General features: G+C 31.5%; 3 protein-coding genes across 9 annotated transcripts; all 3 read left to right on the top strand.

Annotated features, from left to right (window-relative positions):
- The first annotated feature begins 17,497 nt into the window (after positions 1–17,497).
- Positions 17,498–20,374, top strand: LOC113873410 (GRF1-interacting factor 1-like). The gene is made up of 4 exons (XM_027511516.1): positions 17,498–17,754; positions 18,297–18,373; positions 19,424–19,508; positions 19,693–20,374. The coding sequence occupies exons 1-4, from the start codon at positions 17,674–17,676 to the stop codon at positions 20,116–20,118; spliced, it is 669 nt and encodes a 222-aa protein (XP_027367317.1). The 5' UTR covers positions 17,498–17,673; the 3' UTR covers positions 20,119–20,374.
- A 1,430-nt stretch (positions 20,375–21,804) lies between these two features.
- On the top strand, positions 21,805–36,783 carry LOC113872495 (myosin-11-like). Of its 2 annotated transcripts, XM_027510090.1 has the most exons (38): positions 21,805–22,142; positions 23,214–23,342; positions 24,238–24,381; positions 24,461–24,606; positions 24,690–24,846; positions 24,987–25,045; positions 25,415–25,574; positions 25,649–25,798; positions 25,896–26,032; positions 26,110–26,256; positions 26,368–26,469; positions 26,616–26,673; positions 26,754–26,855; positions 27,444–27,481; positions 27,677–27,803; positions 27,885–28,055; positions 28,199–28,330; positions 28,454–28,563; positions 28,674–28,734; positions 28,967–29,144; positions 29,293–29,498; positions 29,584–29,703; positions 30,359–30,457; positions 30,647–30,868; positions 31,899–32,038; positions 32,490–32,601; positions 32,704–32,748; positions 32,832–33,098; positions 33,202–33,357; positions 33,444–33,650; positions 33,788–33,931; positions 34,369–34,439; positions 34,548–34,647; positions 34,741–34,797; positions 34,894–34,950; positions 35,027–35,107; positions 35,248–35,330; positions 36,277–36,783. In XM_027510090.1, exons 1-38 carry the CDS (start codon positions 22,140–22,142, stop codon positions 36,398–36,400), a joined length of 4,602 nt encoding a protein of 1,533 aa, XP_027365891.1. In that variant the 5' UTR covers positions 21,805–22,139; the 3' UTR covers positions 36,401–36,783. The 2 variants fall into 2 exon arrangements, with proteins under 2 accessions (XP_027365891.1, XP_027365893.1); XM_027510092.1 differs by lacking the exon at positions 21,805–22,142 and having other exon boundaries at positions 23,274–23,342; positions 32,490–32,627; positions 32,706–32,748; positions 32,841–33,098.
- Positions 36,784–53,392: 16,609 nt separating this feature from the next.
- LOC113871211 (bifunctional TH2 protein, mitochondrial) lies at positions 53,393–58,322 on the top strand. 6 transcript variants are annotated; one of them, XR_003505778.1, is made up of 9 exons: positions 53,655–53,791; positions 54,225–54,289; positions 54,442–54,550; positions 55,129–55,410; positions 55,551–55,965; positions 56,076–56,342; positions 57,293–57,916; positions 58,012–58,090; positions 58,184–58,320. XR_003505778.1 is itself a non-coding variant. In XM_027508142.1 (6 exons), the coding sequence occupies exons 1-6, from the start codon at positions 53,487–53,489 to the stop codon at positions 57,703–57,705; spliced, it is 1,791 nt and encodes a 596-aa protein (XP_027363943.1). In that variant the 5' UTR covers positions 53,393–53,486; the 3' UTR covers positions 57,706–58,322. The 6 variants fall into 6 exon arrangements, 1 of the variants encoding a protein (XP_027363943.1); XR_003505774.1 differs by lacking the exon at positions 54,225–54,289 and having other exon boundaries at positions 53,409–53,791; XR_003505775.1 differs by lacking the exon at positions 54,225–54,289 and having other exon boundaries at positions 53,409–53,791; positions 58,190–58,320.
- Positions 58,323–72,089: the final 13,767 nt, after the last annotated feature.

Below are 72,089 nucleotides of genomic sequence, written 5' to 3' on the forward strand. Positions count from 1 at the left end.
AGATTCATAAATTGAGAGTAAAATTCATAGATAGAAAGACTGTCATATTGCAAAATGGCTATGTTATATTCAAACTCAAATCTTTGAGCAGTATGGTTTTGGTTGTAGAATTTCTTCAAGTAGGCCCACATTGTAGCTGTAGTCTTGAAGGGTCACAGATTGAGGACGGTGCTTGGATCAACAGAACTTATGATCCAAGCCATGACTTGAGAATCTTTTACTTCCCATGCAACATGTTCATCTTTCATTGTGTTTTTTTCAGGAGCAGGCTTGTTGCCATCAACATGACCCCAAAGATCTTTTTCTTTGATAAATATCACAATTTGGAATCTCCAAGTAAAGTAGTTTTTACCATTAAGGTGAACCAATAAGACTTCATGCTTTTTAGAAGAAATGATGTAATGGAAGAAAAACTGGGACATAATTAAATCTAGATTAGGAATGAAGCTGAAAAAAGGACTAGGTTAAGAAAAAAAAAACTAAAGGCATCAAAACTTGGGTGAAGTCAATCTAGGATCATTCCAAACTGATACAATGTTAAACTTCAGAAATGTATAGGTAAAATTATGTGTTCTACTAGAGAATTTTCATATTTATACTATATAATACAAACAAATATTATGTTCTATAAATTAGCTAAACTGTCATCAATACATTGATTCTACAATTGGATATCCTAATTAAAAGAAAATAACAATTAAAAAATTACACCTATACAATTGCATAGACTTTGCTAACTTTTAATGTCCAATTGTCCTATGTTATCAATTTGCTGATTTTATTGACTAACCAATTTGTCAATCAATGCTAGTTTTAATGACAAGCAGATTTGGTCATTAATTCCTTTGGTACACACATCCTTAATAGCATGTAGGAATAGAAATGCTAAATAAAGTGGCAGTCAAAGAAGTAAGTGATTAACCATACCTATTTGGTGGACGAGAAATACAACTCAATATATAAGGTGGTATGGCCATAGAGTCAGGTGACGATTTAGGCGCAAGAAGGGATAGGCCAAGTTGGCATCTAGTATATACATAACTTGGTTTAAAGTGTTTTGTACCATGAGAAAGCTTAAGAAAGGTGGGAAGAGTGGAAAAACCTTTAGCAAAAGGAGGAATAAAGGAAATAAATCTTGATGATAAAAAAAAAAAACCACATTCTGAACAGTATGTTGACATCGAGCAATAACATAATAACACAAGAAACCTTTCTGAATGGTATCGTAACCTATAAAGGCACATTGAACAAACTGGGCCCTAAGTTTGTGACATTTAAAAAGAAAAAGGTGGAAAAAACGAATGTAATCAAAAGAGTGAAGATTATCATAACTCAGCAGTATGGTATGAAGATGTAAGAGAGAAGAGTCAAAGTCAAGAACCTGGGAGGGAAAACGATTGATCAAGTAGACATCAGTAGATAATGTCACAACCCATAAACGAGAAGGAACTAAGGCCTTAAGAAGTAAGGCTCATGTTACATCAAGCAAGTGCCGATTAAGGCGTATATGGACATGATTGGTAAGAAATAATGCTTTTTTGCTGCAAGTACTTCTAAAACTTAATAGAAATATATTATGTGTGCAAAATTTTAATGCTTGTGTGTAATTGATTCTCAATGTATGTCAAAAACTTCTTAAACATTGAGAAAACTTCATATTTAAAATGGAGAAAATATATCCAAGTAAAATGACTATAATCATCAATAAATGCCAAAAAATATTTGTACTTAACATGTAATAAGATAAGAGATATACCCCAAAGATCACTGTGAATAATGTCAAAGGATTTGTCAGCTCAATGAGCATTAGAAGGAAATGAGAAGGTTTTGCTTTTAACAAGATTACATACAGAACATTTAAAAGGTGAACCAAGAATCGTCATTTTGTTGCTCAATAAGCCATTTTTAAATAGATGAGACAAAACAACTGAATTTTGGTGACCCAATATGTAGTGCCAAGTCATATATATATTTGGGACACTAGTATAATTAAAGGATAAAGGTCCGGGTATAGTAAACAAAAATGGAAAAAACAGGCCCATTTTAAGTCCCTTTGCGATTACCTTATTCAACACCTAATCTTGCATAACATAACTAGCCTAAAAGAAATTAACATCGCAATTGTTATCCACTAATTGTCTAACTGAAATTAAATTGGAGACAAATCTAGGGGATACAAATACATCCTAAAAGAAAGGAGTGATATCATCAACAATCCAAAGGTTGTGAATGCTATTATAAGGACAAACATTGTTTAAATGGTGAGAGGATCTAGCCATACGATTAGAGGCTCTAGAATCAATAAACCATGGTGAAGATATATTATTGGATTTAGCTAGATGCCTAAGACAAATAATGCTAAGAGTACCATTTGCTACACCTTTTCTGAAGTCAAAGTATCAGCAGGGGGTAAGACAAAAGTGGGTTGGTTAACTATGGAACTAGTCGTATGAAAAACTTGTAGCTTGAGTTATGCTAGACTAGTGGGACAGTTTGTGATGATATGGCCACATTGCTTACAATAGTTGTAAAACTTTTTGGTGTCATGATAAGCAATATGACCAAACTACTTGCATGAATAACATTGAACCTATCGTGTATCATGATCTTTGCCTTTTGCCTAGGCATAATAGGCAACAACAATAGCTTCTAAAATAGAAGAGTCATAAGACATAAATCTTTTTTGAGAAGTTGTTCCTTTTGAAGTAGTTCTCCAACATATATCAAAAGAAATGAGTAGGTTCCGATTTAGGAGAACAATGCATACAACTTCAAATTTGGTTGAAGCTTAATGAGAAATTGATTCCTCTTAGTGACCTCATAAAACTCTTGAAGAATAGCCAATGAAGTTTTTGAAATATCAGCATGTAGTATAGTAGAGTGCTCAACGCAAAAGTTCGGGAAACCAGAATAAAATTCAGGAATAAAGAGATTAACCTAAGTATAATTGGTTATGTCTATCGCTTGGTGAGCGAAAAGATAATGGCTTTGAAAAATAGATTTTTTATTTGAAAAAATGTGAAGCCGCCACCAAAATTTTATTTATTTTTACAAAGGCAAAATATTAGAAAAGACCCTTAAGAGTCCCGAGTTCGGGAGTTGGTTACGAATAGGGAAGGTATTAGCATCCCTATTCGCCCGTCCAAATGAACAGTACCTCAAGATTAAATAGTGCTACTAATTTTAAATATTGACCCTATATATTTATTTTTTATTTTTCTATTTTTATATTTTTTATTTTTTATTTTTGAAAATAGGCCTCATGTATAAGTTATTATCGTCATAGGCAAAAACAAGATTTAAGATCTTAAAAGAATCATTAATCTCAAATCATATTTTATTTTTAAAGGAAAATAATTTTGAAAAAAAGAAAATTTTTGTATTTTTATTTTTATTTGAAGGTTGGCAAAAAACTTAATAACTTGAAATTAGATTTTTATATTTTAAATAATTATTAGCAATGATCTCAAGGGAGAGGAAGAAGGGAAATTGCTGAGAATTTTAAAAGCCCATAAGTCAGCAATTGGTTTGCACATTTCATATTTAAAAGGACTAAATTCAGCTTTTTGTAAGTACCAAATTTTGTTTTAGGAGCATTTTAAACCAGTAGTATAGCTACAAAGAAGATTAAATTCAGCCATGAAAGAAGTGGTAAGAAAAGAAGTGATGAAGCTGCTGGATGGAGAGATTATTTACCTAATTTCGAACAGTTAATGGGTTAGTCCAAGTTGTCCCTAAGAAAGAAGGGACAACCGTTGTCCTAATGAAAAGAATGAATTAACACCTACGAAGACTGTCACGAGCTGACGCATGTGTATTGATTATAGAAAAATCAATGATGCAACTAGAAAGGATCACTTTCCATTGCCATTTGCTGATCAAATGTTGGAAAGGCTAGCTGGACATGCATTTTATTGTTTTCTTGATAGATATTCCAGTTACAATCAAATAGCAGTGGACCCTATGGATTACGAGAAGACTACATTTACATGTCCATTTGGAGTTTTTGCATATAGAAAATGTCATTCAGATTGTGCAACGCTCCCACTACCTTCCAAAGGTGTATGCTGTTCATTTTTTCTGATTTAGTAGAGAAAATTATTAAGGTTTTTATGGATGATTTCTCTATTTTTGGTAATTAATTTAATGATTGTTTAGCTAATTTGTCTATTGTTTTGTAGAGGTGTCAAGACACCAACTTGGTTTTGAATTGGGAAACGTGTCATTTCATGGTCCAAGAAGAAATTGTCCTTGGTCATAGCATTTCAGAAAAAGGAATGGAGGTGGATTAAGCAAAAATAGAAGTTATTAGTAAACTGCCTCCACCAATTACTGTTAAGGGAGTTAGGAGTTTCTTAGGCCATGCAGGCTTTTATAGAAGGTTTATCAAAGATTTTTCAAAAATTGCAAAACCTCTTAGTGATTTACTTGTTAAAGATGCTGACTCTGTATTTGATAATTCTTATTTGCATGCATTTTCTATTTTGAAAGAGAAACTTATTTCTGCACTTATTCTTTCAAAACCTGATTGGAATTTACCTTTTGAGTTAATGTGTGATGTAAGTGATAGTGCAGTGGGTGTTATTGGTGCTATTCTAGGATAGAAAAAGGATAGGAAATTGTAATTTTTAATGGAAGATTAACGCTACATGAAGGATTTTAATATGAACATGTAGCTGAACTTGTACTTGAATATGAGACTTGATTTTTGAGCAAATTATTGTGAAATTTTTGCATTTTGATATCTGAAATTGCTGGAAATATGTCTTGAATAATTTTGAAATGAATTTTGATTAATCAATTGTGCAGAAAATATTTTTTAGTGTTGAAACTATTAGAGCGGAGTATTCTACGATTATTACTTTACTGTACTACACTGATTGATTCTGAATTTCACATTTTTACCATTGAATTTTGATTATGTACATGTTAATCATACTACCCTGCATGCTAGCACACTGCACATGAAAAATAGGTGTTAAGCTAAGCATGAACATTCATTTGGCACCTATACATTGTTGAAATTGATGATCTGCATTTGTTGATGAATTATTAAAATTGCACACATTCTTTGGACAACATTGTCTCTGTGTTTTGAGATAGAAAATATGCTATAATTGTTGAAATATTTCCTTCATATTTGGTAATAACAATAAATTCACTCTTCCTTTGTTTAAATTGTGATTTCAGCAAAGTATATGGCAAGCACACTAAGAGGAACTCCAAGATTCAAGAGGGGAAGATCCCCAGTTAGTCTTTCCTCAAGAACTATACCTGATCATGACCCTAGATTCAGAAGCATTGCATATGAGAATTACTTTAAGGCCAATATCTTGAGAAGGAAGATAGTTCAAGATAGAAATTTTGATCTAACTAAAGGAGAGCACCCTGAATTTTCTAAACAGATTCAGAAAAAGGGCTGGGAGATTTTCACTACCATAACTAAAAAAGGGTCTAAGGATATTACACAAGAATTCTATGTTAATGCCTTAAGGACCAAGGGAGACCATTTACCTCTAAATCGCACTGCTGTTAGAGGCACTGTGGTAGACTTTTTTGCTGAGAATAATAACAAAGTCTTAAAGGTTGTTGTTGAAAAAGAAGGACAGAAAGATTTCTCAGATTTTGGGAGAGTTATGGATAAGGATTACACTGAAATCCTCCATAAAATTGGCAGACCTGGAACCACATGGGAATTAAGTGCAAGAGATAAAGCTAAAATCATCTCTATCCTAAAGAATATTTTGACAAAAAAATTTACTCCTTTTTGCAAAAGTTTGGAGTATTTTCATACTTAGTTCATTCATGCCAGTGATCCATAGCTCCACCATTGTTATCAAAAGAGCTGAACTCGTTTTTGTCATAGTTAGTGACTTCTACATCAATGTGGGAGAAGTGATCAACAACTGCATTGAAGCAATTTTGAAAACAAAAAAGGATTCATTAGGATTCCTAGGACTGATTACTCTACTTTGTGAATATGCAGGAGTAAATCTTGGGGAATACTATGAGAAGATTAAGGCCACTCCTCCCATTATAGCAGCTATGATAAAGGAGATATATGCCACCAGACCAGTCACTGTTGCCTCACATATCCCTACAAATTTTAAGAAGGATTCTTCTCTCAAACTCAAGGCCAAATTGTAGACAATTCTGGACAGACAAGATTCCTTGGTCGAGAGGCAGAATGCCTTACATGAGAGCAACAAGGCTGGAGTTCTCTTGTTGGAAAATATAATGATAAACATTGATAAAAAGATGGGCATGACAAAAGAGCAACTTTATGAGTCAGATGTAGAAAATGTCCAATGCCTTAGAGCCACCACATTCAACAATCTACCTCTCTTGAACACTTGCTTCAACACTCCCCCAAGAGCTGAAATGGAAGAAAGTAATGAGAGTGAAGAAGAAGATGAAGAAGAAGAGGAGTTCAGATGAAGATGATGCATAAGAATAGTTTAGGAATTTAGTTTTTACTATTTTTCTTTTAATTTTCAAATTGTGTAATTTCTAGTATTAGGAACTTTAATTTCTGGAAGTTTAGTTAGATAATTTTCAGTTGTTCAGAATATATTTTAATACTTTTTCAGTAGTAATGAAGTATAATTTCCATTTAGTTTTATATTTTTGTATTTTAATTACTCTATTTTTCTGCATTATTGATGGAAATTTTGGTGTTTTATGCAAAATATGTCACTATCACACAGCACCCAAGCACTTGAATTTGACACTTGCACAAACTACCATGAAAGAGGGGTGAATTTTGTACCTCTTATTTAAGAGTTTAGCTTTAGATACATTGAAAAAAAATTCTAGAAAAATACAAAAATATTATTTTCGATTTTGAGTTGCATATAAGTGAAAATTCTGTGAATTCTGATTTATTTTTTTAAGTTATTTTCCCATTCTCACATGATTGTCACACTTGTAATTTTTAAAATAAGGTAGTCTTGCCACTTTGTGCATATAATTCTGAAAAAGTGAATTGTGAGCCTGATTGTTTGACATGTTTACTTTAAAATTCCTTGGTGAGATTTGAGCCTCATGCATAACAATTCTTGTTGTGTAAAATTAATCTCATTTGTTGTTGCACCTCTAGAACTTGCTTTGTTTGTTGGTTGAATATGTAATTTACAAATCTCACATGTGTGATGGAGGTCTTCTTTTGTCATGCTTAGTTAGTCTAAATGAACCTCCTTTATATTGAGAATTCTAGTTCGCCCTTTTGAGCCTTTAACCTTTTCTTTGGTAAAATTTCAATATAAGCCTTACTGAAAAACCATTAGACCTATCCAAATTAGAAAGAGACAATTTGAGTTTAATCAAAGATGATTTTTAAAACTAAGTTTGGGGTGACATTTTATTTGAATTGCTTGAGGACAAGCAAAACTCTAAGTTTGGGGTGGAGAACAACAACATAATCTGAGTATTTGAAAAAGAAAAATGAAAAGCAAAGTGTTGAAAAGAAGAAAAAGAAAGTGAAAAACAGAAAAAGAATTGAAAAAGAATTTTTCTACATAATTGATGCAATGATAATTCTTTAAATGCTACATAGATTTTGAAAATTTCGTGCAGATTTAGATGAATAAGAAAGAAAATGCAATTTCAATCTAAGTTTTGATTTCATCTACTTGAATTGCATCTTTTCCTTTTAAAAATACCACATTGTTTCCTTAATTGATTGAACACCTACCTATCCATTAATCTCAATTTCACCTGAAAAAGTCCTCTTGATATGTGATTTGCTGTATATTTGCAAAGAAGATTGAGAATATTTGCAAGCTTATGGTAGGTGCAGTAAAAATGATGATTTTTAAGAATAGATATTGAACATAAACATTGTTGAGTGATGAGGAAAATACTACTTGTGAGTTGTGGATCATGTTTCTTAATTTTACTCACATGAACCTTTGCTGAATTTTACTCACATGAACCTTTGCTCAATTATATGAACTCAAATGACAAGTTCTAGTTATAATGAGATTAATTCAGTGTGATGTTCATAGTGAATGAGTAGAGAAATAGCTTGATTGAGAATGAGAAATAAAAAAAAACACAATTAGAAATTTGAAAAATCTTAAAGAAAGGCAACTTGTTGACTGAATTTTACTTAGTGAATGAATTTTTCCCCTTTGAGTTGATTTGAATTGCTTGAGAACAAGCAAAATTCTAAGTTTAGGGTGGTGATAAATCCATATTTTACTATATTGTTTAGTAGAGTTTTTTTAATAAATAAGTAGTAAAGTGTTAAGTAAACTTGGAAATACCATAAAAATTGCATCAATATTTATAATTGTGTAAATAGTTTAGAATTTTATATTTTAGTCCAATTCTAAACAATTTGACTTAAAAAGACTTAATTCTTGTGCAGAAGTTTGAGCTGAGAATTTGAAGTTGATATTGAAGTGGAAAAAGTAAAAGGATTGAACCTAAGAGAGCAAGAATCAGATGATAAGTGTTGGGTGTAACCACTTTAAGTACATGGAGTTAATACTTTGAAGAAGAAAATTCATGAAGACCAAGAGAGTAGCAACTCTAAGTGGTGAAAGTAAACACTCTAGCAGCAGAAATCCTGAAAGAACTTGCACGTGTCCACTCTATGTGTTCAGAGTAGCTACGCTTAAGGCTAATTTACTCACTCACAATGCGCACGTCCACTCAAAACACCGAGAGTAGCTACGCATTAAGCGTGTGTCCACTTTAAGCACTAAGAGTAGCTACGCGTGAGGCTTTTCCATATAGAACACTTGCGCGTGGACACTCTTACCACTTTAAGTGTTCATGCAAAATAACAAAATTTTAAAAATCACTTTTGAGTGTCAACTTTGGACGATTTGAGTTCCTAATTCAGTTGTAGAAGATTATAGAAGACCTTTCATACTATAATCCTCAGAGACTAAAGTGTGAAAGTGAAAAAGGTGAGAAAAACATTATAAATAGAAGTTAGAAGTTCAGATTTAGGGACTTTTGTTCATTTTTATTATTTTTCACTTTGTAATTGTTTTAACTTCCAAGGAAAGTCAGATAAAGAAATTGGGTGTGACTTTTAAGCTTTATTGCTAGAGGAATCAAAGTAAAAATTGGGTTTTAGAATATGTTCTTCTCCTCCTTATTTTCTTCTTCTATTACTGCTCATGTGTCATGAGTTCATACAAAGTCAATATTATTTTTTTGCTATTAATAAAGAATGGGTTAAAAGGAAAATTTAATTAAAGAACTTAGTTAAATAACAAAATTTAACTAAACACTATATATCAATATTAAAAATAAAATATAAACATTTAATCCTTATTACCCAAATTAATTTTCAACCTAAATGTAATTATATTATTTATACTTCAAACACAAAATAGTATTGTAAAATTATTTTTTAAGTACACATTCCAATGCACTTAGATACAAAAGCAAAAACTTGTTAATTTTTTAAGGCTTCTTATAAAATAAATAATCAATATTGATAAAAATTATTTTCATAATATTTCATATATTTTAAAAACATATAAGTTTCTTGTGAAGACAAATCTTATAACAAATCTTATGATAAAATAAATATAAAAAAGTAAAAATTAAAATATTTTAAAACGTACCCATATTTTTTTATAATTATTTTGTTAGCTTCAGTTTTTATATTGAACATGAATAATTAATAATAATAAGATTTTATAACATAATATTTATTATATTAATATGTAATAAAATATTTTAAAATAAAATTTAGAATTATTTTAACTTAGTCCTAAAAATTAATAAAATTATTTTTATAATATTATTTTTAATACATACTTAATAACATAAAATAAAATTTAATAAATAAAATTTTAAAAAAATCATATTATTTAATAATATTAATATATTAAATTATATGATAATTTATAATTTTAATAAAAATAATTTGATATTTCTAGACATTCATTAAATTTTTATATATTATGTAATATAAGAAAACGTGTTTTATAAAAATAATAGAAGATAATATTGCACATCAATCATTTGTTTAAAGTGTACGACATAAAAAACAAATACACTTTTTGTAGTACAATTTGGCTCAAGTGTTTGAATTCCTAGGATGTCATTTGAGTTTGTCATTCTACTCCCTGTCCATATTCCTTTGAGCCTTTGACAGTGGGAGCGCACCAATAATAACAGTACTGCATTGCTTTCTCGGTTGTTATCATTCAACAAAAACAAAGATGAAACAAGTTATTACTATTTTATTACAAAACACGTCATTTTATAATAATAATAATAATTAAAAAAATGTTAAATTTATTTTTTTATTTTTAACATCTTAATTTTAATTTCTATAAAAAGTAATTTTAAAAATATTATAGTCTCTAATAATTGTTAAATAATTATGTGAGTAATTCAAATACTATTATTAGTCAATTTTTGTGTTATTTGTCACTTTTTCATAAATTTATATTAGTGAGAGAAATCAAAATGAATAATTTTTACAATAAAATATTTAAAAAGTAATAATTTAATAAAAATTAAAATCAAAATATAATTTATTTTGATGAATTAAAAATATATTTAAATTTAAAAAATTAAACATTAAAAATTTTTCCATTAAAATATTTGAAATAAACATTATAGATTTTTCATTAACAATATAATATACTCCTTTCAACCTTTTAAAAAAGAAATTATTACTATAAAAAAAATTAAGGACTCACTTTTAAATATATTAATCGATAAATTTCTATATCCTTATATTTTGTGATATTTATATTAATTAAACGTTAACTTATAGATTTTGTTAACCAGTTTCCTAAAAACACTAGTTAAAGAATTAAAAGTAACACTAAAAAATGTGTTAGAGTGCCTTAAAAATAATTTTAAAAAGTGTATTCATTAAATTTTTAGAAAAAATATTTTTAGTTTCTCAAATACTGTGATAAAGGAACTAGTTAACATTTTTTTCACTTAATATATATTAATATTTTATAAAAAAATATTGCATGTTCATATAATAATCTTAATATTAATACGGATTTGACAATTTTTGCATTAATAGTTTACTGTGTGTAAGATAAAAATGATATGATGAAAGATAACGAACACTATGTGCACTTATTTACTGTATATATTGATTCTCTCCCGTTGTGTAATGGGTGGAGGATCTGGGAATCTCTGTATTTTCTTTGTTTTGTTGTAAGTTCGTTCTCAATATAGCTGTCGAGGTAGCTCATTTCATAGTTTCAGAGAGGCATGGTAATATGTATCGATAGAAGAAAAATGACAAAAGGTGTGTGGGGCATTTGCATCATCAAGTCACGTGGTGAAGGACAGAGGTTGTGAAGAAAAACCATAGTACCACACATTATTGCGAAGTCATTTAAGGCAAGGCAAAGAGCTATACTCTACGTCCTCAGGACTGGACAATGATGGCAGGTGCTAGTTACTAATGCCAAAGCCAATGCCTTCTTGTTTACATTGTAAGCAACACGAAACGCGTTAAAGCGTGTCATCAACACGTACACTGCTATCAATTTCTTACAACACATTCTACCACTTGTCACCAACAAACGCTTCCTCCATCAATATTCATTCTCAAATGCGAAAAAGACAAGGATATTCAACCTCATCAATCAATTTAAATATACTATAAAATGTCTCCTTAATAACATCTTAAAGAAAAGTCATTCGAAAAAGAAACCAAAGCAAGGCTGGCATAAATCCCATATGCACCATGAAAGCTGAAACATAGGTAATTCCTAGGAAGCAGAAGGAGAGGGGAGAGGGCGCGTCAGTGACATTGTTTGCTAAATGCTAAGGAAAGAAACAAAGGGTGAGGACCTACTTACAAACTACAAAGGTGGCAAGGAGTTGAAAAGACAGGATTGGAATTTATGCACACAAATCAATTGAGACACCCTAACCACCCATCATGTTTGAGGACTTGGGAGCACCACATATCTTGCTTTTTTTATTTGACTCCATTCATAATCAACAAAGTACTTAATTTCTATTCAGAATAATGATGCAAATACATGTGTTATTATTATTGTTATTATTGTTTTGCATTGGCAAATATCTACTATGGGATCACAATTGGTGTATTTAATTTCGGGTATTTTTTTTCACAATTACACTTAATTGAAACGGGTAAATGGTAATAAATAATATTGTTTAGCTTGCATATGATGGGGGGATCCATTATGATTTGGGAATCTTACGAAGTGGACCCTCCACTTGAAAAGGAAAGAGAGCCCAAATACCACAATGGGAAAAGGTAGAGACCGGGTTGATTTTTGTAGTTATAACAGCAATGAGACATTTTTGTGACCCACGTAGCTTAGGAGTATGCGTTTGAGGTCAGTTTGACCTTTGTATTGGTAAGTAATGAGGGGCCTATTCTAGTGACAGTTGGATATGGACTGGACGACACTCAAATTAGGGCATGTGAACCTTTGGGTCCCAATCCCAAGTTCCAACCCCAATTATCTAAGATCAACTCACCATCAAATTAAAAGATCAATTATGAAAACTACCATACTCTCTGGTTTAAGGTGAGTAGGGAAAAAGTTTAAAGGATTTGAAAAGGAAAATTGAAAGAATGTTAAGCCAAAAAGGAAAAAGGAAATAATTTAAAGGAGGGTGGGAAGGGAGTTTTTGGAGGAGAGGATAAAATTTATATTTTAAATAAATATATTTTAATTTAATGTATTTTAATTAAAAATATAAAGTAATATATTAATATAAATTTAATGTATTTATCATCATAAATAATATATAATTATTTTAATTTAAAATTATAAAATATGTTTTTTCTTTTTAAAAACTCTTCAAATATAATCTTGATGAAAAAGAAAACATTTTATTTAATTGGTAGGATTTATAAATAAAAAAGTCATCCGGATAAATAAATATTTTTTTAATATTATTATTGTGATTAGTAGTTTAAATTCATCTTTAAAGATAAAAGTTAATATTTTTATTCTATTAAATAAATTTTATCAATACAGTCATTAAATTTGGCTTATTTATTTTTTAATATTTTTTTAGAAAATAAATTTTTAAAATAATAATTTTTAATATATATATATATATATATATATATATATATATATATATATCTGAGGTCTTTTTTCGTATTAGCACTTATTTCGTTTACTGTAAAGACAAAATTTATAGAATTGTATCATATGTCATACTAACTCAACTTTCAAAATTCTATTTAATTATTTGTAACTTCGGAACTCATAACTATAGTTAATATCACTTTATATAGATAAGAGAGAATATAATTTTTTTAATTTTTTACTTTTTCATTAAGAAGTAAGGTCCACATTAGAAGTGAGAATTATAAAGTGGTTAATACTACATGTCATGACCTTGCAACTCGTTTATTTATTTTCTCTTTTTCTATCATCAATATTATTTATTATTTCATTATTGTCCCTCTCATAAATTGTATAATTAGATTTAATTTTTGACTCTTTGAATTTGAAAGCACATTAGACAAAACACAATAAATGCATATGGAAGATGGGTAAAAAGCATTAATTATTTTTGAATAAATAAATTACTTTAATAAATGTGAAAGTAATTATTAGTAATTATTATTGTACAATCCTATAAGTTTTATTTATGTAACAGACAAAACTTATCAAATAATGATATGTGGCATAATGATGTGATGTTGTTTCTACTAAAAACTAAACTTGATTAAAAAAAAAGTTTCATATGTACATTAGACTAAATAGGTGCTAAAAATATCAAACAGTAAATATATTTTTAAAAAATTATTTTAAGAATTTATTTTTTTAAAAAAATAGTCATTAAACTTACCAAACTACATTCAATTGAATAAATAAATAATAATTCATCACTTCACTTTGTTTGAGCATACATTGCATCAATTAAAATATAAATAAGTAACTATTCTCAAATTATAGATTTATGAATGTTTAAATTTGTGCAAAATTTTACGTAGAGAATTATCAAATAATATCACAAGTTAATAAAATAATTTTTTCTTAACAATTACACTATATAAAAAAAAATATATAGCCAAAAAAGTTAAATTTAATTTATTTATCTTGTCAAATAAATTTTTATAATATTTTTTTACTTACTAAATAAATAAAACTTAATTCTTGTTTTAAGATTATGTTTATGGAGTATTCTTTTCCTAAAATAAGCTTACCCTTATGCATATTAAAATATGCTACATTATATATATATATAGATAGAAGATAATACATAATTATTTTTTATTTATTTCTATTCTTATAAAAAATTAGAAAGATATGACATCACTCCTTGAGTCTACATGAGATGTGATATTTTTGTAAAAAAATTTAATAAAAATTTATACAAAATTACAAAAAAACTATATAATAATTTATTTTATTAATTAAAAATTATATACATTAAAAGATATTGTTCATTTTATCCTTTTATACCTTGTATAAACTATTATAAATTAAATTTTATAAAAGTGATAAGTCACAAATCTCTATTAATATTATTCTATGTCAACATTTCAAATACTTTGCTATATCAAGACACTGCGATTATTTAGAAGAAGAAAAAAACTTGTATTTTGTGCCTATTTCACCTAGCGGCTATTATTTTGCGCCTTCTGTCAATCCGTGAATACATATATTTTACTAATTTTGTTTTATTTATTCATTAAAAAAGATAAAAAAATATTTTGATTGATTTGTTTATATAAGACTGAAGTATTATTAATAGCTATATTTTTATTAATATTCACAAATGTTTTTTAAACATCTCCCTTAGACAGGTTGAAGGGACACTCGTCTCTGCCTATTTTAGTAAAAATGTGATATGTGGAGAAAAATAAATAAATAAATAAAACATAACATGATATAAAAACACAATAAATGTTACAATGTTTCCTGCAAGTTAGATAAATTAATGAGAACGACCAGATTGCTCCAAGTGATTCATCAACATGATAAAAAATATTATTTTAAGAAGAACATACCGTGATGATCCAATTAAAATAATTAAGATTGCTAAATTTAATGAACAACCCTCCCTCTGTATCTGTATCTAATTATTTTTTTGTTTACATGCTAGAATAATTTTCCCAAGAAAATCTGAGTAAGCACTCATGACATAATGATGCAACTCAAGCCTTTTAATCACCGCTCAAATATATTTGTTTAGCCATTGACAAATACATCTTGCTACTTAGTATTTAAAGACTAACTTTTTTAATGTGCATTTAGCGATATAATAAAATATTGTTAAAATATGTATTTAACAAGAAATTAAATGTTAATATGTTAAGATTATAGAATTTTGGTATTTTTTTAATATTTTTTATTTTTTAGTTCTCAACAAATGTATAAGACACTCGTTTTAATTAGAAAATAATTTGTAATATTATGAAATGACAAATTAAAAGAATGTTTAATTCTATTACATGTTATTAAATGAAAATTTAATTTTAATTAAAATGATTGCAAAATTGTCCTTTGTAAAAAGCTAACGAAAAACAAGGATTTACACGAAGGTGAAGGTTTATTTATGAGGGATAACTCAAGGATAGCGCGTGATGGGACGGTGGGGTGCAAGGAAGAGTGGGAATCTCTTACACAAGTCCAACGTCATCATAAAACATTGGTAAGAGAGACCTACAACCTCCGCACATTGTCATTTTTAATGTGCGATATCTTTGGTTTCAAATTCCTATGCTCTCCTGGGAGTCTATTACTTTATTTGGTACACTTTTTGGAGGAATAAAAGGAAAAGAAAATACAAGAAAAAAGAGATTGATTTTTTTAAAAAAAATATTCCTATTTTTTATTATTATGATATTTATTTAAATATTGAATATATATTAATGTTATATATTTTAAAATAATAAGTATATATTTTATAAAATAATAAAACTATTATTAAAAACATAAAAATTTAACATAAAAAAAGATAAATCTTAGTGTTTTGTTTGATAGTTAAAAAAGAGAGAGTTTAAAATGAAATATTTTTAAGGATTAAAAATTTCATAACTGTTTAAAAAAAAATATCATAAACAAAAATATTTTATAATTATTTGATCAATTAATAAAATAGTTTAGTTAGTTTTGCACCCAACCCTTAGTAACGAAGTCAACACTCAACAGGAACAACTTTGATATTTAATTAGATAATTTTGCACATAATTGTCGGATTCATTTCGGTGAAAATCATAAGGTTATCAACAATGTAAGAGCTTAAATAGTATATAAACCACAGATAAAAAGTCATGTCTATCAACCACAGATTAAAAATAATACAAAGTTGGGTTGGATTTAAATATAATTTAAAAATGAAATTACAAAATGTTGGTTCAGTTTGAATTAATTTTTAATTTTTATTTATTATTATATAAATTTTATTTTATAAAATTTAAGTAATAGTAACTCAAAATTAAAATATATTTGTTAAAAATAAAGAAAATAAATTATTATATAATAAATTTTTGAGAAAGAAAAAAAATATTCAATTCAAAAATAAAATTTAAAGTAATTAGAAGGGATATACTTATAAAATATCATGATAAAATTGAGTGAAAAAATAATTTTATATAAAAACATAATAAGAAATAATATAAATATAAAATGTGGTTTAATTAGGTTTGATCCAGTTTTAAAAATAAAAATTTAATTATAATATAAAATGTATTTTTAAAATATTTTATTTTTTAATCAGTTTAGCAGTTTAAGAACTATTTACTTTAGTTTTGAACACACTTAAAGGATACATGTAGACTAGTTAATCTCTTATTTTTAAAAATAGACCATATATTTTTGCTTAAATGTGAGTAAACAAATTAAAATATAAAATAAAGTAAGAGGTTAATTCACTTAAAATTTATATATATAATAAATTTTTATTAAAATTATAATATTTAATAGTCCCAAGACAATAAATTACATTAAATCTAACAATTTTTAATACAAATTTATTATATATAATTTTTTAATTATATAATGTTACACATTAGAAAAAATGTTATTTATGAGTAATATAAGTTTTACATTCATCGCTCTCCTGAGTTGATAATTTTTTTTTTATAAAAGTAATAAGTTGGACTATCAAAGATTAAAAAAACTTAATAACAAGCAAAGTATATTATATCAACTCACCTAAATAATTATATATTTTCTTAAATTTAATTACATTTCTATATTAATAATATTTAATTAGTCTTCCTTTTTATTGAATTTTATTCATGATAAAATTAGATCTGATCCTAAAATAATAAACATTTAAAAAGTATTAGTTAAAAAATGTCATTATATTTGAAAGTGTGGTTATAGTTTGGTTAATTTGATTTTTGAAGTTTATTCCTTCTCTCGTCGATCACGTGAGATAGTTTTTGGAGAGAGAAAAAGACACGCAGTTCTAGAGAGGGACCCCATTGCAGTGAAGAAAGAGCCAAATCGACCAGGTTCCCTCAAGCTCAAATTGAAAGCGCTATTCTTTATCTTTCTCTTTCCGGTCCAATAAATAATAATATCTTTCTCTGTGTAGTAGCATCTTTGTAAGAGAAGGGAAAAGCGGGAACAGAGAAAGCAGAGGGTTTGGTTTCTCTTTGCACCTTCACTGCTCTGCTCCTCACCTTTGTCTAGAGAGAGAAAGAGAAGGGACCGACCCAGTGGAGTGTGAGTGAGTCTCACATATATAAATAGTGGAGATAGCGTGTGAGAAATGCAGCAGCACCTGATGCAGATGCAGCCCATGATGGCAGCTTATTACCCCAACAACGTCACCACTGATCACATTCAACAGGTCCGTTTTTCTCCCTTCTCCACCTCTTTTCTTCTTCTTAACAATCTTTTTTTTCTAAACTCAATCTCTTGCTAACTGCTATGTAGTTTTCTTTTCCTTCCTGTTAGTCCCTCTCTGTCTCTGCTCAGGGAACCTTTTGTTTTCTGCCTCACAACTTCCTGCGCCATGTGGGTCTTCCTGTGCCACTTTTAGTCTCTTCCTCATCATCCCCTCTTCTCTTTATTCCTTGTCAGTTTCTGCTGAGTGCCTGGTGTGGTTTGTTGTTCGCGCAAATACTCTCTATTTTTATCACATGTGCTTTTCTCAGTGCTCAGATTACATTGTTATCTCAACAGTGATGATAACAATCCCTGTCTTTATCACATCACCTTCTCAACAACTCTACCCTCATTCTTGGGCCCTTAAGTACTTGTTTGGTTTTGATTGGTTTAGAGGCAAAAAAAAAAAAAAAAAACACCTTTTCTGAAGAATTTTGGTTGTAAGTGTTTTGAATAATTTTAAGTTAAATTCATTTAACCTTTTTTCACCGTCTTTTTAAGCAGTACCTGGATGAGAACAAGTCCTTGATTCTGAAGATTGTTGAAAGCCAGAATTCCGGCAAGCTGAGCGAGTGTGCGGAGTAAGAATTGGTCTTTATCGCAACATCATTTTAATATTTTGTTTCTCGTTTCTTAACTAGCATGTCCTCTTCCGGTGTCTAGTTGATAGGGTTATTTACAGTTAGATGCCAGTTCTACATCATATTAGATTCCATCTAGCGGTGAATGTCCTTGCCAACTAAACATGTTGCAACGCCTTAAAATAGATTATAATTTGAATTTGTACTATCCATCATGTCAGGATTTCTACTTTATTGTATGATATAATGTGTGAGAAGGATACTATGGCTGATTTTGTGTCATATAATATCTGCAAGGTGTAGGGACTTGCATAATTATTTACATCAAACTCTGCAGTGAATTTCTATTGTATTTTTGCGGTTATCTGATTCATTTGCTGGCCAATAAGGTAGATCCTTATGGGTAGGTTTCGGTTATTGACGTGGCTGCAAGATTGAAGAGTTAATGAAATTAAAAATGATTTATTATAACACAAACTTTTAAGAAGTTTTGAACTTCCTTGTTTCTTAATGTGATAGTTTAACACAATAACAGTGTTTGTTGTTATAAACTACTCAATCAAATGATAATTCAAAGGTGTTTGATGTCTTGAATCTAAAAGGAGTCTGCATTGACTTTCTATTCTGTTGCAGGCTTTTTCTAACATGTGGGATACCCCACAATGCTTAAAATTTTTTCATACCAATGGTTTTTATACAATCATGAACAAAAGTTGCAAAGCATGACGACTTGATGCAAAAAAGCCTTACCTTTTAGTAAAAGTATTTTACATCCTGTTTGATTGGTATGTCGATCTCATACTTTAGGACAACCCTTTTTTGGCAATTGCATCATTCAGGTTTTATTAATTCAGTTGGAAGGTAACAGATAACTTTTTTTAAGTTTTGGAAAGCTTTCTTCCGGAAATCAAAACTTCACTTGCTTACCTTGAGATACAAAAACACAAACAATTTTGGATTTTGCCCATAACCTCGTGACATCGGATTCTAGTTGCTCGTGTTCCTCTGCTGTGCTGCTAAATAATCATAATCCTCTTGCCATTATTTCAGAAACCAGTCAAGGCTGCAGAGAAATCTCATGTACTTAGCTGCAATTGCTGATTCTCAACCCCAACCTACTCCCATACCTGGCCAGGTACATGCATGTTGATTAGTATACGTGATCACTTACATGTTAGAAAGCGATTAACTCAAGAAAATATTGATTACATTTTGATCTTGTGAAATATTTAAAAGATTCATATCAATCTCAAGCTCGAGTAAGCTTCATAACTATTGCCCAGTTCTTTAGCCTCATACTCTTCTGGATAACACTGCAGTATCCTCCTAGTGGAATTATGCAGCAGGGAGCACACTACATGCAGGCCCAACAGGCTCAGCAGATGACACAACAACAACTAATGGCTTCACGCTCCTCTCTTTTGTATGCCCAACAGCCTTTCTCAGTGCTTCAACAGCAGCAAGGCTTGCACAGCCAACTTGGCATGAGTTCCAGTGGAAGTCCAGGGCTTCACATGTTGCAAAGTGAACCCACTAATGTGGGAGGCAATGCAACCATTGGTACTGGAGGCTTTCCTGAGTTTATACGCGCCTCTACCGGGGATGGTTTGCAGGGTAGGGGACTCATTAGTAGTGGCAAGCAAGATATTGGAAGTTCGGGGGAAGGCCGAGGAGGTAGCTCTAGTGGCCACTCTGGTGAAGCTGGTGAAACCCTCTACCTGAAATCTGCTGCTGATGGGAACTAGCCAGGGAGAATGGTAAAAGTCCCTGCCCTTTAGCAATTTAGTTAGGTGAATTAGGCAATGAATATTAAGTTTGGGGGGGGGGGTGTTTAAAAATTGGAAAAACTTTGTTCTTAGAAATCTTGCTTGTTTATCTTATGCTAAAGGCAAACAATCTAATCATTGTCTTAACGTTTCTGCTGTAGTACTAGTAACGTGATGCATGTTTTATTTTCTTGTGTAAAATTTTGGTCATAAATGTCAAGGTCAGAAGTTCATCTTCCCTCCCTTTCTGCTCTGTATGTCCACTGTTCAGCTACCTCCAACACACTCCTCAGCTACAAGCTTCTCGATATTGATATATGGCCATTGGTTACGACTATTTCGATTATCCTATCTCTCGAACGCACGGTAAGAAGTATTAAATACTATCATAAGAAGTATTTAATTATTTTATAATTTTGAGATAATAAAAAGTTTCTATTTTTAACTTCGTGTTTTCTCATGCACGTAAAAAATTGTTTAATAAATAGTAAATAGCTACTTTCCTGAATCAGGCTTGGGTTCCATTCACAGCTTCCAAACTTTCTCAGCTCAACACCTTGGTTTCCCTCGTTGTAAACAAATTGACACTTCCAAATTAACCACGTTTATAAATGAAACGGTTTTTTTTACATAACCGTATAAAACTTCCATGTTATGAAATCAGCAAAGCATGCAGCATATTGGCAAAGACCGAACAAAACATGTTAGGACACGAAAAAGTAAATTGCAATAGCGCTACGAACAAAGCAAGGGGCAAAGCATGAGTGAACTTTTAGCAAATGAAATTGATTACTGGGAATTCATGATTGTGCTAATAATGTATATAAAATATCTCTATTTATTAGATCACCGAGGAACTTCAGAAAAAAGAAAGAAAGAGAAAAAGGACAGTTAAGGCTCCCTGAATTTTCTATTTATATTTCGAAAAGAATTTTTCTTTTCTGTTTGAGTTCTGAATGCGAGGATAACATTTGTTCAGGCTTCAGGGTCTTCATTGAAAACACAACTGAACAATTGTAAAAGAGATTCGAAAGCCACGTAATTTATCTCATGCTTGACCAGTCTCATTGAAGAATCATGCTCGAGTCTCATTGAATTGTGCGAATACTAACAGTTAAATATCAGTTCACAACTTAATGATAACATCAACACAGATAGTTCCACGTAATATTGTATAATTTGTCATCGAAGTTATTGTATAAGTTTTTTGACATGAACATGAATCATAGATCATTTAAGAACTAACTATTCTAAAATTGGCATTATCGTTAGGAAATTATTTGATCAACCTTACTCGACAAAATTTATTGCCTCAAATATTTAAATAAAAATCAATTCATTAAATTTACTCATAATCGAAGTTATAAATTATACTGCAAATACATATTTAACAAATAAATGTTACTTTGCTTAAGTTTCTTTGATCTTTATTTTTCCTTTTCCTATCACGCGCACATAATGTTAATATAACTATTTATTTTTTTAAAATAAACATATTAACTTGTTATATATATATATATATATATTAGTTAACATATTTTCAATAAAATTTGAATATCAGGCAAGTAAAAAAAATGATTTATTGTGAAGGTTATGCTTGGTATTCTCAAGTGACAAGTGCCAGTTATAGTGTTTCATGGAACACAAAGGAAGTGAGAAATTCCGTTAAAAAGCGAAGAGTGAGAAACGATAGTTGATTAGGAACCACGAGTTGGCGCGAAAGCAAAGGGAAGAAGAAGAAGGTGCCGAAGTTGAAGGGCGTAGCGAAGAATGTCGCTTGATGGAGCCACACCCACACACCCATTCCATTCACTTACACTTCTCTCCTCCTCCCCTTCTTCCATTCTCTCTCCTTTCAATTTCACTTTCAGCTTCCCAGTTTGCCACATTCTTATCGCGCTTCTTCATTCGAACCTCAACATCACATCCCTAACTTATTTGCTTGTCTTTATGAACCTCCTCGTTCATCCTTCCCAAACCTTCCGATTTACACCTCAATAATGGTACATTCGCTAATCCATTCTCGATTTACGTTTTTTTTCATTTCATGCATTTTTCTGTTTTATGTTTTCTTCTATAGTCGCTTCCACAATTAATAGAAGCCTCATGCCTCCTTTTGCTTTGTTCCTTTTCTATCGAACACGTTTTCGTCCCTCGGAATTGAAAATACTTATGTGGATGATTAAGTGGAACTATGAACTAGTTGCTTGAGAAGGTGGTAGGCGATCAATCAGAGTCGAGTGATTCTCTGCAATGTAGCAGATGTTTTACACAGTGATGCCACCGGTGGAGAAACTGTGAAAAAAAAAAGTGATTAATAGCTCATTGCAAATCTGACAAATCACACTTGGTTCTGTATAAAGTGGATTGGATGGACATGTTATCCTGTGCTGTGGCTCATGATTGTCTATAGTTAAAAATGAACTGCTGCTTTTAGACTTGAGGATTCTGATTTGCTGTGGTACTGCTTGGAATTTTTTCTAGATTCAAAAACTCAAGATATCTCCCAATAAAATTATTAGAGGAAGTTAATAAAAGAGATGTATTGGTTAATAATATTTACGAGAATTAAGTTTTTGATCGAGTTCAATGATGTCATGTAATCTTTGAAGCTGACCTCATGTAGTGGGATAAGGTTTAATTATTGTTGTTGTTGTTGTATCTCCCAATCAATACACGGTAAAGGATGTAATAGGAAAGACATATGATATATTGTCATGTAACAGCTAACTTTGTAATTAAACTGATTTTTCTACAATGTGGTATCCAGTTAGTTGTTATGCTACTATTCGTTAGAATTATGGTAAAGCATTCTGATTTATTTTGTTTGGCTGTTAGAATTATGGGTCCTGTCTAACTATAAGAAAGAAACTTGCATCAACACTGGACATATTCTAGTTTAGTTTGAAATTTATAGATCTTTCTAAGCACATGTCGTGGGAGAAACATATGTGAACTTCTTGCTAGCTTTTCTTGCAGACAAGATAATATAAAAGTACATATTTAGAACCTTAATGAGGATCTTACATAAATGATTGTAAAAAAAAATGATAATTCCATATCTCAATCTACAGGGGACTCCCGTGAATATTATTGTGGGTTCTCATGTCTGGATTGAAGATCCAGAGGTATCTTGGATTGATGGACAGGTATCAAAAATCACTGGAAAGGATGCTGAAATTGAAACAACCAATGGAAAAAAGGTTTGTAGACTGCCAGTAACTTGGTTCCTTATTTTATATTATTAAACTTTTTCCTTTTTATATCGAATGTATTTTGAGAAGAAGAGTCGCATGTTTAATGCCAATTTTGATCATTGATAGGTGACAGTGTGGCACCGTGTCTTGATAGATAAGACTTGCATTCTGGAAACAATCCATGCTGTATTGCGTAGCTAAACATTTGACATGGGCTTATTGGGTGACAACAGTTAATACAGAAGAAAGATAAAATAATAATGACAGGAATGATTTACCTCTCCTTTAGGGGTGATGAAATGTTTGGGGGGGGGGGGGGAGGGAGGCTTCCTCTTTTATTCTTTTTTACCTTGACCTTTTCTCTATAACAAAATTAATTCAGTTCCCTTCAATGAAAGTAATTTTCACATTAGGTCCTTCATTTATTCTTGCCTTGCCCCTGGTGGTCTCCTTTGTGATCATCCTTGGTTTATATACACAGTGACTACTTACATGGTGACCAGCTAGGAAAAAAAAAAAAAGCACTGCTAGTCAGCTGTATCTGAGCTTCAAGTAGATCATGGAAAGATTAAAAATGGAAAAGAAATACTAAAGTAACAAGTGAAGAGATCCATAAACAAGCATTCTTTCTTTCATCATTGGCCTTCCCAGCTTGAGATTCAAGTCATCGTTATGATCTATAGGAAATTGTTTAACTAATGTTTATCCTGCTTTGTATTTACTGATTAAACAAATTTAACTAATGTCTTTCAAGAGGCATTCTACTTCATTCCTTAATGCAGGACTTGTTCTTTCTCATGCTTGTATTGCTAACTGGAAAATGTGAAAAATATTTCAGTAACTTATTAACCCAAAGATTACATCTGAATTATTACTTGTACTTTTATTTTGCTATTTTAAGGTTGTTGCAAAATTATCAAAAATATATCCCAAGGATATGGAAGCTCCTGCTGGTGGAGTGGATGATATGACTAAACTGTCTTATTTGCACGAGCCTGGAGTCCTGCAGAACTTAAAAATTAGATATGAATTGAATGAAATATATGTAAGTCTTTCTTTCCTTTAATGTGATGAGATTCAGCAAAGTTTATCAGTGAAAATGTTGTTACCGATTGCTTTGGCAGACTTACACTGGAAATATTCTGATTGCAATAAATCCATTCCAAAGACTACCTCATATTTATGGTGCACACATGATGCAACAATACAAGGGAGCACCATTTGGAGAATTAAGCCCTCATGTATTTGCAGTTGCTGATGTTGCATATAGGTAATCCTAATTTTCTTCATAACATCCAAATTTCATTTCTATTGTTGAAGTAAATATTAAATTGATGATTATATTAATATCAGGGCGATGATTAATGAAGGAAAAAGCAATTCAATTCTAGTCAGTGGGGAAAGCGGAGCTGGTAAAACTGAAACTACAAAAATGCTTATGCAATACCTTGCTTTCTTAGGTGGTAGGGCTGGTACTGAAGGACGAACAGTTGAACAACAAGTTCTTGAAGTATGATTCAATTAATGACACTCATTTTTTAACACTAACAAAATTTCTATTCTCATTTTTTTCCTACGAATAACATTCCATTTTCTTTTTTTAAAATATGAACTCATTCAAATCTTCTCTTTTAACTGACTTGAGTGCAGTCAAATCCAGTTCTGGAAGCATTTGGCAATGCCAAAACTGTCAGGAATAACAATTCTAGGTGAGTATCTCTTATATGTGGGAAATGAAGAATTCTTTGGGTTTTATTCTCCATGATTCTAATATATAGATTAAGTTTCTCATCAGTCTTCCTAAAATATGGGCAATAAAGGATCCTTGTGCTTCATTTTGCTGCTAGTATGAAAGTATAGATTAACTTGTCTCCAGTTTTGTCTCATTTCATTACCTTAACATCATGTTGTATTGCCAAAAGTCATTCTGATATTAAGGACAGTTAGAATGATAGCCTTTTATAATCAAATTTTCATTCCAAAAAGGATTTTTTTTTTCATAAACTGCTACATGATACTTAATGTCTATGCTATAACCAAATAGTTGGTTTCAAATTCTGCTTGTGTTAATGGTGCAGTCGTTTTGGTAAATTTGTTGAGATCCAATTTGATAAAAGTGGAAGAATCTCAGGAGCAGCCATCCGAACATACCTTCTAGAGAGATCTCGGGTTTGCCAAGTTAATGATCCTGAAAGGAACTACCATTGCTTTTATCTTCTTTGTGCTGCACCGCAGGAGGTGGTTTTCTGTCTACAATCTACTTATTATTGATTCTTTTGATTATATAAACTAATTGCAAATTCTGCTAACAGGAAGTTGAGAAATACAAATTAGGAAATCCTAGATCATTTCACTACCTTAACCAGTCAAAATGCTATGAACTGGCTGATATAAGTGATGCTCGTGAATATCTTGCCACCCGGAGAGCTATGGATATTGTTGGAATAAGTCAGAAAGATCAGGTATTTCTTTCACAAGTTTGAATGTAGCTTCTTTCTGGCTAGCATATAGAATGATAGTTTTCTACCTTTCTGCTTTCCCCTGCTGTCGTGTTCTCAGGAAGCCATTTTCAGAGTTGTTGCTGCAATTCTTCATATTGGTAACATTGCTTTTACCAAAGGGAAGGAAGTCGACTCATCTGTTCCAAAAGATGATCAAGCCAAATTCCACCTTAAAACAACTGCTGAGCTTCTCATGTATGCTCACTGTTGTATTATTACTTCTGTCTGGTTGATTTACAGTAGCCTTAAAATGATTGTCAATATTGGATCAGGTGCAATGCTGATGCCTTGGAAGATGCATTATGTAAGCGTGTCATGATCACCCCTGAAGAAGTTATAAAACGGAGTCTTGACCCCCAAAGTGCTGCAGTCAGTAGAGATGGATTGGCAAAAACAATTTACTCTCGGTTATTTGACTGGTAAGATACTAAAAATGGAAACAAATCCATGTTTCCAAACCTTTATAAGGTCTAATTAGTGCCAGAAATACATTTATGTGATTCCTGGGTCATTCCTGTTTTTGTTAACAGGTTGGTGGACAAGATTAATAATTCAATCGGACAAGACCCCAATTCTAAATCCTTGATTGGGGTCCTTGATATTTATGGTTTTGAAAGCTTTAAATCTAACAGGTAATTTATAGTTTTGAAAAATAATCCTGTCTACCCATAAGTATGTCTGCAAGGGTGCATTACTGAAGTTACTAAAAGCAACTACCTCTAATTGTTTTGAAATTTCAATCATTTGTAACTTATTTTCAGTTTGTCATGCTCTGCAGTTTTGAGCAGTTTTGCATTAATTTCACGAATGAGAAGTTGCAGCAACATTTTAATCAGGCAAAGTCTCTGATCAAATTACGCACTTCAAGTTTGTTTGCTTTTTCCATATTTAACATGATTGTGATGATGAATTTCAGCACGTGTTTAAAATGGAACAAGAAGAATATACAAAGGAGCAGATCGATTGGAGCTACATTGAGTTTGTTGACAACCAAGATGTTTTGGACCTAATTGAAAAGGTTCTCTCTCTCTGTCTCTCTAAGGCATTCAGGATTGTTAATTCATTTTGAGTTGGAAGCTTTCAGCTTACATGTTCCAAAATTTTATGAAACCAAAAGGTAGTATGCTTTTGATATGCATAATGATGATGTTTACAATGCTGTCTTGTTTAATTATCCAGTCAAAGTTTACCCGCAGCCTATTTAGTGTGACTAACTGACTATAACCTCCCTATTAATGATGAATATTCAATTGATCTCAATCCATAAAGGTCAACTAAACATTGCAGAACAACTGCATACCTGTAGAAAGAAGCAGAGGAACAAGATACTGTGAAGAAAATAAACTTGGATAATGGATTTCTTTCTTGCTTCTTTGGAACTGAAACAAAAAACCTTTATTGTGTACATTACACGATCTGTTATTTTGCGTTTTAGATGATTATAAATTTACAATTAAAGAGGTTCCATTTCTGAGTAGTCTTCCACTAGGTCATTATTTTGGGCCTATTTTACAGCCTGATTCAATCCCTAGTTAGGCTTTTCCTTCCCTTTTGTTCTCCATTTCTTCTTTTACTATTTTTTATGTTGATTTTATTTTTTGTGCAGAAACCTGGAGGAATTGTTGCTCTCCTTGATGAAGCTTGGTAAAATATTTTTACTTTTCCCACGAACTACATTTTCACAGCTTGCTAGATTAGTTTAACCTTTCTCCCTTTAGGTTGATAAAATCAGATATGATCCAGTTTTTGTCTTTTTCTTTGAATCCAAGGTCCTTGTTACATAACTTACTAATTCTACCTCCAACATTCTCACATTTACCCTCTCCTTTTATCTTTCAGCATGTTTCCAAAGTCAACACATGAAACATTTGCAAACAAGCTTTATCAAACATTTAAGAGTCACAAGCGCTTTATTAAGCCAAAATTGTCTCGAACCGATTTCACCATTGCTCATTATGCTGGAGAGGTATGACTAATTCTCATAGCATTAGCTGCTGCCAAAATAAGATACCTTTGCTTATTCATTTTTACCCCTGTAAATCTGCAGGTGACATACCAGTCTGACCAATTCTTAGATAAAAATAAGGATTATGTGGTTCCTGAACATCAAGATTTATTGAGTGCTTCCAAATGTCCTTTTGTAGCTGGCCTTTTTCCACCACTTCCAGAAGAGACATCAAAATCGTCCAAATTTTCTTCAATTGGTTCTCGTTTTAAGGTATCATTGTTTTTCAATTCTGCATTGGTAAACTTGGGGACTTTGTCTTTCATAACAAATATATGAACAAGCTCATCTCACTACCTACAAAATTGAACTGCATTTTTATTATCAGGAAGCTAACAAAATTCTGAATGGTGCAGCTACAACTACAACAACTGATGGACACATTAAATTCTACAGAACCCCATTACATTAGATGTGTGAAACCAAACAACCTCCTCAAGCCTGCAATTTTTGAGAATAACAATATTATGCAACAACTTCGCTGTGGTGTGAGTATGCTTTTATGTTCTTTCTTTATTTCATTCTTTGTATAATGGTTCATACTGAAGTATATCCATAGTTCCTTCAAGTCTTCAACCCTTCTTCAACTGTTCCTAACTCTTGCCCTACAGGGTGTTTTGGAGGCAATCAGAATCAGCTGTGCTGGCTACCCTACTCGGCGTGCTTTCTTTGAATTTATAAACAGATTTGGCCTCCTTGCCCCAGAGGCCATGGAAGCAAAGTAAGAACTCTCAATCTTTATGCCTGGGAGGAAGATATTTTTGATTTGATATGTTTTGTACCAAACTTGGGCATTGTTCTAATTTCTTATTTTTTGTCACCTGTGAGTAGCTGTGATGAAAAGACTGGTTGCCAAAAGATTCTGGAAAAGATGGGGCTTAAAGGATATCAGGTAATTTGAAATATTTTGCTCGTTTGTGTTCTTGTCCTTAACTCTGCTGTAAAGCTCGAGGCCTTCACAACAACTATAACTAACTTATGCACATTGCAATATTAATTATAACACCTCTTTTGGATTTAACTATTTAATATCAACTGGGATCTTGTAACATGCATATATGTATAATATTTATTCCCAGCTCACATATTCACAAAATTCATTTGGTTTGCTTCAAATGTTGTAGATTGGAAAAACAAAGGTATTCTTGAGGGCAGGTCAGATGGCTGAACTAGATGCACAGAGAGCTCAAGTACTTAGCAATGCAGCAAAAGTTATCCAACGGCGGATACGAACCCATCAAGCTCGTAAACATTATCTTGCATTGCGAAAGAAGACCATATATGTGCAGTCTCGGTGGAGAGGTGAGGTGTTTCAAAAGTGATATAACCTAAATCATTTGTCAGGATAAATGCAGTCATATTTTCATAGAGTATACTTCCCTAATTGAAATAATGTATCTCACTCTCCTTTCTCGACATATTTTAAAGATGTATGATATATTATCTACAGGAAGACTTGCATGCAAACTCTATGAGCGCATGAGAAGGGAGGCTGCTGCTGTGAAAATTCAAAAGAACATACGCAGATATGAAGCTAGGAAAGCCTATAAAGAACTTCATGTGTCAGTACTTACACTGCAAACAGCTTTAAGGGCCATGGCTGCTCGCAAGAAGTTCAGATTTAGGAAGCAGACTAAAGCTTCCATCATTATTCAGGTTTCGGTCATGTAGCATATGATTTGGACATCCTCTAGGGAAATCATTATTCAATATTTTAAATTCTTTCTCCAAAAAATTGCAGGCTCAGTGGCGGTGTCACAAAGCTGCCTTATATTATAAGAGGCTCAAGAAAGGTGCAATAGTTACACAATGCAGATGGAGGGGGCGTGTTGCCAGGAGAGAACTTAGGAAACTGAAAATGGTCAGCTTCCATGTTTATCATAATTCTTATGCATTAAGTAGAACCTTCAATAATAGATGAGTAAAGATGTAATGGGTTCATCCTACATAACTTCTGGAACAAAAAGAAAAAGATACAATCTGATCATTTTTTTAATTGTAGAATTGAATTCCATAACGTAAAATTATATATGAACAATATCCATCTTTTTGTGTCATCATCATCATCATCACTATCTTCATGATTGTCTTCTGATCTGCAAAGTGTGAAATTGGCTTTAACTTTTCACTTGTGATTACAGAAGCCTATTTTTTTTTCCCTTTCTGTTTTTCATTTTTATTTCTTAAACCATTATCATATATTTATTTTGAAAGAAATGTAGTAGATACAAAATAAAGCTAGAAGAAAACTGCAAAAAGGAATATCCCATCCACAACTAGACTTGAACTGAGAGTCACACAATATTTCTTTCTTTGATATTTCTCTTTTTAGTAGCATGAAGGATCAAATCTACAACTAACTCCACCTTTATCCAACTGATTGTGATGCTTGTACATAGCTCATTCACTCTATTTAAGTAGCGTGGACCTCACTTTTTTATTTTATTTTTCCCAATTTCATTATATTTCTCTTTTCTAATCTCTTCTAAGCAGACGTATGTTTCTGTTTGCTTTAGGCTGCAAGAGAAACTGGTGCCCTTCAAGAAGCAAAGGATAAACTTGAAAAACGAGTGGAGGAACTCACTTGGCGCCTCCAACTAGAAAAAGGTTTAAGGGTAAGATATATGTTCTGCAGATAGATATAATTCTGAAGGATGTTGTTTGATCTCTTACACAACCATGCACTTTGAAAACATTTTAAACAAATCAGAAATAAAAGATGGGTAAATGGCCATCCATTGCAAGTTACCAAGTATCCTTTCAACAAGTAAGCCCTAAAGTAAACCATCTTGAATCATGTGCAGACCAATCTAGAAGAATCTAAAGCACAGGAGATAGCAAAACTGCAGAATTCATTGCAAGAGATGCAGAGCAAATTTGATGAAACTAATGCTCTGATCATCAAGGAGCGAGAGAATGTAAAAAAAGTTGTTGAAGAAGCACCTCCTGTTATTAAAGAAACACAGGTTGTTGTTGAAGATACACAAAAGATTGAGGCATTGACTGCAGAAGTTGATAGCTTAAAGGTAAGAAGTTCAGTTGTAAAAGACCAAATCTCCTGTTGGGTGAACCTTATTTCAAGGATGCAACTCTTTCTATATAAAATGCTTCTTTTAAAGTTGAAAGCTTGTATGACAATTTTTATTTTATTAAGGTACACATTAGATCATTCTTAAAGTGGTACATCGATTCTTTGGTCACTTTTTCTTCAAAAAAAAGATAGCAGAAATGAAACTTGGCATATCAGATTGAGGGCAAGAAGAATGTCAATGTTAAGGTGTTATTTAAATAGTAATTTATTTGTTTTTGTTCTGGACAATATGTATTCTATTCATAACCTAGCTTGTAAACAGAACTACATATGCATCTCATCAAAGATGTTCAAAACTCAGTGAAACCTTTTCAGGACGATTCAGAGTATTCAAATGAGATGCTGCATGTCTTTAGATCCTCAATATAAAGGGATTTAACACAGCTAGTGTCCCTCCCATTAATTTAAGAAACAATAAATAAATGTATGTCATTGTTCTTTGTCTTAACATTCATACTACTATCAAATCAAGGTATTCATTATTGATGAAAAATATAGTTAATGCTAGTTGAAGTCCAGTGATGTTCTTCTCTCACAAAAAGCCCTTTGGGCTTTAAGTGTGGACAACGACAAACATACTTATGCTGAAACATACCTTATTTATGAATAATTGTTTTTGAATGAGGGTAGTAAGGATCAAGATTGAACTCATGACTGTCCTGGAGGCTCCCATACTAAGTCTATATGTTAAGAACAAATCACTGCAAAACTAAGAGGTTAGGTGGAGGGCTGGAGGCACTTGAATAAATTACATCTCGAATAATTTACATTAGGACAGTTTATTGTAATTGGACAGATTATAAAGAAGGAAAAAAATGATGTAATTGAAATGTTTATGTTTCTGAATAAGTTTATCACAAAATGACTATGGGCACGATTTACTCCTAAGCTTATGAATGTTTTTGTTAGCAACATATCATGATAACCACATCTTAAGTGATTTTGCCTTGGTTTTATCTTCACAGAGTTCACTTGAGTCAGAGAAACAGAAAGCTGATGACTTAGAAAAAAAATATAATGAAGCCCAAGCTTGCAGTGAAGAAAGAGGTAAGAAATTAGAAGACACAGAGAAGAAGGTTCGTCAGCTTCAAGAATCATTGACAAGGTAATACAAATAATGAACAATAAGCTCTGATGTAATTGTTTTCCCATTATATTCAATTATGAGTTGTTAGGGTGAGGCTTGCACAATGTTAAAGTTGTTTTCGTGTGAATTGGAGGTCATTAGTACAAATCTTGGAAACCATATCTGCTTGTGGGGGTAAAAATACATACATCTACCCTCCACAGACCCCACTAGGCGGGAGCCTTGTGCATTGGGTCACCCTTTAATCAATAATGACCTGCCTTTAGGATATAGGATGACATGTTTAAACTTATCCTTCTGGAGATTTTCTTTCTCATGAAATGTGCAATAATATCATTGACCAGCTGTTCAGAAATTTATCCTTGTTTGTCTTCTCTTGACATATAGCTAATTTCAAAATTTGATCATATCATGCTCACTCTTAATTTTCTGAGATGGTTGACTAGAATCTCATAATTCTAATGATTAGGCTAGAGGAGAAGATTGCTAATTTAGAATCAGAGAATCAGGTTCTACGTCAACAAGCAGTTTCCATGACACCTAATAAATTCCTTTCAGGACGCTCAAGATCAATTGTCCAGGTAATCCTCAATAATGAATATTATATGCATGAAAACAAACATAAAGTTTGTCATTGGTTTAAAAGAGTTTCTTGTCTCTGTTTTTCTTTTCTCTGTTGATAGAGAACTGAAAGTGGTCATATTGCTGTGGAAGCAAAGACACCTCTGGTAACTAAATCTATTTTAAATTCCATTTTATTGGTTTTGGGTATGTCTGTATGGATTTGACTTGCTTCTTGGTCACCTAATAGGCTAATCAGGAACTGCATAGTAGTCAATCAATGCACCGGAGGGAACCCTCTGATGTGGATGATAAACCACAAAAGTCTCTAAATGAGAAACAACAGGAGAATCAAGAGTTACTCATTAGATGTATTGCGCAACACCTAGGGTTTGCTGGAAACAGACCAATTGCTGCCTGTATCATATACAAATGCCTCTTGCATTGGAGATCATTTGAGGTTGAGCGTACTAGTGTTTTTGACCGTATCATCCAAACTATTGGACATGCAATTGAGGTGTGAAAAGTGAAACTTCCACAAGTTATTGCCCTCTTTTTCTTGCACCTCTTTGTGAATGCATTCCTTTCAAGTTGCTTATATATTTACATTTGGACTTCAGACCCAGGATAACAATGATGTCTTGGCTTATTGGTTATCCAATGCCTCTACACTTCTCTTGTTACTCCAGCGCACACTCAAGGCAAGCGGTGCTGCTGGAATGGCTCCACAACGCCGTCGTTCTTCGTCAGCAACCCTGTTTGGGAGGATGACTCAAGTAAACAGCTTCTGATGTGAACAGATTAGTTCACAATGAAAATCTTTCATTCTTCAGATAATCATAGTTGCTTTTTCATTTTCCAGAGTTTCCGTGGAACTCCAGCTGGAGTCAATCTTTCCCTAGTAAATGGAAGCACAAGCAGAGGAGTTGATACATTAAGACAAGTTGAAGCCAAGTACCCAGCTCTGCTTTTCAAACAGCAGCTTACAGCATATGTGGAAAAGATATATGGGATGATTCGTGATAATTTGAAGAAAGAAATTTCTCCCTTGCTTGGATTATGCATCCAGGTATGGCAATTTATTCAATCTCTAGTAAGCTTCTACAACTGATCTATAATGCATGCTTAATAAATGATCAATCTATTTTACACATTTGGAATTAACTTATTTAAACATCACTGTTTGCATGTGATGATATGGTATAGGCACCAAGAACATCCAGAGCAAGCTTGGTTAAGGGATCATCACGTTCTGTTGCAAACACTGAAGCCCAGCGTGCTTTGATTGCTCACTGGCAGGGGATAGTGAAGAGCCTAGGGAACTTTCTAAATACTTTGAAAGCAAATCATGTTAGTATAATCTCTTTTGACATCATTCTTTCTATGTTTTTGCCTAATTATGACAATTTGTTTCAATAACACTTCTGGCTCTTTAGAAATATATTTGGACCCCTCCTGTTATATACATAATTATTTGTAATAAAATCATTTATTCTCTTGAAATTTAATAAATTTACATGGCCCCCCTTATCATTTCTTGATTTACATACATATTCTTTATTTCAATGTTATATAAGAAGGGATTTATATTAATGATTGAATGACAGAGGTTTATATGAATTTGAGAACAAAAAGGTTGGTTTACAAATTTGGTCAAACCTGAGAGATCTTCATATTATATTCTTCTGACATTACTTTATTAAGTCTTTCTTTGGCAAGTTGTAATGTTTTCATATATGTAGTGTCGTAATGTTGTGATATCTCCCACATTTGTTTAATTTTGGCAGGTTCCTCCATTTTTAGTTCGTAAGGTGTTCACACAAATTTTTTCTTTCATCAATGTACAATTATTCAATAGGTTGGTTTATTCTGCACTACTAATTTCCCCTATTTTAAGGGATGTCTTCCGTTCTTTAAATTGGAATTCTCATTTTTATCACCTCATATGTTCATTTTGTTTTGTTAGTCTTCTTTTACGACGGGAGTGCTGCTCGTTTAGTAATGGTGAATACGTCAAAGCTGGTTTGGCTGAATTGGAGCATTGGTGTTACAAGGCAACGGACGAGGTCCATTGACTTAACACTGCTGTTATTCTCTTGAGTTTTTTGAATAGGTACATATACTAACCCCCCTTTTTCTCCAAAATAAAAAAATTGCAGTATGCTGGTTCAGCCTGGGATGAGCTCAAACATATTAGACAAGCTATTGGATTTCTGGTATCTGTCTATTCTTAGCTCACCATCTAGCATTTATTTCCCTAATTGTTGGAGATAAGAAAAAACGGTGAACTGTTTATGCTCATCTTTGTTTAGGTCATACATCAGAAGCCAAAGAAAACGCTGGATGAAATAAGCCATGACCTGTGCCCCGTAAGTAGAAGAAATCTTTTTCTCAGTGAAGATTCACTTTACGGAATAGTTACCATTCTCAGTTCCCTGTGTACAGGTCCTTAGTATACAGCAGCTATATCGGATTAGTACCATGTACTGGGATGACAAATACGGAACTCACAGTGTGTCCTCTGATGTAAGTTTTTGCCAAAATAAAAAATAAAAAAAATTACTGCAGCTATGTTTAAAATCATCCATGTTATAAAGCAGTACGATAAAATGTAAGACTTGCAGAAAAACTATGTTGATCTTTGTCGTATTACTGTTTTCGTCTAGGTCATATCCAATATGAGAGTGTTGATGACTGAAGATTCAAATAATGCAGTTAGCAATTCTTTCCTCTTGGATGATGATTCAAGGTAAGTCAGATATCGATACCGCGTGATATTTGTTGAGATTTTCCTCCTGTTTTTTTTATACTTTTGCTGTTAGTTTACTCGCATTTTATTGGTGCTTCTACCAAATAATTCTTACTAAGTTTAAGCTATGATACCCGACAACCAAATACGAAATAAACATAAAACTGAAATAACCTTGTGGCAGCCCTGGGGTAACGATGCTCTTAATTTGTGATCCCTGACTTCAATTCTTCTCAAAACTCAACTGCTAGGCATAAGTTCACAGTAATTATTGTTTTAATGACTAGAGAAATTGTCCCTGTACAGGGCTAGAACTGGGTGAATTGGGTTTTACCTACATGTCCCCTTTCCCAGAATAACACACTGTATTGACAAATTTGCCATTTTGCTATGTGACCTCCCAAGCTTATAACCACACTCATTGGACTAAACCCATTGCAAGTTTACATTGGTGTGTCCTGAGTCACCGTCACATAATGCATGTTTGGGAAGCTATTATAAAGATCCAAAATAAGCTAATCTAGACACAGAAGCAAAGACTCCAAGGCCCAGTTTCAATTAGCTTCAAGCTCACAGGAGTTTTTTAATTGTAAAACCCCACTTTAAAGATTTTCTGAAAAGTTTTTAGGGTTTATAAACAATTTAGACGAGAGCTTCTGAAAAATTATAATGCATCAACTAAATTTAATTTATTAGAAAATTTTGATTTATTTTACCTTTTTAATTTATTTTCTTCTCTTGTTAGTATTTGGTAAAAAATTATCGAAATTGGGCTCCTAACTCCAATTCTAGTTTGAGAGGCTTGGAGTGGTTAAGATATTCTTTTGGAATCTATACCGTGACAACTCTAGTTGCTAACTGAGAGATACCCTTAAGCACATATGAAAAATATCTTGATCGTGACAATGTATGTAAAACTAACCATATGAAAGCATCTATTTTGCAGCATTCCGTTTTCAGTTGATGACATATCGAAGTCAAATGAACAGATAGATATCGCAGATATAGAGCCGCCGCCACTAATTCGTGAAAACTCTGGCTTTAGCTTTTTGTTGCCGCGCCCAGATTGACAGGTTTTTTGTAGATTTCATCGACCGGTATTCTTTCCCACCTTCATGGAGTTACCTAGTCACATTCAGATATAAGTTATCAAGGAATGCTGAATTGTTGACGTTGGCTTCGTCGGAAACAAGTCATTGTATCAAACACGCCAAAATTTTCATCTTAGTGATGGATGACACAACGTAGATCATCACGTCGTGCAAGTACATTTTGGGGTGGGAATAAAAAAGACATACTTAATAGCCTTTTTCCATGAGGTATCACTCTTTCTTTTATTAAAACCTTGTTGCTTCTGAGCACGTTGCTTTGCTTGGAATAAGATTTTGTATCTAGAAGTATAGAAATTTCGACCAATTATAGTAATGAATGAAGTCCATGACCATCACCAGAATATGGGTTTACAAAAGTTCATTGTTTTAGTTGGACGTGGTTCTGTCGGACATTTTCATTGCTTTCGATTTCGTGTTGGCTATTTTGCCATATCACAGCAAAATTCCCGAATAATGAATTGCCTCTGATTTTCACCTCCCGCGATATCTTTACTAGCTTATCGCTCCATCGAATTTGGCCTCATGAAATTGCTTAATATATTTTATTACTTCATCGCTTCATGTCGCAAAATTTTAAAACAAAAGATGAATTTGCACTAAATCAAGATTTGTGGTTTCAAAATAGAGGTTGCGTATGACTCCGATCAGAGTCTCAAAACTTGCTCTTTGCAGTGTATGTTTGAAGCACATACGTACATGGACACACAAAATGAAGGTAAAATGATGCGTGTAAAATTAAAACTTATTTTGGACCCCAAGATTTCTAGTACTTCTCTTATCAAAATATCTGTTGGGTTTTCACTTAATGAAATTTACATTTTTTTAAGCGAATAAAAAGGAAATGGGAATTTTTAAAAACAAATTACGTCATTTGATTTAAAAAATTACAAATTGTATAGAGAATAAGTGGTTAAATTCTCTTCTTCTTTTTTTTTTTTTAATTTCATCTCTTCTCCAATATTGAGAGATTTACGAGAGACAGAGAATGATATATAATTTTCGAATGGTACTAACAAAATTATTTTTGAATTTTTATTTGGGTTCTTTTTTTCTTCCATTAATACTTATAAGAATGCAACAGTGTATGACTATTAATTTTTCTTCTCTCTCTTAACTAAACTAAATTACATCTTTCCCTTGTTATCCCCCCACCCTCCTATTTTTTTTCCCTTTGTTTTGCTTTACTAAAATCTGTCTTCTTTAAACCAAACATAGCATATGAACTAACTTAATGAATAACATAATAATTGACTCAAATGATTTGAATTCAAGAATATTTAAAACAAGTTTTCTCAAACTGGCTTGCAAAACTACAATTAAGCTTCCAAAAAACTCCAGCTTATTTGATATTTCCAGCAACTAATGTTTAATTTAATTTATTTAAATAAGGAATTAAAAAATGATTATTAAAAATAAATGTTTATTGTCAATTTAATACAGCTTTATTGAAAAATGTTTGATAAGAGAATGAGATTAATGTATTAAAGTTACACTTAAATTTTAATATAAAAAATGTAGCATTCTTTTTAGTTTTCTAATTTTAATTTGCATGTTCAATTAAATAAATTATTGACTAAACCTTCGTTATTACATAATTCCAGTTTTTTAATTAATAATCTTATAACACACATTAACAAATTTTATTAATTACGTGGCATTTGATATAAAAAATTATTCCCAACTAAACTATTTTTCTGGGATGAGATTTTAAATATAACTCTTGAAAATTTTATAAAATATATTTAATTATTAAATTTTTTTCTTAAAAATAACATATTCATCATTAATTACCATAAAAAAAGTTTTAGTAACTTCTATATTCCATTATCATGGGAAAGTTTTATTTATACCTTTCAAAATATAAAAATATTATTATTACTTATTTATAAATTAACATTCACAAAAATATTTTATTTTTAGAAAATATTTTTATTTTATTCTACTGAAAATGAAATTATTGTTTTCTTACATTTCTTTTCGTAAAATCTTAAACCATATGCTATATCAAATACCACCTTAAGATATTCCTGGGTAGTGATACAAATTTTTGGATCATGAATATTTGATATTTTTCATTTAATATATATAATTTCTAAAAATAAATATTCATTATTTTTGTTTCATTTACGTAATAAGTATATAGATAAGTGAATAATATTCATAACAAGTTTATATTGTCTATTAAAAAAAAAACTCTCCCTCTCTTAATTACACTTTTTATTCATATATTTTAATGTATGTGTAATTTTATCTCCTTAATTTTAATTACTCGCATTTAGTCTTTTTAGTTTTTCAAATATTAAGTTATTCACTCAAAAATTTTACCCAACAATTAATAAAAACATAATAGAAGTATGACATTTTATTAATTCATACAAATAAGTAAAAAAAAGTTACCAAATATTTAAATAAAAATATAAATAATATATATAAAATATAATACTTTTATTTCATTTTATTTAATTATTTCATATTTTTCTTGATAAATTTTTATAAATCAATGATATAATATTTTGTATTCATGATATATTATCTAATAATAATAATATTATTATTATTATTATGTCATTGATTTATGATTTTTTATAATAATAAATTTTTTAAAAAGTAAAATTACTTAAATGTCCTATTTAATATTTTAAAGAAGACGATTTAAGTATATATTTTTTATTTTGAATTAACTTTAGTTGCAGGTCCATTTATCGCATTTTGTCACTACATAAGTCGATTGAAACTGATTTTTACTTTTGAATGGAAGTCGATTGAAATAATTTTTCGTTGCTATATGGAAATTGATTTGAATCGACTTTGGTTGAAGTTGATTGTGCTCTGCATCTCTCTCACGGAAGTTGATTAGAATTGATTTTTTCTATTATATGAAAGTTGATTTGAATCAACTTTGATTTTGTTATGAAGTTGACTTGAATCAACTTTAAAGGAAGAGCAAGATTCGACGTTAATTGACTTTTGCATTACTATATAACCCCTGACATGGCTAACTTAGGAGAGGGAGGAAGAAACACTTGTAATACAGTGAGAGAAAGGAAGAGAAAGAAATATAATGTTACTACAATAGAGATGGATAACGATCTAAATCGACTTAATTTTATTGATTATATTGCAAGCAAATTGTTAGTACAAATAAATATTTAAAAATATTTATTGTATTTATTTAAATTTTTTGAATTTAATTTGTCATTAATCTTTTTTAGTGTTTAATTAAAAAGAAATGTAAAAAATAATTAAATTATTGTATATTTAATTATTTGTCTGTTATATATTTATTTTTATGGTAATGTATTATATAATGTGTATTGTATATATAACACATAATTTTTGTTACGTATTTAATTTGTCGATTATGAAACTATTAGTGTATTTGATATTATAATTTTTACTATTTATTATCATAAATAAAATAATTATAGTTTTAGGCAAGTAAAAATTTAAATTATAACTTGTGAATTCGAATAAGTTCAAATTTAGTGAATGTTAAATATATTTGAAGAATTTTAACTATTGATTCATATTATAATAATTTATTTATTCATTTTAATAGACTTGATATATTGAGATAATCTTAATTAAATTATACTATTTATTTTATTTATTTTGTGAGGTAGTTAATTGAAGTATAATTTTGTTGTAATGTGTGCACATCAGATATCATATTGTATATGAATTAAATATTGCTTACTATTTTGTTGTTTTCTTTTAGTTTTGGTAAACAATATCTGATATATAATTTTCTTTTATCTTATACGAAGTTCAAATTTTAAAAATTAGACGCTATAATATGATTGTTGCTCCAGATTCGATGATGAAACTATTTCTTAGGCAAACTAGTTTTTGGCATTACGCAGATGGTGCTGATATTTGATTATGATAGGGCACTCATTAGTGCACTTGTGGAGCATTGGAGGCCGGTCGCATGCATTCTATCTTTTATACGGAGAATGTACAATAACTTTGGAGGATGTTGTGTTTCAACTAGGCTTGCATGTAAATGAGTTCCATGTGAGTGGGTGCATTGGAGCGTAGGAGAAATTTTATGATTAAAATATATGGGCATTGTGTGGAGATTTATTTGCAATAGTTTCAGATGAGACAAACATAAAAGGATTCTCCGTAAATCTACATTGGTTCATAGATACATTTGAAGCATTACCACACAATGCTGATGAGCAGGCTATTATCCATTACACTAGAACGTACATAAGTATATAATGGTTCTATTAGATGGAGTATTATTCCCAGATAAATTTGAATTTAGGGTTCATATGAAGTGACTTCCTCTTCTTATTGATTTTATTGGGACTACAAACTATAGTTGGGGTTTGCTATTCTAGGATCCCTTTATCGTGATCTTTATCATGTGATGAAATATAATGTTACTGAGATTGCAAGTTGTTTACCTCTTCTATAGTCTTAGGCATGGTACATAATACCTCACTTAGCCTCTAGACACTATCATCCACTCACTTTTCCACTAGCATTAAGGTATATTTATTTGATTTTTTAAATAAAATTTTATTTATATATGTTAAATTTGCAAGTATGAAATTCAATTATGTTCATTTTAGGTGGAAAAGTTTTAGGTCATTAAAGAGATCACGCATAGATAAGTTGTTGTGATATAGGAGGATCATTGATTCAATTGATATTAATGGCGAAAGTGAAAATATGACATATGGTACTATGTCTTCTATTCAATTATAAAAATTATTAGTCTAATATTTATTATTGATTGTTTTAGTTTAGGTGGATGCTCTACAACAACAATAAGGTAAGGAATGTTACACCTCGTTTTGTTTATGATGAGGCTGATATATAGGCATATGTGATTGCTCTTATCCAGTTTAATGTTATTGAATGACAACCTATTGATCGCGTGGTTCGACAATTTGATAGAGCACAACATATACTAATTATCTCCATAAACATTAATCGGTTGCATGCTAAGGATAGAAGGGGTGATATAGATATATGATGGCCTAAGTATTATGTGACATGACATGTTGCATGGGAGGCACGTAGGGAGCGATGAGTTCAGTATCCACTAGCTTATGATGATCGTCCCTTTGTCGAGTATTTCCAATGGTACTTGTCAGTAGGGAATAGATTTTGTCATTGGATGGAGCATCACAGGATCCAGAGCTTAGGGATTTACCTAATGGTGTAACACCTTATACCCCCAAGCACCAGACATAGTGTTCAGAGGGTAAGTGTACCCATCGAGAAGTAATAAAGGATTCTTAAACTAAGTTTCTGAAATATCGTCCCACAAGGATTGTTTTTCAATTACTAAGAATGTCATAATTCAATTGTTTAAGCTTCAAAGATATGAAATTAATTAAAAGAAGAATTTATAAAATTAATTCTAAAATTAAGAGCAAGGAATATAATGCACGTCTTGGTTAAACTTATCAGAGAGGAACCTAGGGCATATGGATTTTCTCATTCAATCCTTTATGTTATTTTTCTGTTTAACTCTAAATTCGATTTCCTTGTGATTACCAATCATTCATACAAATACTATTAATACCTAATGGTCATATAATATTAATATTCTTTTCTCTAAATTAATATCCCCAATGATCATGCAAAACATCAATTTAAGAAAGTTTAAGGAACCTATAAACTTGTTAATTTAATAACGATTAGAAGAGAAAGATTAGTTGATCTACCTAATCCTTTGTCTCGTTTTACCCTATAGATCTATTAATTAACTGAACTACGGTCGCCTGACGGTATAATTAATTAGAATTAAGAGAGAAGAGCAATAGGATAAAATCTAATCACAGAACGGAATTCAAATTTAGATTCAAACATCAAAATCCTATAAATTTATGAACAGTAGTTCTCATAGCCCTAGCTATGGACTTAGTTACTCATGCTAAAGAAAAGAACTAAAACAATCATAAACAAAGCCATAATCAAAAGAAATAGCAAACTCGAGTATGAGATGTGTTCCCGGTCTTCAAGTACCATCGCTCGAAGCTCCAACTCCCGCCACGCATATGCCAAGGATCCCATGCAAGAGAGACGAGATCAGATGTATTATAGAGCTAAAGCCAAGATAAAAACGGTGTTCTCAATGGTGCCTTAGGTCTTTCTTTTAATAGGGTTTGAAAACCCTAAAGACTCTTAATAATTGGACTTCTCGCAGATGAGCACGGCCATGCAAGGCCTTAAGCACGGCCGTGCATGGGCTTGAAGCACCTCGTGCTTGTTGAAAGGGTTTGGGCATGCTGGCTGTTGCGAAGCTCTAATCTTCTATCAATTTGAGCCCAAAATGCACCCAACATCTACTTGCAGTCCCTTTATACCAAACTCCACAATTAATATATAAATTAGTGTAAAACTCAAATAAAATAAAGGTCAGATATGAATATATAGACTGTAAAATAGGGCCTAATTACAAACTTATCAAATAACACACCCTGTTGACGTCCTAGATAGACGATCTTTCAGGCAACGTTTGCATGCTAGTACACGTGCTAGCAGATGCCAGTACCCAGATGAGGCACGTGATGATGATGACTATGTACAACTTGATGCAGATCCCAACCTACAGCCTCAAGCACAACATAGCCATCGAACTGAGCCTCAGTCACACCATGTATACCCGCCAACACTCATGTACCCTAGCCAACACTTCATGTCAAACATACCCACCAGCAAGACATGACTAGCCCTTCTCAACACTAATTCATGTTAGGCCCTAGTCATTAGTTCATGTTAGATTCTATTGTTACTCCTAGTCTAACACAACATTTCATCATAGGTTTGGGCCAGAGTGATATTGCACGACATATATCTTTTAGTCCATCTTTCATGTCAGATGCTGAGGTTATGGCATGACTACATTCATCTAGTACTCATGCACCTATCTAAGAGTTTCAACCACCATATCATTTTTATTGATCATCACCAACACATATTCGAACTCCTTCTTTTCAAGGCTCACGTCAGGAGGAGGAAGAGAACCCTTATAAACATATTGAGCTCACTTTGCACATGGTATGTTATAGCCTATGTACACATTGCGAGATCCATATTGTCCAACACTTTAAACTAGTACAGAAAATTATGCTTAGTCTTTGCATATACTGCATTGATTAGTAATCGCTTTGCACCTTTATTCTTGAACTTTACAATAAAATTTGATGCAATGTGTCACAAACAATATGCAAAATAAGCTGAAGGGGGATGTCACCCACTCGTTGTAGCTTCTAGAATTGCTTTGATAGCATGATGCCTATCAGATATGATAAGCATGTTCTCTTGTAGTGTTACATGCTGACAAATATTTCTAAAAATAAATTGAAACATTCCAATTCTCAGTACCCCTGATTTGCTAAATTTTGACAAAACTTTTGTCAAAATTTTAAAAATTAAATTATTAAGAATTAGTCAAAGTGATTTTAGAGTTTTATATTCATTAGATAATTTGTCATTTTCTAGAATTTTTCTAAAATTTTTAGAAAAATAACCAAATTTGGCCTATTTTGTGGGCACCCTAGCAAAAAATAAAAATAAAATTGACTTTAAAAGTGATTAACAGAGAGAGAAATGTTAAAAAAAAAAATCCATCTTCTTCTCGAACAAGTTTCCCGTAGGTGTCTTTCTCCATTTTTCTCCCAAAATAATCTCATTTTCAAACATCTATTTGAGGGTTAAACTTTGTTTTTTTTAGGAGTTCCAAGAGGTAAGTTTATTCCTCTCATCCTCCTCTACACTTGTACAGTTTTATTTTTCAAAATAGTGCATTTTCATTTTCTCTCTTTACTTGGCTACACTTGCATAGGAATGAGAAGAGTGTTATCATGTTTTCGTTGTTGTGATTTTACATCGAGAACACTAGAATCATGCTTGAAGTGGATAATTAAAAATGGTTGAGTTAAAAAAAAAAATCCTTATTCATACGTCTCTGTCCACTAAATTTTAGGACTTTTGTGGACTGAATTAGGAGTTTATGTCTCATGAAAGTTGTAGCCCTTTAAATTCTCAAAATTTAGCAACTAGTTTCACATCAAATGGATATTTGTAACTCAGGTTATGCCCATTTTACTATCAGGTGTCCTAGTTGTCACCTTAAGAGATTGCCCTGTTCCAATAGTCATGGATTTTAAATTACTGAGATTGATACGTGTAAAATTAGGACTTGACTTCTGCATAAAAGTTATAAAGAATTGTAGGCCTAAAATTTAGAAATTAGTTTCATGTCAATAACTTATATGTAGCATGAGATATAGTCAAATTACTAAGATATGTTCAGAGTGTTAGTATAGTTAAACCCTGTTGGAAATAGTCACTGTAAATTGCAAATTTTCATTATTCTATAAGGTATTTAAACTTAATTCCTTCATAAAGTTGTAGATAAATGAGTCCTTGAAATTTAGAAACTGATCCCATGTTAAAATATTAAGTATATCTTGAGTTATGGCAAAAACACTGAACCTTGTTCATGTTCGCCATTAGGATTCTTCCTACGCTAAGCGTATACCAAATAGAATAATTTTCTAACTTAAGTATAAGGTGAATGTGAGCTAGAAATAAAATGGATTAACATATTACCAGAAATGGATTAACAAAACAAAATGAGTTTAATTCTTATGAGATAGAACCGGAGAATTATAAGGTTCTAACTAGCATTTCATTACGTGTATAGATTTTGCCGAAAATCAACCTCAAGTTTTGGAAAGAACAAACATGGACGTAATAGGTAAGGGGTGGCCTATATAGTAAGGATTACATCATAAACTTATTTAGCCTTATTTGTTGAGATTGTCTAAATTTTGTTATAATTGATAGTTGTGGTTTCATTATATGCTTAATTTCAAAAATGATAATGGTTTGCTTATGTGTTTAGCTGTGAAAATACATGTTTGATACTTCATTAAGATATAAATTGTGTTATATGATATGAATTGTCTGTGAGTGAGCATTTATGTGCATGATAATTTTTCATGGGAAAGTTTATTCAAATTAAATTGAAATGAATGGATGATGGGTTGTAAACCCTTATAAACTGTGTTGGGAAGTTTTCTGATTATAACAGGTATCTGAAAAATTTAGGAAATCCGTATTACAGGAAAAACTCTGTCAAAATTTCAAAAAATGTTCAGACTTAGATTTTTTTTTTTTATCATTTTCTAACAAATTTATGAATTTGGAAAATATGGGACTTTTCTAAGAAAAAATCCCTTAGGAACTCATACATTACTCATCTGAAAATGGTATTTTGTGCAAACTAGGGAATCAGAGACTATGGACTCTAGGAATACAATAGGGAGGCCCTAAAGGAGGACTTGGGGATAGGAAGGGTAGTAGTTAAAAGTCCCAAAAGACTCAGGCTCGTTACCTGTTGTTAGGGATCCTACTGTACAAACTCTCCTGTACCTGACTGCGCTCTTGCCATATATCATGTTAGTAAGCTACTAGGTTTATATTTGAACGTGGGTCTCAATAATCCCGTGGGTGGATTTTCTATATCTAGTAGTGTCAACTCTTGACTACCCTAACATTGATTTAAGAAATTATTCGGCCGCATGCATGAACATTTTAGAAAAAAACAAATTAGGATCATGCACCATCATCATCATTCATTTGGAATGCGATTGATCTGTGAATGTTTATGATGTATGATTTTAATATGATGTATGAACTATGGCTCACCTATCGTTTCTTTTCTCTGTACCTGTGGTACTCATTGGATCTTATCAGTTACTATCTGTAGTAGAGGGAGATGGCACAAATTCCACACCCAATGAATATGACGATTAGGCTCCATAGCTCGGACCCACACCGATGGCATCACAATTGGGATAGATACACCCACACGTATGTGGGCGTATTTACTATATCACTAAGGAGAGCGGCACCAGTACCCACAGGTGGCAACGTACCTTTCACCATAAGGACTAGACTAACTCTTGACTTGGATAATAATAATCCTTTTCAGCCCATACCACCACCAATTCTCCCTCTAGCTGAGGAGGAGGAAATGGATATTCAGGTTCCAGAGGACTATGATCCTGTAGACATCGATGAGTCTGATGACTCAAAGATGGGCTCAGATGAAGGAGATTCATCTCCTGAGTCTGAGGATATGGATTCAGAGTATGACTGATACTACTTTACTTTTTGTGTATAGTGGTGAGAGTTAGTCGTAGGCATTCTTTTGTTATACATAAGCCTATATGGTATTGGATAGTAGCCACTTATTTTATTTAGTTGTGTTGCTTTATAGGAAGTCATCCTCGGTGTTGCCCTCATTATTTTAAAGAATTGTAACTAATATTTTATTTGTATGTTAATTATGATTTTAGGTGTATAAACACTCATGAATGTTTACCTTGAATATTGTATGTAATGATGAAATTCAGAAATGTCATATTGAGGTTGCATGTTAAAGTTTACTTTCATGATTAATGACTTGATACATCAATATTACGTATAAAGGGAAAATTATTGGTTTTACAAAAAAAATCATTATTCTTCTAATTAAAGGTTTCTGTAAAGTAGGATGTTATACAAATTACCGTGCTTCTTTTGTCTCTCCCTCCACCATTGCAAATGCAACTGGCAATATATTTGAGTTGTCATCTTAGGCAATTGCCATCAACAATGTTCCACTATACTTGTCATACAAGTGTGTTCTATCAATTGAACTAAATATTTTGCAATATTTGAATGCTTATATGCATGGTACATAGGTCTAGAAAAGACAATGGATCATAAAGCAATCATAATCTACAACATCACCAACATAGTATGGTCCATTTTGGATTTGGACAATAGTACCTGACATATAAGACTTCAAACCACTTACCATCTTGGAAGTTCATTATACAATTCTTTTTAATCTCCATATATCATAACAATAGCTTTCTGTTTGGCGAGCTAAACTTTTTTATTTGTTGTCTTAAACCTCAATTCTAACTCTACTGATGCTTGTAGAGATTTGATTTTTGTCGTTGGATTTGCTTGTATCATGGGGTATATGTTGGCATTGATAATATTATAATCCATTTGAGCAAGCTGATTCATATACTCTGGAAAGACATATATGTGTAGCCCTGTCAATTTTTGCACTTCCCATAATTGCAGTTTTTGACAGAAAGTGACATGTATACTCTAATTATAGTCAATGCCAAACTTCGCACATTTGCAATGAAATAAACTTTATATTGAACACCTCTTTGAATGCTGTAATATTTAATAGCAAACATCACTTCATCTTTGGTGCGAAATACTTGACCAAGTAACAAATCATTCTCTCCTCTATGATCGAACTTAAACTAGACTCCCTTACATTATAATGCATTGCATCTAACTCAATTGTTGGGTAGTGACTAGAACACTGTCAAAATTGAGATTGGGATTAGGATTCAGATTGCGACATCAAATGTTCATTCAAATTTTGCACATCAAACAATTGTTCATCTTCTACATCATCAAGATCCTCCTCTTCATCGTTTTCATCATCCTGTTGTGCCCCATTAAAATCAAAATCCCTGACCAAGCTACCTTGTCTCATTTCTTGTGTATTTAGTGATAATAGTTTTTCAATCAGTCTAATAAAGTGCTCGAAACTTGAAGAACCTACCTTACATGTGAATTGTACAAGTCATGATGGGACATCTTAACTAATGGTCTTGTATTTGATGGAGAAGGTGATGGATCTTATAACGCCTTAATTTATTTTCAAATATTTTCCAATACGATATTTTTGCAATAAAATGAGAATAATAAAATTTCATTTCAATTGTTTCCAACACAGGATTTCAATAAAGTATTTCAAAATATGGGATGGGTTACAAGTTTGAATCAAAATAAAGCTATAGGACCTATTTAATACATCTCAATTTCAAAATAAATTTCTAAGTCCTATAGCAGTATCATCCATTCCTAGTCAATGAGACTGGTGCTAATTGTTTTGGTCACCTGAAAAATAAATGTAAGAGTGAGTTCTCTACACTATCACACACTCACAAATATAAAGACTCACCTTGCCTATTTTACAACAATCCCTAATATGATAAAATTACATTTTAAACATGCATTAATCTATTGCTTTCAACAACATACACATCATATTCACACATCAAACATGTTTGGGTGTGCTTACTGCACCTTCAATCAATTCACACACACACACGTATACTCACTACATGTTAGCCACGCTTATTATGGCACTTTGATCACATTTTTTCTTATGCCTTTAATCTCAGAGACTTACTTAGTTTCATACTATGGATAGTCGTTGGTTAGCGCCCGCCTCACGGATACAACATGTGTGGTCACGGGCCCTATAACAAAGGTATTGGTTAGAGACTGAGTCAGGTAAAGAGTGTGTGGCTTGTGGCATACCCACGCTCACTATTGATGTCACCACCACCCTCTATTCCTCAAGGTATTTCTACTGCCCTTATCTTCTATATCTCAGTGTATCGCTGTAACTATTCATAGTTTTTTAACAATTCCAACATAATCATATTCACATTCATCATGCCATTCACACACAATCTCCAACATTTTCAATCACATCATGGCATTCATTCTCACACATGGCATGTACACACATATTCAATCACATTATGCTCAAACACCAGATTTTCCACCACAATCCTATTGTCATTCAAGCATTTCATCACACATGTTGCCCAATATTTATCACATCATACCCAATACGAAATTTCCATTAAAACATACATTCTCATATGTCCTATCTCAATCACATTCCAACAAGTAACAATATACACAAATTTTAACACAAAGAGATAGGGTAGAGTCTCCCTTTATCTCAAATTGAAAAACACACGACACAAACAACGGTAGAAGGGTTCCCCATGCGTATTTCTGTCCTAACTACATGGAGAAATCCATGAGAAATCAAAGAGAACGAAGATTGAATAGAAACGAAAATCCTAGCTCTTGAAACTTACCTCTAAATGTCCAAAACACGTTCACAATCTTCAATCTACGGTGCAAACAGTCTTGGAGGCAATTTAATCAGTGAAATAGGGTGAAAGGTCAAGAGAATCAAAGGAGAAATGAAGAGAAAGGGTGAGAAATGTGTTTCCCGAACCCTAAACCGCTTAAATACCCTAAACGTCGCGATATTCTCGCTGCAGCGAGACCTCTTCTTGCTACAGCAAAAATATTAGACGAAAATGCACTTAGTTTTCTATATAATCTCGCTATAGCAATACCTTCTCGCGACAGTGAGACTAACCCAAAAAACTACCCACTCTCTGTTACCTTCTCGCTACAGCAAGAACGCTGTAACATCCTTATTATTATTATTTTTATAATAATAATAAAATTTCAGAATTTAAATAGAAAATGAAATAAATTTTTATTTACTGGCCAAATATAACAATAAAATTTTCATGCATTCTATTCATTTTGCTCAATTGTACAGAACTTTGAATAACGAGACAATAATGATTAAACAGAATCTGGAAAAGAAACATTAAAATATATGAACATACATTATTCTCATAATATATGCAAAGGTAATATTTACAAAATATTCATTACAGTACAATAAAAATACATTAGTACTTTCTTTTCAACATTTATAAGATACAAAACATAATAAGTCATAATGAGCAGCCTATCCATTACATGACCAAGGAGACACTAGTCGTCCCCCTGCCATCCCTTTATCATCGCAATATCATCGGAGTTGAGATCATCATCTGATCCAAGATACAGGTCACTAGGGTCTGCAATAACCTGGGCACCAATGATCTGTTCAAATGTCCAATGAGATGACCTCCCAAGATGATCGTGGTCATGGTAGGTGAATAGGTAAGTCAAAGCTGCTAGGGTCCTTACAGTATCAAGAAAGATATATACACAAAGAGTATGATGAATTCTGCTTGAAGGAAAATCAAAAGGGACACTAAAAGCTAATTCCATTTCCATTATAATAGTATCACTAGGTACATCATTTACATCTATAGCAATCCTAAAGAAACAAAGTCTTTGATACTCATTAAATACATAATTCAGTCTATTAGTTACCGAACTATCTACTAATCTAATCCTCTCGGTGGATGCTGTCATCTGGGTTCCCTGAAATGTTTACGTAAGGATGAGTCTCTATTCATATTACCAAGCATACATTCACAATTATTCACACAGTAAAACAAAGATAATACAACAATCAATCATGTTACAAAGTCATACTCATATTCATGCAATAATCTTTAAGTATTCAACTTATTACTCTTCATCTCTTTGTTAATACTTGGGATTCTCATTTCATTTTTATTGCCCCTGGGATCCCTCGAGGTCTTCCTTAGCATAGATAGTCGCTGGATAGCCACAGCTACACGGATACGTGTGCCGACTTGGCCCCTTTTAGCAAAAGCATGGTAAGGAGTATTAGTCAGGAAACCAGTGTGAGGCCTATAGTGCTCATACTCTCATTTATTTTGCGCAATTCAAGAGGAGCATCCACCACCCTCATTTCTCCAAGACTTCTCAGTTGTCTCCATCTTCCACAGTCTCAGTGTTCCTCTGAACTATCCATACTCATCCTTATCATATTCCATTCTCATTTCACTTTTTCTTTCCATATTTCCCATCTCATCTCTATATTTCTCACTATCTATTTATTCACATATTATTCATGCTTTTATATCTTTCTTTTACTTTAGTTCATTATTATATTACACAAAATCAATCATTGCCAAGAGTTAGTTCCCTTAGACTCAGTCCACCATGTACATACATATATAGTCAAAATAAAAATTATACACATCATCAAACATCACAAAATAGGCTTCAAATATAACAAAAACATGTTTTCATCCAACATATACTTAAAATCATACATTTCATCAAAACATCTTCATGAATACAAGCATACCACTTCCTTAGTAACAAAATAGAGCTCTCCTTACCTTAAAATGAAAGTTTAATAAAGGGTTTTCGAAAGGGTCTTACTTAAAAGGCCGAGTTCTTCCTAAATATCACAAGAGTTTCTCTTTAGAGGAGGAAGAACAAAAAAATAATCAAATAAATAAAGAATAAAGCACCAAAACTTATCAAAGAACAAGAGAAGTGATCTTCTAAACTTTGATTGGAGAAAAGTTGGAGTTTTTCCAAAGATTTGTAGAGAAAATGAGGAGAGAAGTCACAGAGAACTATAAGGGTCATGACTTGGATTATAATCCAAGTTTCTTAACATGAAAACCCTTAAATACCCCTCAATTCACGATATTCTCGCTATAGCGAAAAAAATCAGACAAAATTGCACTTTGCTGTCTGTCATTCTAGCTACAGCGAGAGAGCATTAGAATGCCTGATTTTAGACGCTGATTTCTCGCTACAATGAGACACATCTCGCTACAGCGAAAAATCCTGCAACTTAAACATCTAAAACTCTCCTAATTTCAAGCAACATATATTAATAACTCATACCAAATACAAAACTAATAAATAATAAAAATAGGGGTGTTACAAACGCAACAGAGACACGCTAACTTGCCCAGGACCTTCTCGCTACAGCGAGAATATCTATGCAGCACCCCATCAGCCTACATTTCCAACCAATCTACCCCAACCACAAGTCAACATTCACATTTAAATCACAACATACATATATACACATACACATGTACTTATCCACACCATTAATCATAAATCAAAATGCACACCCAATTAATAATAACATACACAACTTATATCAATAATCCAAAAATTATTATAAAATTCAGGGTGTTATAGATCTACGACTGAACCTGCAGAGCTAAAATGATCACCTAGTAGTTCGACAAAAAGCTTATTATACGAGTTTTAGCAAATGAGTTAAAATAACTAAATACGTGATCAATTTGCTCATCTTTCTAAGTTCGCCACCTTTTATATTGAATACCATTTGGCCCAATGTCAATTGACATCTTGTAGAATATTTTTGAGACTTTTATATTGTTTCCCTCATACTCCTTTAGTATTCGGCTCTCCAATTGTAGCAAAGTAATTAGTGGATGATCAACCAACCAAGCCTGATTATCACTACAAAACATCTCTCCCTCTACTGTGTTTACAATCTCACCATTATATAATATAAGCACATGAATGTTATTCTTTGTTATTTTAATAAAATTTTCACACTCAATCTTATAAAATTTTAAACAAATTATTACAAAGTTGGGAAGTTGTATGTTTATTTACAGGGAATGAGCAAGGAGATAAGTATTGAAATTTAGTTGAAACAACTTCTAAATTGAAATATATATGAATTAACTTTTATATTGAACTAGAATTTACTTGAATTAACTTTTTTTTAAAATTGAAATATACTTAAATCGATTTGAGTGTAATAACTTAATAAAATCGACTTCTGTACAAAATTAAAAATAATTCAACACAAGTCGATTGTAGTTGACTTCTTTGCAAAAAATAAATGACTAAAAGTCAATTCTCTTGTAGCTCGATTCAAAATTTTAACCAAAGTCAATTAAAGTCGACTTCCATTATTATATTTTTAAGATAAGATTATAAACTTTTCTAAAACAAGACATTTACAAAATAAATTTTTAAATTTTTTTTATTTACATAAAAAACCCTTGGTTTATGAACATTTATTAAAAATAAAATAATAAAATAAAATAAATTTTTTTATTATATTTTATTTTGTATTGTTATTTAAATAGCTTGTATACTTTTCTTCAATTATTTATACAACATAATAATATCTCATACTTATATTCTATTTTTATTAATTATTAGATAAAATTTTAAGATAAAATATTTGATTTAAAGTTTAAAAAATTAAATATGTATGATTAAAAAAAAAAACTGAAAATGTAATCCTTTGGGTGAGATCTAATTTTATACACGAAAGGATCTTTACGGGCCATGTGTAGCTTAAGTGGGGCTTGGGCCGGAGTGAGAGATATAGCAGAGCCCAGAAGAGAAGAGTGTGAGGGGTGGGAGGCAGTGGTCTCTTTGTGTGAAGATTGTAAAAGAGAGAGAGCGAGAGGGAGAGGGGCATCGCCGTCTGTGTAATTGATATTTGATGCGCATGCGGTGGTTCCTCCGAAACCCAATCAAAACCTCACTCATCCGTTCAATCTCATTTCGAGGTTTGGTTCCTCTCTCGTTCACTTCCATTTCGAGATCGTCAATCCCAATGGCTGCAATCCACAATCACAACAGCGAACCCGGGCTTGCCAGACGCTTTTGGATCAAATTCACTCGCGAATCCATCTTCGCCATCTACACTCCCTTCGCCATCGCCTTGGCCGCCGGTAATTTGCACATCGATTCCTTTCGCCATTACATCGCTCAAGACGTTCATTTTCTTCGCGCCTTTGCTAAAGCGTTAGTTCCCTATCTTCTCTTTCCTAATTCTTATTTTCCTCTTTTAAACTAATGCCTATGTGATTTATTACGATTTTATTCTGCATAATCCCTTCCTTGCGCTCTCATGATGATTTTCTCATCTTGTTATTGTCCCCAGTTTGGTTGCTGAGAAAGTTTACGAAAAGCTAGTTGAGTAATTAAAGAATTAATAAATGAAGTTCGATGTTGTTTTTAAACTCATACGGCGCGAGATATGGCTCGAAACAATTATATAGATAATAGAATGTTTATTATTTTAGATGGTAGAGGATGAAATGTTCTCATGACTCGAACGTTATAATTTTCGTCTCACTTAATTTATGGTTTTTCCAAGTTAGTGCAACTTAATTTATTCATGTCTTTGGAAATTGGAATTTTATTTTATGTCTTTTTTCTTTGTTCTGTTTGTCAGTTTTCTCAGCAACCAAAACTGGAGGGTTAGATTATTTCGTGAAATTGTATGTACATTTGATTGAGGTGAGTTTCGGTCTTTACATCTTGAAACCGTGGAAGACCTACTCTACTCTCCCACTGACTCTTTTTTTCTCTTTGATATAAAATCTATTACAAGATTATGCAAAATAATTTGTTTGTTTAAAGTTTCATCTTTGTATTTAATGATTTCATAGGTACGAGTTGGCTGAAGAGCGTGCTGATGATGATGATGCAAAACTTGGAATTTCTGAGTTGAGGAAGGCAGTTCTCGAGGAGCTGAAGATGCATGACTCACTGGTACAGGTAAGACAATTTTCAGTGTAGCATGAGCTGAAATGGAACAAGGTTTTTATATCTTAATCATTATGATTCAAAGCTTCTGTCTGTGAATTGTGACTTTAATTATGAATTATTTGAGGGGAAGAATGTTCTTTTTCATGATTTTCAACTTGTAAATGGGATTGGTCCTGTATAATATTTTAGGATTTGTGTGCTAATAATAGTAAAGGGCATAAATTGTCTGCTAAATGCTGTGATGGATCCCTTTCCATTATGTGAAAAAATTTCAAATGTTTTGCATGCATAATAATGACATTTTATGTAGTTGGAGCTTGACCACGAGACATCCATTCCAGTGGAACAAGGGGATGAAGAGTTGATAATTTTTTCTGGAAAGGAAAAAAAAATAAAAGCATGTGTTTTGCCCAAATTTCACCTCAGCATGCTATTATTGTTCGGGATTAAGCCAATCTTTAAACTTAAACTGTATAAAAGCATGAAAATTTCAAACGACCAATTTATAGTTCACATGCTTGCAATTTTTTTTTTGTACTTTACTAATCATTAAGCCTAATTATTGTGGTGTTTTGCTAATGGTGTAGGAATGGGGGTTGGACTTTGCCAAAGAGCACAGCATTAATTCTGCAACTGTTAAATACACAGATTTTCTGCGGGATACAGCCTCTGGGAAGATTGAAGGACTGAAAGGTCTTGCAACACCATTTGAGAAAACAAAAATTGCCGCTTATACTTTAGGTGCCATGACTCCTTGCATGAGACTTTATGCCTTTTTGGGTAAGAAGTTCCAGGAACTTCTTGATTCCAACGAAAGTACTCACCCTTATAACAAGTGGATCGACAACTATTCCTCTGATGGTTTCCAGGTTTGTCATATTGACAGTAGAGCCATACCATATAGCCCTTGTGGTTGCTTGGATACTATTTTGAATCTTGGTCGAATATACATTTTAGTCATGGCATTCTTGTGCCCCATCTACTCAGTTATTCTTATATTTCAATTTAGGCTTCTACTCTGCAAACTGAAGATTTGCTCGACAAACTAAGTGTCTCTTTGACTGGTGAAGAACTCGATGTCATTGAAAAGCTTTATTACCAAGCAATGAAGCTTGAAATAGAGTTCTTCTCTGCTCAGCCACTCTATCAGCCAACTATAGTACCCTTAACTAAAGGACATAACCCTGCAGAAGATCGTCTCATAATTTTTTCTGATTTTGATTTAACATGCACCGTTGTTGATTCATCGGCCATCTTGGCAGAAATTGCTATAGTGACGGCATCAAAATCTGATCAGAATCAGCCTGAAGATCAAATTGTTCGGATGTCATCTTCTGACCTCAGGAATACATGGAGTTTTCTATCCAGACAGTATACAGAGGAGTACGAGCAATGCATCGAAAGCATTATTCCTTCCAGTGGATGTATGGTCATTTTCTGTATTCTTTCTACCTTAGTCTTAAATTAAATAGGTTGGATGAATTCTGTGTTTTGCTCAGATTTTGTTAATTGGCATTTACCTTGTGATTTGCAGTGGACCATTTTGATTATAAAGAACTATCTATAGCACTTGAGAAACTTTCACAATTTGAGAACACTGCAAATAATAGGGTTATCGAGTCAGGGGTGCTCAAGGGTATAAATCTAGAAGATATAAAGCGTGCTGGAGAGCGTCTGATCCTTCAAGATGGTTGCACTAAATTCTTTCAGAGAATTGTCAAGAATGAAAATTTGAATGCCAATGTGCATGTTCTTTCGTACTGCTGGTGTGATGACCTCATTAGGTCTGCTTTCTCTTCAGGTACTTACTCCCTACCTTGATCTGTAATTTCAGACCTGTTTGCTGAGTGCTGACACTTAAATTCCAATTGTTAATTTTCAGCAACTTGAGGCTGTGGAATTAAAAATCCTTTTTTCTTAGGGCTTCTATATAAATCAATTATTGTTGTGTTGATTTTGCACTCTGGCAGTTGTCCTGTTCATGCTGTGTCTGATAAAGTTAGGTTGTTGGTGGACACACTTGTTCTTTCACCTCAGAGCATTTTCTCATGGTGTTTTTTTATAGTTCTGGGAGGAGTAAGACATAATGGCATTGTCAGGCTTATGCAATCGTTCCTATGTTTTTTTGGAGAGTGATCATATTTTCTGAGATTATTTTAATCCTTACATTTACTAGGGGATGGAATTTTTGAAGGCCTCGCAGTCCTGCTCTACCCATGGTTGTTATCAGGGAATTGTTATTACTGTGATGAAATGAAATTGAAAACTTGGCTAGAATTTTGACCCACTTTAGCCCACATGTTTTTTTGCTACTTCAGTGTATAATGTTTTAGATTTCAAAGATTTAAGTACGGGATACACATTCAGCTTTTAGTATGTTAACAGTAAACCAGACAACATGTTATTATCTGTTAAGTTGTGTGTTTCTATCCATATGTTTTGACATGGAAAGCATATCTTGATCCTCTTTCTGTTATTTACTTGGAGTGTATGCACAATTTTTCAATTGAAATAATTGTTCCCTTGTTATCTAGCCTAGATTGCCTTGATCAAACCTTCATGGCTTTTCTGTAATTTTAATAATTGTTGATGTCTTGTTTACTCAAGTAGTTTATCTTTTGTGGTTTTATATATACATTATTCTTTATCTGTACATTTTGCAGAGAATTTGCCAAGTTGATTTAAATTGGCAGTTGAATATATTTTAGTCTCCTATTTTCTTATAATGTTATTTTTCTAATTTTTGAGCAGCTGACTTAAATGAGTTGAATGTTCATGCTAATGAGTTCACGTATGAGGGATCTGTTTCCACGGGTGAAATTGTTAAGAAGGTGGAGTCTCCCATTGACAAAGTTGAAGCTTTTCGTAATATAATGAAAAGTTGCAATGATGATAAGAAGAACTTAACTATTTACATTGGAGATTCAGTGGGTGATTTACTTTGCCTACTTGAAGCAGATGTAGGAATTGTGATTGGTTCAAGTTCAAGCCTTAGGAGAGTAGGGACGCAGTTTGGTATTTCATTTGTCCCGTTGTTTTCTGGCTTGGTTAAGAAACAGAAAGAATACATTGAAGGAAGCACTTCTAATTGGAAGGGTTTATCTGGCATTCTTTACACAGTCTCTAGTTGGGCTGAAGTGCATGCTTTTATTTTGGGTTGCTAGTCTTATTTTGTGTCTCACGCACCCAAGTTCATGCTCGTAGGCTAAAAGAAAGAAACATATATATATATATATAGTACAATACAAATACACAAGCAGGTGGCTAATTTTATAAGCGGCCACAGATTTTCTGCTGTCTCTCTTATTTCTCTTACAGGATGTTGCAATTGAGAGATATGGTGTCATTCTGATTAGTGGATATGCTGTAACCAGGGTATCTGCGATTTCCTGGAATTTTCTGAAGTGTTTCTTTGAAGTATCTGTTTGCTTATTGTTATTGATATCTTCTTTCCCCTTAAATCTTGTCAGGTATGAGAAATTTCAGACAGCAATAATTCAAATGCTTGTTAGATCAGGACATCAATTCAGGCTTTGAAGTGTTGTACTGGTATTTAGTAGGCTATTGCTGTTCCATAATTTTAAGGATTCGGCAAAGATCCTGTGTATTTTCAGTTGACTCCTTGATCATTTATGAATGCAGATGCAGAAATGATGTTCATCTTTATATTGGGACACTTATTTTATTTTATTGTTTTTTTTTCAATATTTTATTTTTCAGTTTTATGCTATGTTTATAGTTCCAATCTCTCCAATATGATTTTGGAATTTTTATTGGATATGTGGGAGAGGTTAAGAGTGGAATGGTTTGTACAATATATATATATATATATATATATATATATATATATATATATATTAAAATTATACAAAATGCATTCGAATTAAAAATCAGTTGTCAAGTGCGAGCGATTAAATACTTTGTTTGAATGAATAAGAGATAGAAAGTGGAAACACAATGTTTCAATAATAATTAGACTAAACACAATGCTTTGTATAAACCTTTGAAATTTTAAGCAGATGTATGAAAGTCGATGCAGAATTAGTTGTACCTTCAAACAGAGAAAAACAATTATATATAATATTTGTATTCCTTTGTAAAAATATTTATTTTAAAAAAGCAAAATTAACATACTCTAAAACTTCGTACAACACCCCAAAAACTTTTGGGTTTCCTTTAATGGTGAGTGCGCTAAAGTGGGACAGATGCGTCATTATAGTTTTCTTTTTATTTTTCTCACCTTATAACTTTAGGGTGCATCCACGTGGGGAATCGAACGAATATAATATTTTATCTGGAATTTGTTTTTGCTTCTCCTTGGGAAGTTTGTATGCCTAATTTTCTTTCTCAGGAGAATTGTCACTGTCTTGATGGATTGTCAGGAGAACTGGCGGAGCTCGCATAAACTTAAATTGGGCTTTAAATGGAGTACACAAGCATGTTCCCATAAATCACATAATCCTGCTTTTGCCTACTCTTACAGTGAAGAGAGTTAAGTGAAAGCATTGATTTCTTAATTGGAAAATATTTAGTAGTGCCCTTAGGATAAAAAAGTTTCTAATTTTTGTTTCTTTAGTAACTGCTTTTAGGATAATGATCAGCAAGATCTTAATTAAATTTGTGTTTTATGAAATTTATTAGGGAAACACGGGTGTACGAAGAAAATGGGAGAGAAACAAAAGAAAATAGAGTAAGCCCTGACAATAAAACACAACAGAACTTTTAGTTAAAAGAATAAAAGGAAGTTGACCCATCAAGCCATCATCATCATTTTTTTAAGTGAAAGAAGCCATCATTGTTGTTAAATTCATAATTATCTATATTTATATTCAATTTGGTATTTAAATTCTTAAACAAGAATATTTTTATGAATAATTTTGAAAAAAAAATTGTTATAAGTTTTCTATGATAAAATTAGCTAAAATCTTATATTTTATAGCTTACAATTAATTAGTTGAAAACTTATAATTAATTAATTAAATTATAATTCTTTGATGAAAGTAGTTGTGTTGATCTTGGCTCAATAAATAATAAACCATAGAATATTGATATAAGTGGAGAATCTTTAGTTATTTTCTAATTAGTTAGAGTTAGTTACATGTGTAAGCAAGATATATAAAGATATTTTTCAATCTAATGTGTGTGAAAAAAAAACAAAGTGTATATATAAGGACCTGAATTTTATATTTCTTTGAAATATATTTTTCTTTGTAACTTTAAAAAATAATCCTTCTATAATTTAGTGAAAAATCAAACTTGATATTGATAGTGATTTCTCATGAATGTAGATTAAGGTTTGTTAATACTTTAATTAAGCATGCAATTTTTTAGTGTGTATTGTGTTTCTCTCTGTTATTTATTTTCTTGTAATCTCTCGTGATTGTTTGCAATACTGAAAGGTGTTCTTGTTTGTTATGTCAGTAAATTTAGTTTAATTTCATAACAAATTGGTGCACTAAGTGCGAAGTGATTTAAAATGGCTTATGCATAGTACGAAATTGAGAAATTCACTGAAAATAATGATTTTGGATTATGGCAATTAAAAATGTGAGCTCTTCTTTTCAAAAGGTCTTTTGGAAGTACTTGAAGGTGAATCCAAGCTTGATGCTACTATGGCAGAGAAAGATAGGAAAACATTGTTTGAGAAGACTCACAGTGCCGTTGTCTTGAGTCTTAGAGACAGTGCTGAACAAGTATCAAAGGAGAAGACTGTTGCAAGGTTATGGACTGAGCTTGAAAGCTTTACACGACAAAATCTTTGGTAAATTGTCTTTATTTGAAACAAGCATTATACTTGTTTAAGATGAGTAGTGAAAAGGAAATTAGTGAACAATTAGCTGAGTTTAATAAGTTGATTCTTGATCTTGAAAACATTGATGTTGAAATAGAAGATGACGAACAAGTGTTACTCTTATTGTGCTCGTGCCTAAGACACATGATCAGTTCAAAGAAACCTTACTATATGGAATAGAGTCCCTCTCTCTTGAAGAATTTCAAGCAACTCTAAGTTCTCAGGACTACTGAATGAGAGAATTGATAAGTCTTCAGTGAATGGTGAATGATTGATAGTGTAGGAAAGAACATTCAAGAAAGAAAGTCTAGGAGACGAAAGTTCAAGTCTCAAAATAAGAATGGTGGAAATAATATCTTGAACATTTAGTGCTACCATCGTAAGAAAGAAGGTTACACAAGACAATATTCCCTTGGGAGGCAAAAGAATGTTACTACTCCTGAAAGGCCTTAGGACTTTGGAGGTGTAACTCTCGTTAAGGATGAATATGAGTCATAAGAAGTTCTAATGGTGTTTAGAAGTGTTGGTAATGCATAATGGATTATGGACTTGGGATGCTCATTTCATATGACTCCAAACAGATTATGGTTTGAAGAATTTATAGAATTTGAAGGAGGTTTTGTTCTTCTTAGTGATAACAAATCCTGTAAGATCATTGGTATTGGAATCATAAGGTTCAAATTGCATGATGAAAATTATTGAAAGATATATCTGCAGAATTACTATCAAACCTTAAGTGTAGAATTTTAGCTGATTTTAGGTGGTATAGAGACACTTTCTTGTCTAGAGTTTACACAAAAAAAGATAGCCAAAAATCGTTTTGAAAAGAAAAGTTCTTACCTGATATTCCTAGATCTTTAAGATATAAGGTTAGTGATAAAATTTGTAGCCAGTCTGTCAGTAGAGAAATTCCTTATGATAGTTTTAGTTATGGTTAGCTAATTTCGTATGTCCAGAAAGTTGCCTTAAAAATTTGTCAAGATGACAAGATTCAAAGACAACTAGCCAAGGAGAAAGCCTAGAAGAAAAAAGATTTAGGGTCCTTTTGTGAACAATTTGGCTTACTTGCCTGTCCAACCAAGAAAAAGAAATAATATCCCAAGAAAGAGATAGAACCTAAAAAGAGTTCTATAAGAAGAAGTATAACTGCAATAAGCAATCCAAGAAATCCATAGAGGATAATATCTCTAAAAATATTCCTAGGAAACCTAGGACTGGGGTCACTTATTACAATTGTGGTAAACTTGGTCATATAAGCAAATACCGTAGACTTAAGAAAAAGATTAACAATCTTAACCTTGATTCTTCTATTGAGGACCAATCAATAATCTTTTGATTGAAAACTCAGAAGAAGATTCTTCCAAAAAATCTTATAAAGATATCAATCAAATTCAATAGAATGATAAAGTATCCTCCTCTGATAGTGATAAATTCCTATAGTCAATATGTTGACAAAAGGACAAGATCTTCTTTTTGAAGCTATTAATTCTATTCCTGACCCTCAAGAAAAGAAAAGTTTTCTTAATAATCTCAAAGAAGTTTTAGAAACAAAAAAACCTAAAGAACTTATTACAACCAATAAGTTTGATGTAAACAACACTTTCAAAAAATTAAAAAACAATTTTGTTAAACCTACTACGATACAAGATTTACAAATTGAAATTAGCAATCTCAAAAAAGAAATTCGTAAGATCAAAGAGTAACAACAAATTCATCAAGTTATTCTCTCACAACTTGAAGATGATTGTAAATATAAAGTTGCAAAAGAATAACTTTCTGAAAATGATTTTGAAAAACTAGAAGAAGAATTTTTTATGGGTTTGATTAATCAAATCAAAATCCAAAAGTTTTATATTAATATCAAAATCATTATTGATGACTTTGTTCTTGATACTTTAGCATTTTTTGATATTTGTATTGATTCAAATTGTATTTTAGAAGGTTTAATATCTACTAAATATTTTGAAAAAACTTCAGAAAAACTGAGTACAGCCAGTGATTCTAAACTTAAGATTAATTACAAGTTATCTAAAGTTATTATTAAGAATCAATGTTTGAAAATAAAAACAAGCTTTTTTCTTGTGAAAAACCTAAAAAACGAAATCATTTTGAGAACACTTTTTATAAAATCTCTTTTCCTACTTCAATTTTCAAAAGAAGAAATTTTGAGCTTTTAGTTAGGCTAGCAAATTACTTTTAAATTTTCTACTAAACCAATCACTAGAAATATTAATTTTATTCAGAATAAGATTAATCAAATTAATTTTCTAAAAGAAATAGTTTCTTTTGGCAACATTGAGACTCAGCTAAAGAATCTATCCATTCAGAAGAAGATTCAATCTGTTCTAGAATCCATCCAATCTTCAATCTATTTCGATCTTCCATATGCATTTTGGAATAGAAAGAAACATATAATAGATCTTCCTTATGAGAGAGACTTTAAAAAAAAATCCCTATGAAGGCAAGACCTATCTAAATGAATGAAGAATTACTTCAATATTGTCAGAAAGATATTAAGGATCTCTTAGACAAAAAACTAATTAGAAAAAATAAAAGCTCTTGGTCATGTTCTACTTTTATGTCAATAAGCAAACAAAATTAGAAAGAGATACTCTTAGACTAGTTATCAACTATAAACCTCTTAACCAAGCTTTCCAATGGATTAGGTATCCTGTTCCAAATAAAAAAAAAAAAAAACCTTCTCAACTGTCTCAACTCTGGTAAAATCTTTTCTAAATTCGACATGAAGGCAAGATTTTGACAAATCCAAATCAGTGAAGCAGATAAGTATAAAACTACTTTTACTGTTCCTTTTAGGCAATACGAATGGAACATAATGTTCTTTAGTCTTAAAAATGCTCCTTCTGAATTTTAGAATATTATGAATGACATATCCAATCCTTACTCTAAATTTGTCTCTGTCTACATTGATGATGTCTTAGTTTTTTCTCAATTGATTGATCAACATTTCAAATACATAAACACTTTTGTCAATATTATTAGACAAAATGGTCTTGCTGTGTTCAAATCAAAAATTAGTTTTTTTTTTCAAACAAATATCAGATTTCTTGGTCACAATATTCACCAAGAAATAATCATTCTTATTAGTAAATCTATTGAATTTGCTAACAATTTTCCAGACAGAATCCTAGACAAAACTCTGTTACAAAGGTTTTTAGGATGTCTCAATTATGTAAGTGAGTTCTTCCTTATCTTAACAATATTATCAAGACTTTGCAAGATATGCTTAAGAAAAATCCTTCTTCCTGATGCTCATACCAATGTAGTCAAAGAAATCAAGCTCAAGGTTAGAGAGATAAAATGTCTTTATCTCCCTATTCCATAAGCTTTCAAAAGGTCAACTCCCAAGAGCATATCATTGAATACATATCAAAACATTAGAATTTTGCACAACAAAACTATTCAACTGTAAAAAAAAAAGTTCTAACAATTGTTTGTTTCAAAATTTTAATTAGACTTATTAAATCAAAAATTTCTTATAAGGGTTTATTGTAAATCAACCAAAGAGATTTTACAAAAAGATGTTAAGAACCTTGCCTCAAAATAGATTTTTGCTATATGACAAGCAATTTTAAATGCTTTTCTATTTTGATATTCAATATCTCAAAGACACTTTAAATTTTCTTCTTGACTACCTTACCCATGAATATCTATAAGATAAATAGCATGCCTAGAAAGGCAGTAACAATTCTTTCTAGGGGAAGAAGAAGTGAAAGAGAAAGAGTCAGACTTGTTCTGACTTTAAATAAATCAAAATCAAAATTTATTTTAGCATAGTTAACATAACTGGGGTCATCCAGAGTCATCCACTCAGAAGTCCATCCAAAAAGTTGAGTCATCAACTCAACTATCTGTGATTCCAAAAGTAGAGTCATCCAACAAGAATGACTCTTCGTCTCAATCAAAACTAACAGCCAAACAAACGAAAGCGGACTACACTATACCAATCACTACTCTCCTAGTCATCCAATAAGGAAGCTTGAGTCAATTACATAAAAAATCTTGGATGGATATTGTCTCTGAAGACAATTCAAAATATGAAGCAAATTTAGATTTAACAAGCCTAAATTCTATTATCCAATCCTTGAAATAGCCCCAGAAAGCCATCAACCATCTATAAGGAACTAGTAAAACTATTAGTCTCTCAAAAGATAAAAAAAAAATAAAATAAAAAATCAAAATTTCACAAAATCCAACAAAAGGAAAAATTTCTATAGTCATCCAAATGGAACTAGAATTCTGGGTCAAAATTCCTACAAAACAATTTTCAAAATATTCTACGTAGGTTTCATTTTAGGCCAATAGCTTTAAATAGAATCAGATAATTTTATGAATTTATACACATGAATTCAAATTCCATGGCCATCAAACACTACAAGGATAAAAAAGACCCTTCCATAATTACCCATTCAACTATTCAAATTATTAAAGTATTATCCCCAAAATTTTTTAGAAAAAACATGAATTCTTACAAAAAATTCTTTCAACCCTTTGACCCATCCGATTATAATTATTGAAATTATATGGATGCCTGGACTAGAGTGTTCTGACAACAAAATAAACTTAACTGGCATTTCTGGTGAATTTTCAGGATTTTAAACATTTTTAGCACATTACATTACAATATTTCAAACATTTCTTCCAGACACAACCAACTTCATACTACTCACCGAAACAACAAAAAAATCCTCTTCACCATACATACTCTGGGTTCTACCCTAAGGTTATTCATACATCACTCCATTCTCAGCTAAATGAAGATTTATATTATTTGAGTGAATAATAATAGCCATCTAGGGTAAGCTCCCCTTACCTGGAACTAGGTTTTATTAGATCGTACTATTCATGACTCCAAAGAGATATACAACATTCAAAGAACTCAAATATCCTTTTTAATACAAAATAGAAAACTTTTGAGAAGAGAAATCAAGAAGCAAGGAGTAAAGATGGAGAACTAAGCTCTGAAAACTCACTTAAATCTAGATGAAATAGACGTTTACACTTGGATCGGGAAAGAGTTTGGCATCAAGAAGGTTTTCTCTAAGGGAAGAAAGTGAGAGAACAGAGAAAAAATGAATGGAGAAAGTGAGTTGGTGAGAAAATGAAGGTTTTCAGTTTGAAGCCCCTTATATATCTCCAAACTCACGACTTTCTCGCTACAGCGAGAAATACCAGACAATGGTTCTCTTCAGCTATTTGTCATTTTTGCTGTAGCAAAAATCTCTCTTGTTATAACGAAACGCTCTAGAGAGCCTAATTCTAAACAACTTGTCTAGCTACAACGAGAGATATTACGCTACAGTAAAACATTATGTAGTTTACACCAATTAAATCTTACTCAAACCAAACAGCATGCATCAAATTTTCACCTAGTAATTATACAGTTCACATATGTAAAAATTCAAGCAATTTCATACTCTCTTTAACTCATAGCATTATATATATATATATATATATATAAAAGATAATTACAATACCATTTTGAAGGAATACTAAATATACATATAACATAGGCATGACATGGGGAGTCTTGCACTAGAAATTACCCTTTAGTTAGTTAAAGTTAGAGTTAGTTATAGGTGTGGGTAAGATATATAAAGATATTTTTCAATTTGATATGTGTAAAAAAAAAAAAAAGTGTTTGAGAGCTTGAATTTTATATATCTTTAAAGTTTTTTTTTTCTATAACTTTAAAAAAGAGTCTTTTTACAACTCAAAAAGATAAAATTTGACATTGATAGTGATTTCTCGTACTCTTTTTACAATTTAGAAAGATAGAATTTGACATTAACAGTAATTTCTCATGGTCATAAATTAGAGTTTGTTAATGCTCTAATTGAACCATGTAAATTTCTTCTTTATGTTGTGCTTCTCCCTATTTTCATTTTTCCTTGCCATTTTTGTGATTATTTGTGATATTGAAAGGTGTTCTTGTATTATATTGGTAAATTTAATTCCACAATATGTTATATATAGCTTAAATATGTTAGATGACAAAATAAATTTTTAATTATTTTTTTATAATTATAAGTATTTAAAAGGTTCAAGATGAAAAAAAAGAGCCTTAAAAACCAGCTTCTAATAAGCTAAACGATACTTGAGCCACAGTCAAAAGTTATAATTTTTTTTATTTATCAAGCCATTCTACTATTTTATTGACTAAATAATAAACTATAAATCTTTAAATAAATTATGTTTATATTCTTAAACACACTTTAAAACTTATGATAATGTCCTTAGCTTTAACCCTGCTTGGGTTAATTTTACATACTTCTTTCTGAAGCATTATTGGCCTTGTTAGAATAATAATTGTTTTGCACTAAATGCAATTTTTATTTCATTAAATAGTCTTGTTAATTAGTGTTTTAATTAAAAAAAATTAAAAAATAATAATTTTTGATTGAATCGACTTGTGTTGAAATGCATTAAGAAAATTGAATACAAATTTACATTTTTTAATACAATATTTCTAAACTGAGTAGCATTTTTCTTGAACAAAAGGCAAAATTGTTTTTATATTTCTCCTGTCATGCGGGAGTGTAAAGTTCTTATACTTCTCATGTGAAGTATTATAAGATAATGTTGAAGGGCGAGTCAAGAACACAGGATCAATGTATTTTAAAGGCAATCATGACAAGCAATTTTTTGTGATCATATGCCAACCGTTTCTTATTACCCAGCCAAATCTTAATTTTTATTTCTTACGTTTTAACAAACTTTACTTAATTTCCACTGTTCACTGTACTCATTAGTGTGTCCAAATTAAGGACTTTGTTTAATTGCTTATCTGAAAAGGTAGCAAACGCATGCAGTACAAAGCCATTAGTACCAAACCAATATTAATCTGCGTTTTCAGTTTTTCCATTTACAACTTGTAAGTGGTTGCTGAGAGTGGTGAATTAATGATTAACATTATCATTAATTTGATGATGTGTACAATTGTTTAGTGTAAATCTGTCTCTATGTATTAACTGTGAGTTTCTTTTCTTAATTTATGTTTTTAATTTTTTGATTATGCTGTGTAAATTTTTTATATTAATGTTTTAATTTTAAAATCTTATTTCTTTACTTTAATTCTATTTAAGAAAATAAATATTTATTTTTTAAATTATAAAATTTAAAAATAATCATAAAATATATCTTTAATATTTACTAAAAAAAATTATTGTAATTTAATAATGATCATACGAAATAATATTAACATTTTCACGGACCTAAGGAGCTGGACTAGGACCACAACAGAGGCATACAAAAGTGCTTCATGGTGAGTATTCGAAATTCAGTGTTTTCTTTTCTTTCAAAGTTCTTATTTTAAATTATTAAAAAATGCAACATGGATTGTTGTCCGTACAGATTTTTCAGTACTTATATTGTCCTTTTACTAGTTACCAAATTTACAGCAGGAGCTATCGCACTAACGTCGAACATTATCGGTGATTGACTTTAAGTATGTAATTTAATCGATCTTGGGTTAGAATAATCTTAATTTCCACCACATCATGATTCCCACTGAACGCTAATTAATATTTGTGCTGAATTGAAACTATGATTTTTTGTTTGTTTGAAGGCATAGTAATCCATTACAACTTAGAAAACTCTTTTTCTGCTCTCGCGGTAATCTTCTGAGCTATTGAAAACCTAATATGTACAAATGAAAATGAATTGGCTAAAGTTTATGACCTTGAAAGCATGCATAAAATTATTTAAATTTGAGTTAATTTATCTTGAGCCTGGGCCTCACGGAACGGTGACCAAAAGTGGTGCCATAGTTGTGTCAACAACACTAAGCAAATAATGCAAAACACATAAAAAGTTGTACACTACTTTTTGGTAACAAGACTAGGGAACACGGGGTGCTCTTGCTTTCTTTTCCAACAAATTACAAAATTCTTAATTAATTTTGGCTGCAAACTCTGGTCAATTGCGAAATTTCTTGGTTGAGTACGATAGAAGAAATTGAAAAGCATCCACAAAATCATGGGCACAATCATCTGCAACCTTAACAACCTTAGTTTTATACTTTATCTAAAGCTTTACTTTTTCATTAAAGTGAAAACCACCTTTCGAAACCTACTTCAAAAGGAAGGATTAATGCAGGGTTGCATAAATTGGGGTGGTTCTAACGTATTTCCATTAGTAGTAGTGAAATTTGAAAAATGCAATAGTTTTCAATAAGATTAATCGGTGAATTGCAACAATAAAGATTAATATACTGGACGGAAAAAAAAAGGTAAAAATGTAAAATTCACATTGATAATTCATGTAACTATTTTGAATTTTGTTATTGTATTGGATAAGATAAATACTATTTGATGACCGTAGTAAAACAAGAAATTTGAATACCCCTTCAGCGTAAAAACAAATACTATGTCAGACTAAAATAAATAAAGTATATTTGAACAAGATTAAGACAAATAATCATTAATTATTTACCTAAATAGAAAGATTTAATGTATGGCTAAGCTATAAAACCCATTAGTCCAAAATAGTATTTATAAAAGAATGGTAAAAAGTATAGATAAATAGTTAACTTTTAAAATATTTAATAACATTAATGTCTATACCAACACTTAATTTTATCATTAGAGTGTCTTTTGTAGGTACATCTCCTGTCTTCATACAGTGCAGCGGAAGAGCTTTTAAAAGACCAGCGTATCCACAACAAGAACAATCATCAAACTTTAAAAGGATAATATTTTGAGTAATAGCGTATTAAAGAAGGATAAATCAATAAATTATTGTTTCTCTTCTTTCATCTTTTTCTTCTTAACTTTTTTCTAGCTTCTCCTTTTTCATCTCTCTTCTCTCTTTCCAACTTCCATTGTTAACTAAATTTATTCTTGTTATTTTGATAAAAACTTTGAAACTAATTGAGTAAAACTCAAATATGTTTGATGTTGTTGAAGACAAGTTAGAATTTTATAGTGAGTGAGTTGACTTTATAATAGATGTAAAAAATGTTATTTTTGGCATTGGTTCTCCAAAGAATCTATATAGAAGTAGATTAAAAAAAATAATACTAATTTCTACATCTTTAACCGACATAGAAAGTAGTAAAAAATTTTAAATTTTGTTATTTTTAACGTCGTAAATTTTAAAGAGATATAACTTTTAACATAAAACTTGAATTTATATAAATTATATATCTATTTTATATAATGTTTCGAAATTTATAAAAAATAACAATATTTTTTTAATATTTTTAGTGAGTAAATTCATGTTGCATGAATGAGATAAGAATGAGAGAAGAAGAGAAAAAGAAAAGAAAAGAAAAGAAAGATATATATATCAAATTAACATATTTTTGATAAATTTAACTTGAATCACCAGTTTTGTATTTTTAATCATTTGTCTTAATTAATGATCCATGATGCTTGCAATCTTTTTTAAAAAGATATTTTTATTTTACTTTTTCAAGTTTAAAGAAGGACGTTAGAATTACCCCCACACTATGAATTCGTTCACTTTCACAACTAATACAAATTTTGTCCAGATTGCAAATTTTGCAACATATCCAGTAATTAATATTAAGGATTAGTAACCTACCCTGGCCAACAAATATGTCCTTACATATATTAACAAAATCTTAATAATTAATTAGCTAAAGGAAATAACCAAGTTTATGATTAAAATTTTAAAACACTAAAAGTGTATCTCGTATTTCAAATTATATGTTTGGACTCTCGCTTATCTTTTATTTAGAATTAAGAAAGAGGTAATATAAGTTTTTTGTAAGTAACTTTTTAAATCCAATTACTCCTCTTTGTCTTTAAATAGCGCATCACCCCTTTTCGTAAAATTTTGTTGACAAAAGAAAATAACGTACGCAACTAATTTCTTTATTTTGTGAGACATTATTGGACAATATAAAATCCAAATTATTTGTTTAATTTTATATAAGTTGTTTTATACTGAAATTAGGAGGGAAAGCAAGAATATTTAGGTTTTCTGAATGTATATTTTTTAAACATATATTTTAACAAAATGAAATTATTTGTTGAAATATAAATTTTAGTTTGTTCATGATCAACCTGCTCTTGATAAAAGAGTTGGGCAGGTCCACCAAATATGCAAATAAAACCAATGCCACTTGTCCGTCCAACTTCAATGCTCTACGCAAATACCACAAAATTATTCTTCAGTATTATTATTTCTCTCCGCTTAATGGAATCTGATTCCCATGCCACACTAATTGTTATATTTGTAAACGATCTACGTAATAAAATATTCCTTCTTTGTTAGAAGTATTCGTACATGAAATTATGAATAAACCCAAGACTTGGGTTAGATAAACTCCTCCTTATATATGGATGGCATTTGTTTATTTACATAGAATATAACCTTTGTTTCATCCATCTCCTTCAAGCTCAAGAAATATATATGTCAGATTGTAGGAATAACTAGCAACTACCCTCTTTTCCCACCATCTCCTTATATACCTTCTTATTCTTCTTCTATTTAGTGCTGCAGAAGAAGATTATGATGAGGCCCTTCAGGTTGAATACAACACCACTTTGGACAAAGTTCAAATATTTGCTTCTGGGGTTGATGCTGTTTCTGGAGCCATGGCCAAATGATATCACAAGAGAGGAACTAGAAACCTGAGGTCCTCACATTTGACCTAAAGAAATCTGCCTCTAGGCAAGTCTGATGCTTGGCTTTTCATCTCTGTTGTTGGGTTTGATGAGAATCAAATAAGGGATGTCTCATGGAATTATTTAGCAATTAGCATATCATATCTGCTTGATATTACAACTTTTCTCTTTCACTATGTCTTTGCATTCCAACAAAAACCACTGCCCCCCTACCTTGATTTCCCAGCTGGGACAACGATATGTTATGTGTCCTCTGTCTGCCATATGGCACTACTTGTAAGAAAATCTTATTTTACCTTAGTTTTTTCTGTTTATTCAATTTGATTCTTAATTTACTGTATTGATTATGTGCAACCTAGTGTTTTCCCTAAGTTAATTAATCAAAGACGTATGTGCTGGGTTTATCATAGCTCTGCCTGTGAGAATATATACTCACATGATTCTCTTCTGGTTTTATATTATTAAAAGTCCCCTTAGGCATTGCAGTGTATGTATTTGTGTACACTCATACATGTATATAAGGGCGAGGGAATAGTGCTCTAATTCTACAAGTATGATAATTGACTTAAGCGTGCGTTTGGAAACGCATTTAAAAATTTATAAACACGAATCAAATGGAGAAGTTAAGACTAGTTTGATTGAAATAAAGTTGAATACATGTCAGTTCAAATGGGAACCCAAACATGTTATTAAGCTAAGGAATAAATGAGGACATAGAAAAAGAAAAGAATGAACGAATTACACAACCAGACAGCCACGATCTAAAGGATTTTGGTAAATAATAGTTTGCTTAAAATAAAATACCATGCAATCCCCGTGGCAGATTCTTGAGTACGTACAAATAGGTCAATTATGAATAATATATGAACTATGCATCATGCATCTTCTTCTCTTGTTTCAGATCTAATTAAATATTGTAATGATTGTGAGTTCGAAGGAAGTATTAGATTGTTGAGGGAGGACTCCAAATAGGTGGAAACTAGAATAATTATTGCTTGTGGATGAAACGTTTGAACATTTGACTACAATTCACAGCTGCAGAGAAGGCTTTTTGTCTCTATCAATATACAATTGATAAAGTTAGCTGCAACAAATATATCGGTATGATAAATGCTATTTGGCTTTTTGACACAGTATGAAT

Source organism: Abrus precatorius, unplaced genomic scaffold (genome assembly GCF_003935025.1).
Source record: "Abrus precatorius isolate BTA unplaced genomic scaffold, Abrus_2018 Scaffold7, whole genome shotgun sequence".
NCBI classification, from domain to species: Eukaryota; Viridiplantae; Streptophyta; class Magnoliopsida; order Fabales; family Fabaceae; genus Abrus; species Abrus precatorius.

Excerpts from the sequence above, each read along its gene's own strand:
- LOC113871211 (XM_027508142.1), top strand. The coding sequence starts at position 53,487 with ATGCGCATGCGGTGGTTCCTCCGAAACCCAATCAAAACCTCACTCATC. Across the intron at positions 55,411-55,550 it reads ATTCCTCTGATGGTTTCCAG|GCTTCTACTCTGCAAACTGA; the intron begins GTTTGTCATATT and ends ATTTCAATTTAG. Across the intron at positions 55,966-56,075 it reads CATTATTCCTTCCAGTGGAT|TGGACCATTTTGATTATAAA; the intron begins GTATGGTCATTT and ends TGTGATTTGCAG.
- LOC113873410 (XM_027511516.1), top strand. The coding sequence starts at position 17,674 with ATGCAGCAGCACCTGATGCAGATGCAGCCCATGATGGCAGCTTATTAC. Across the intron at positions 17,755-18,296 it reads CCACTGATCACATTCAACAG|TACCTGGATGAGAACAAGTC; the intron begins GTCCGTTTTTCT and ends CTTTTTAAGCAG. Across the intron at positions 18,374-19,423 it reads AAGCTGAGCGAGTGTGCGGA|AAACCAGTCAAGGCTGCAGA; the intron begins GTAAGAATTGGT and ends CCATTATTTCAG.
- LOC113872495 (XM_027510090.1), top strand. Across the intron at positions 26,470-26,615 it reads GAAAGCTTTAAATCTAACAG|TTTTGAGCAGTTTTGCATTA; the intron begins GTAATTTATAGT and ends CATGCTCTGCAG. Across the intron at positions 34,440-34,547 it reads AATGTACAATTATTCAATAG|TCTTCTTTTACGACGGGAGT; the intron begins GTTGGTTTATTC and ends TTGTTTTGTTAG.